Source organism: Eubalaena glacialis, chromosome X, assembly GCF_028564815.1.
Source record: "Eubalaena glacialis isolate mEubGla1 chromosome X, mEubGla1.1.hap2.+ XY, whole genome shotgun sequence".
NCBI lineage: Eukaryota > Metazoa > Chordata > Mammalia > Artiodactyla > Balaenidae > Eubalaena > Eubalaena glacialis.
Genome location: NC_083736.1, coordinates 40951637 through 41023725, shown reverse-complemented (window position 1 = coordinate 41023725; position 72089 = coordinate 40951637). Strand labels below are relative to the sequence as shown.

Below are 72089 nucleotides of genomic sequence, written 5' to 3'. Positions count from 1 at the left end.
ACAGACAAAAGTTTGGGAGCAACCCACATGTCTGTCAATAGGGAATTGATTGACTAAACCATTGCGCAGCCACACAAGGGATGCTAATCAGTAGCAGATATCCCACAGACATAGATCTGCATATTCTTGAGAAAACTCCTTTGGAAACATTTAATCCCTCTAAATTAGATCAACAAGCAAGCATCATGTTTGGAGCTTTAGAAGTTTTAAACTTTTTCAGGACTTGAATGACAGTAAAATTGCACTAATGGAAGACACCTCTTATACCAATCTTGGCCTCCACCCCACAGCCTTCTGGGCTTTTAATGAGGCCAGAGGAACCTTAGCCTCAGCGTATCAAAGGCTTAAGTCAAGGACTTAATATGGAAGATATTTCTCAGCCGTGACTCTAACTTGGTGACATCACAATTCAATATACTGAGCAAGGAAAGTGATAGTTTAAGACTATAATGCTCAGAAACCCAGGACCATAAGAACTGAAAACATGCAGAAATTGAGGAAATTAAAAACTTTATGATCTTCAGAAGTAGGTAATTCTGGTATATATTCCAGAAATCTAGCTATTTCAAGATTTGAGAGCATAATATATGTATTCCCAAGAAGACCTTGAAATATTTTCAAAACAGCAGATGCATAAATTCTTTTTAAAGGGTAAAGAATAAATGTTTTGAAAGGGGAGAACTACAAAAAGAATAAGAAAAATCTAGTTTGAAGAATCCTCAAAGGGATGGGCCTCTAGTTTTTAAAAAACAACTTCATGTGTGTTATAAGAAAAATACTTTTTATTATTTTGTATTTAAATGGAACCTTACTTTGGGAAAATTATATATGTTTATAAGTAGCATCAAAGATAAAATCAGTTATTAAATTAAAGAACAGTAAACACTTCTCAACGTTAACACTTAGTTCTCCTTTTCTTGATTGCATGGAAGGGAAATATTGATAATTTTATTTTGGGGGTCTGACTGCTGTATCAGCGGAGAGTATAAAGATGGTCCCCAACTTCCAATGGTTCGACTTACAATTTTTCAACTTTATGATAGTGTGAAAGCGATACGCATTCAGTAGAAACTGTTGCTTTGAATTTTGATCTTTTCCCAGGCTAGTGTTATGTGATGTGATACTCCCACGATGCTGGGCAGCGGCAGCAAGCCACAGCTCCTCATCAATTATACACAATCATGAGAGTAAAGAACCAATACACTTACAACCATTCTGCACCCGTACAACCGTTCTATTTTTCACTTTCAGTACAGTATTCAATAAATTACATGAGATATTCAGCACTTGAATATAAAATAGGCTTTGTGTGAGATGATTTTGCCCTACTGTAGGCTAATGTAACTGTTCTGAGCACATTGAAGGTAGGCTAGGCTCAACTATGATGTTTAGTAGGCTAGGTGTATTAAATGCATTTCTGACTTGGGATATTTTCAGCTTACAGTGAGTTTACTGGGACATAAGTCCTTTGTAAGTCAAGGAAGATCTGTAGTTTGATTAGACTTACAGAGTGGCTATTATGTTCAGAATATGCAGTTGTAGTCTTCTCGGGCACCAGGTTATATAGAGTGTCTAGCTGTATAATAAAATTAGTTCCTGATTTGTTTTGTTTTGCTTTGCATTGAGACCCTAAATTTAACATTGGAAGTAAATGGAATGAAATAGATATTTGGCATGTCTAGGACTTCAGTTATTGTTTTGCTTTTTTATTGTACTTGGACATGCAATTAAGGCTTCTTGGGAGATGCCCTTTTTCGAACTCTTAAAAGAATAGAAACGCTCCTACCTATGGCTATGTTAACATATGGCCTCCCTAATGACCGCACAAACAAGACACCTACTCATCTCAAACAAATTTAAGTATAAGGCATGAACAAATGATACAATAGTGCTGAATGTTCCTGGGTATACCTCAGTGGGAAATAAAGACTTACATATATCAGGCTGGATGGACACCCAGAAAATGTAGGAGCTGAAGTGAGAAAATATAATCTGACAATGATGTATGCTATTCAGGAGTTGACTAAATGTTACCATAAATTATAAACAAGGAAATTGGGGCTGATATTCAGAGATTCAGTACTTTTTTTTAAAAAGGAGAATGAATGTAACCGCACTTAGTTTAGCACTGAAAAATTGTTAGCCTCCCTTCTAAAATACTCTGCTTTCTTGGTGAAGAAAACCCCATTACACAATTCTCCATTCTCAGTAAATAGGTATAGTTCACTAAGTCACCTTCAGTTAAATATAGTTTTTGTGATCTAAGGAATTTAGGTAGCAATGAATAGTTTTCTGATCTCACCGGATCAGGAGCACTTGTTCCTGCGCACGCTTGAACCGTGGACTTTAAATCTTGTGCTAGCTCACCCTTAGTGTTATTTCAAAAGTTCGGGGACTCAGACGAGGGCTTCCATGTTCCCTATTTAAAGATGCTAGTGTCTAGGCAGCTCCCTCCCCCAGCTCTGCCCACCTCCGAACCCAGATACATCTCACAGTTCTTTCTCTCCAAGCCAAAATTTCTGTATGAGGTGGGGACTTAGGTGCAAGATCCCTGATTCCTGTTTCTCCACCCCCATCACTACTGGGGAGAAGTGATGATCTCCCAGGAAGTCCTTTGCTGAGAGCCCATGAGTCAGCAGTAACCCTCCAATTACTTTCCCCTCTCCACACCAAGGAGTACCAGCCTCCCCTTCCTGAACTTTTTCTCTTCAAGGATTCTCGCCACTGCTGGAAAAAGATTTGTTGCTTCAGTTCACTCCTTGCCCATTTTCCTCTTGCAGCTCATGTGGAGAGGGACTCTCAATTCAGAGATTCCTTCTGTAGCAAAAAGATTATGGCACCTCCTTAATCACTCCACTATCCTGAGTAGATTCCACAGTGGCTCATTCTTTTACTTCTAACCTTGAGTTGGAGAACGACCTTAATGCCTTGCTCATACCATAAATTTAACACCTCTACTGAGAGATTCAGACTCCACTGGTTTCTGGACGGTTTGCCTCTTTTACAACATCAGAAGCCTTTGGTCTTGTGGTAACTTAGTGGGTCAAAAGGGGCGGGCGTGGGAGCACTGATGAACCCGCATCTACTCATCTCAGCCTATTTACCTCTCCAAGGCCACGGTCAACACCCTTGTCACTGTTGGCCTTCTCCACCCTCTCCCCATCTGCCGTCTTTTAGGTCATCTGCTAATCTCCCAAGCCTCATTACTTTCACCAGGCAGAACTGACCTCTTGCCTCAGTGGGCCTTTAGTATTTGGATGGTACCCCTCTCAAGACTCAGCCTGTGGCCTGCGCCACAGTCTGTGCATTTATCTCATCCCCTGAACACAGTGTAAGGTCTGTGAGGGCTGAGATTGTTTCTGATTAGGGTTCCATATTAGAATATCCTGTTCAATTTGAGTTTCAGATAAATAACAAATACTTTTTAAGCATAAATATGTCCCAAATCTTGCGTTGGATATACGTATAGTAAAAAATTTTTCTTGTTTATCTGAAGTTCAAATTACCTGGGTGTCCTCTATGTTTATTTGCTAAATCTGGCAGCTCTAGGCCTTATTTGTCCCTGACCTCCCAGGGTCATTATTTGCAAAGGGGGTATGGTTTTGGCCTAACTCAGGAAAGGCTGAGAGCCCTATTCCAGAACAATAATGTGAAGCCAGAGACCGCGTGGGCCAGCTTTAATGGGCTCAATGCTTAGACTGATGGCTAGCTCCACAGGCACTGAGGGCAGGCATGCAGCTCAAAATCTGAGGACACGGCCAAGGCTGGCACTTGGCATCAGAAATTCTATAGATAACAGTAACTCTGGAGTCTGTCATAACGTCCTGGCTATTCCTCCATGTCCTTTGTTGATAGATCCTAATGGATTGAAAGGCATACTGCGTTTTCTTTGTTTTCTTGAGTATCCTTCTGAACACAACTCCTGTGGTTTCAGACATGGCTAGAGGAACTTCTGTGAGACCAGGGGAAATGCATTTAATACCTCATGCATTGAGTTTTGATGTTCTGATTATGAATTCCCACTAGACTTTCCCTCCTCTAGCCAGGCAGATGTTTTATAAATTATTTTATAGATGATTTTTCCACATGGACTGCTTATTTGTACTAGTCAATTTCAGTAAACACTGCGAGCGTTTTTTCCTGAATATATTCATGAATATACCTTTATTTGTTTTCTGAGGCTGTTGTAACAGATTACCACAAATTTGGTGGCATTAGACAACTGAAATTTATTCTCTCACAGTTTGGAGACCAAAATCTGAAATGTGGCAAGGCTGTGCTCCCTTGGGGAACTCCAGGGGAGAATCCATTCTTTGCCTCTTCCAGCTGCTGGTGGCTGCCGGCATTCCTGTGCTTGTGGCCACATCACCCCAATCTCTGCCTTCATCTTCACATCACCTTCTCTGCTGTATCTGCGTTATCTCTCATTGGCTCTCACATATAAGGAAATAGGCGATCGCGTTTAGGTCTCACCCTGATAATCCATAGTTGTTGCTTCATCTCAAAATCCTTGATTTAATCACATCTGCAAAGTTGCTTTTTCCAAATTAGGGGATATTTACAAATTCCAGGGATGAGGTCTAGGTATCTTTGGAGGAACATTAGTCAACCTACTACAACACTGAATGAGTTACTCCCTTTCTCTCTCACAGAAGAGTTAAAACTGTTCAGAAAAGTCCAGCTACAGAGACCCTTAGGGTGGAAGGAGGAAAATGATTTAGAAAAGTTCATTGAGGGAAGAATAAAGCAGCAATTCTTTGCAGTCAGTGGGGAGAGGTTAATATAAACCCAATGAGATTGAAGTCCTGGTGGAGGAACATGTTTTGATTTCCTCAGCACAGGTCACACATTCTATGTCAGACAGTTTATTAGATTTTCTTTTGTAAAATATTACCCTGGATGTTAATTAGACTAATTGTGGTGGTCATTTTGCAATATATACAAATAACGAATCATTATGTTGTACACTTGAAAATAATATAATGTTATATGTCAAGTACACCTCAGTTTGAAAAAAAATCACCATACAAGATACCTGAAGATTTTAAATGATCTCACCCACTCATTTTTATCTTATCACTTTATTTGAAAGTGAATGTTGACTTTGAAAATATTCATTTTTTGCCTTTGTCCAGAAGTGAACCTTTTCAGAAGACAAACCATTATGTCATGTTGAGTAAAAATAAGCATGAAAAGGTTTACTTTCCCCTTTAAAAGGTCTAAAAGAGGATATTTTTAGTACGTACCGAATTCTGTTAGTTTCTAAGGAAAATAAAATCAAAATTTAAAGTAAGCGAAAGCATTCTGTGGCTCGAGCACTCTCAAGCCTTGATCTGTGCTTTGAAGTTGGTTCTTTGACCCTGGATGAACCATAAAACCTTCTGAATCTTAGTTTCTTCATCCTTAAAGTCAGAAAGCCTGATTTGATTTTTAATTGTGGTATAAAAAAGCACATAACATAAAATTGACCATCTTAACCATTTTTAAAAACATTTTTCTCACGTAAGCTATATTCACATTTTAATGCAATAGGTCTCCAGAACTTGTTCATCTTGCAAGTCTGAAATTCTGTATCCTTTGAACAATAACACCCCTTTTACCCCTCCCCTCAGTCCCTGGCAACCACCATTCTACTTTCTGTTTTTAAGAATTTGACTACTTTAGATATCTTAATTAGTGGAATCATACAGTATTTGTCCTTTTGTGACTGTTTTTTTTCCCCTTAGTATAATGTCTTCCAGGTTTATCCATGTTGTAGCATGTGACAGGATTTTTTAAATGGCTGAATAATATTCCATTGTATGTATATACCACATTTTGTGTATCCATTCATCTGTCAGTGGACACTTGGGTTGCTCCCACCTCTTGGCTATTATGAATAACACTGCAATGAACACAAGTGTGCAAAGATCTTTTCAAGACTCTGCTTATGTCGGACATATACGCAAAAGTGGGATTGCTGGATCATGTGGTAGTTTTATTTTTAATTTTTTTGAGGAACCTCCATACTGTTTTCCTTGGTAGCTTCACCATTTTACATTCCTATCAACAGTGCACAAGGGTTTCAATTTCTCCACATGTTCACCAACACGTTATTTTCTGTTTTTTTGACAGTGGCCATCCTAATGGGTGTGAGGTGATATCTCATTGTGGTTTTGATTTAAGAGGGCCTGATTTTTTTAAAGTAATTATTATCTCAACAAATTTTGATAATGCACACAAAATGTTTGGCACAATGCCTGGAATATAGCACTTGCTCAGTGAGTGGTGGTTATCGATAATGTCATCTTCTGTCATGGTCCAGGCATTGTGCTGGAGGCTTGAGATCCATAAACAGGAAGACCTGAGGCCCTTGCTCTAAAGAACCTAGGACAGTGTACATGGAGAGTATACTGGGGCTCCAAAACCAAAAAAAGAGAAATCCAAATATTTTGAAGATGAAAAAAAAGTAGAGACATTAAAGACAAAATTGATGAAAATCAAAACCAATATATTCAATGGTAAAATGTGAGCTGTTATTAAGCCAAGCCAAGAAAAAGGAAGACTTTTAATATACATACCTGCAAGTTAAAACAGCAGAGTTAAATTTTTATACGCAGTGCATGTGCAAGATTCATCCTGAATATAATGTATGTGGCAAATTGGAGGTTAATGTCTATAGCCAAAATAACACTTAGCAAATTCATTAATTTTGTTTAGGTTTAAACTGATATCATTAAGGTTAATACTTTCCTGGCCCTAAGTAAGATATCTTTATTTGGAAAAAATACATATATCATACCTGATAATAGCAAGTGTTAAAACGTTATGTGCTGTAATATCATACTTTTGAAGCTAATAATAAATAAGCAAGTAGGTCACTTGCTACCTTCAACACATCAGCTACTTTTGAAATTTTAAAATATTGACCAGGCATTACTTTTTAAATTGGAAAACAACAATAAAGATACTGAAAAATTACAAAATTAATTCCCAGGGGAAGAAAACAGACATATTTTTATGCAAAACACTTATGAAAAACTTTTTTTTACAAAATAAAGACAAATCTCTAGCAATACTGATCAAGAAAAAATGAGTGAAATAAAATTAAGAATAAAAAGTAACTATCATTAAGTTACTGTAGAAATTTAAAAATAGTAAGATAATAGTTAACAAATTTGTGCCAGTAAATTAAAGAACATATAAAATGGGTAATTAAAGGAACTTCCTTGGCAGTCCAGTGGTTAAGACTCTGTGCTCCCAATGCAGGGGACACAGGTTCGATCCCTGGTTGGGGAACTAAGATCCCGCATGCCACACGGTGTGGCAAAAAAAAAAAAGGGGGGGGGGTGGGTAATTTAAATAAATAAATAAATAAATAAATAAATAAATACACACACACACACACACACACACACACACACACACACACAAAGTTGATTTAAGAAGAAATAGAAAATTTGAGCAGACTACTAACCAATTTAATTGGTAATAAAATATATCTGCCTCCACCAAAGTCCCAGGTTAAGACAGTTTTACAGGTAAGTTTTATGAAATCCCCAAAACTCATTTTATGCAAGCTGTATCAGAAAATAGAAAAAGAGAGAACTACCTAATTTACTTTATGGGGTATAAGAAAAATTATAGACTAATGTTACATCTAATTGTGGATTCAAAGATTCTAAATAAAATAATAGCAACTTAAATGACACCCTGCATAAAAAAGTATTACAAGTATCTAGGCTTTATTCCAGGATTGCAAGGATTGTTCAAAATCAGAAAATTTTATCAACGGGATTCACATTAACAGAGTGAATTGGAAGAACCATATGGTCATGTTAGTAGAAAAGGTGTATGATGAAATTTAACACTGATTCGGGATTAAAATTTACAGCAAACCAGGAATATAAGGGAATGGCCTTAACTTGAAAAACCCAGAGGAAACTTCTTGTTTAATGGTGAAATTTAAGAAGCATTAACTTTTAAAGAAGACAAATGTGTTCATTATAACCACATCTATTCCAGATTGTATTAGTGTCCTAACCAATGAAACAAGAAAGGGAAAGTAATTAGGAAGCATAGACTGCCAAGGGAGAGAAATGGTGCTGTTATTTGTAGACAACATTATTTGTCTGGATAGAAAATCTAAGGAAATCTATAGCGTTAGTAAGAAGGTTTAGCAGGATTACTGAATAGAAAATCAATATATAAAACAAAAGTAATGTTCCTAAACCCAATAATCAATTATAAAATGCAATTGTATAAAATATAGCATTTATAACAGCAAAAAATTATAAGAAAAAAACTAAACATTATTAAAAGACCAAAAGAAGACCCATATTAAATCTCCATTTATGATATTTAAGAATTCTATAACTCTATTTTTTTTAAGGTAACAATTCTACTACAAAGACCATAGTTCATCAATTATAAACATACTTTTTAAAGCATCTCTAAGATTGGGATGTATCTTACACCCAATGGTTTCTTACATCTTGTTCCCCAGGACAGACTGTGAAGTAGCTCTCATTGTCTGAGCATGAATAAACTTTTCATCATAGTTGGTAATATTCTTGTCACTTCAATTGAGTTATGTGCATTTTTGGACTACATGTGTTGAGTTTAATGGCTGTTTAAAATGTCCTAAAATGGTAATATTATTATTCAGCATTAAAATGAAAATTTATTGTGCATGCAGAAAGATACAGAAACAGAGCAGGAAGCATAAATTTGATATCAAGGAAGCAAATCTCTTTTATTAGAAGAAAGACTGAAACTGCATAATTTCTTGCCAAGAACAGTCAAGGACCCAAGAAAGGCGAGATACTTCAAAAGTAGGTGAAGCTGAATTATGTTTTGGTACTGTGGCTGGGAAGAACATTTCAGAAACAGCAGCGGGTGGACAATTCTTATAATAAATGCTGCATTACCAATGTCCTTGATGGCACAGAAGCTATTATTTTGTGGAAAAAACACAGATATTGAAATTTTATAGTGCTTCAGAAAAGTCAAACTCTGAATGCCAAGTAGTTTTAAGGATATCTTAACCAATTTATTTCACTTATATTTTCGTTTTTTGGACCGACAAGAAAAAATATACGATAAAAGTATGTATCTAAATAAGTCTAAGGGAGATTTTTCAGTAAGTATAAAATAAAAAGTAATGTGATAAGAAATCATCATGTCATAGTTTAATGGGAAGCGATTTTTCTTTCTTAGTGACACATAAAATAATGATGTGTCTTACAATCTATGGCATTGCAGAATAGATGAAATCTACAAATGCAAATACAATTTTAAACAAAACTAAACATGAATTTACTTGGAACTTGACAACCCAATTCTAAAACTCCTAGAGCTAAAAGGTGGAATGTTTTGCGGACAGATCACAGAGGGCTTTGCGGGTCAGGGTAAGGGATTTAGACGTTTTTCTAGGTGTGGTGAAAACTGACAGATGCTTTTTAAGCAAGTAAGTGCTCATTTACAATCAAAGAACATTACAATAAAGAGAATAAATTCTCCTGTCTGCAATGAATGAATTTTATAAAATGCCCCCAAATCTCTTGAAGAACAGGGAGGTAAGATTTGCCCTACCAAATATTAAGACTTATTACAAAGCTATAGTAAAATAAACCAGTGTGCTAATAGTCAGAGATAGATAAATAGACTGATTGAACATAGTAAACATTTAGAAACAGGCCCAAACAATTATGGAAATTTGATATATAGCAGAAGTAACATTATAAGTCAAAAGCAAAAGACTGGCCTGATACTGGGGCAACTGGGACAAATGGAAATAAAAAAACAATTTGATCCTTAAACAAAAATGAATTCCAGGTGAATTAAAGGCTTAAATGTGAGAAGAAGACTTTTGAAACTTTCAAAAGAAAAGGTAAATTTTCTTCAGCAACACATAAAAATAAATACAAACCTTCAAAGAAAATATCAATAAATTTGACTGCATTAAAATAAAAATCTATACAAAAAAGTGCCCATAAACAAAATGAAAATACAAGTCAGAGACTAAGTAAAGGTTTTTACAATCTATATAACTGACTGAGGGTCAGTATACAGATATATAAAGAATTCCTATAAATCCAACAAAAAATAAAACAGAGCAAGAGGCCTTTCATAGATGAGGAAACCTGAATGATCAGTAAACATGTAGAAGTGTATGAAAAGATGCTTAATAAATGAAATGAGATATCATACTCTAACCTATGAAGTTGATGAAAGTTAAACAATCTGGCAACACCAAGTAAGGTCATGATAAAACAGGAATTCTCATGTATTGCTAACAAATCTATAAATGAATACAATCACTTTGGCAATTTCTAGTAAAGTTGAATATGCACATGCTCTCTGACCTTACAAATTCCCTTCATTGATAGAAACCTAAAGAAGTCCTCATTCACAATACAAGGAAAAACGCACAACAATGTGCATTTCTCATATTAGGTAAAATTAGAAACCTCGTTTAATTTGTCACAGTCTCCCTTCAATACTTTCAGTATATGACTTCACATACAGTATTAGAACCTTACATTACATTCCTTTTTCTCCCCTACAGGGTTGTGTGCTATTGTTGTCATATATCTGAGTTTTACATGTTATAAACCCCATAGCATATTGTTTTTATCTTTGCTTTAAACAGCCAAATATCTTTTAAAGTTATTTAAATAATAAGAAAGCAGTCTTTCATGTTTACCACTGTGATTGGCAGAATATTGGCCCCCCAAAAATGTCCATGTCCTAATTTCTAGAACCTGTGAATATGTTACCTTACATCGCAAAAGAGACTTTGTAGATGAGATTAAGGATAAGGACCTTGAGATGGAGAAATTATCCTGATTATTAGGTGGGCTCAATCTATTAACATGAGTCTTAGAAGTGGAAGAGGGAAACAAAAGAGTGAATCAGAAAAATGGCGGTGTGAGAAGGATTCTGAGATGCAGGGGGTTATATGCCAGGACTGAAAACTCTAAGAGCTAAGCGTAGTCCTTAGCTCTTAGAAGAAGTGGATTCTTCCCTAGAGCCCCCCAAAAGTGAAGTTGAATCCAGCCTCTGTAGCCCAACACCGAATTAAATCTCAGAGACAGAGGTTTGGGTGAAGTAGAAAAGAATAACTTTATTGCTTTGCCAGGCAGAGGGGGCCACAGAGGGCTAATGCCCTTAAAACTGTGTGTCCCAACTTGGAGGAGGTAGTGAGAAGTTTTATAGTAATGGTTCAAAGAGGAGGGCGTGGTCACTCGTGGACATTCTTCTGATTGGTTGGTGGTGAGGTAGGTGGCAGTCAGCATCATCAACCTTCTGGTTGCAACGGGTCTGGGGTCTACTGATTGTGGGCAGCAAACAGTTAACTTCTCCCACCTGGTGGGGTTTCAGTATCTGCAAAACAGCTCAAAGATATTGTTCTGTGTATCCCTTGAGGGAGAACCAGGACCCTGCCCCAAGGCTGTACTATTGTTTCTTGACTGTTCCTCCCTTGTCTCCCTTGTCTCTGCATCCCTTCCCTTCCCTGATTAGCTACTGTTTGAACCTGCCCTTTGGAACTCAGGAAGGTCATGGAGGCTGAATGAAGCCTATTTCCTGTAATCAAGAAATGGGGGACACAGAAAGGCTTTTGTGCCCAGGAGCCCCACAGGGCCCTGCTTGGTTTCAAAAGGAACACAGATTTGCCAATGCCTTGATTTTAGCTCAGTGAGACACATGTCAGACTTCTGATATACAGAACTGTAAAAGAATACATTTCTGTTGTTTTAAGTCACCAAGTTTGTGGTAATTTGTTACTGCAACAATGGAAAACCAGTACGCCCTCATTGATATATATATATATATATATATATATATATATATATATATATATATATATACACACACACACACACACACACACACACACATATATATATATACATATACATACATATATATGAGTTTTGTGTTCTTCATTCCTTTATGTAGATCCAACTTTCCAACTAGTATTATTTCCCTTTTGCCTGAAGGACTTTAACATTTCTCGTAGTGCAGATCTGCTGGTAATGAATTCTTTCAGGTCTTTATGTTCAAAAAAGTCTTTATTTGCCTTAGCTTTTGACAGATATTCTCAATTGATATAATATTCCAGTACTTTAAAGATGTTCCTCCGCTGTCTTCCACCTAATATATCTTTTCCCCCCCTCTGGCAGATAAATAGGAGAAAATATTTGTGATCTTGAATGAAGGAAAGCTTTCATAGATACAGTACAAAAGCACAATCCAAAAAAGATATATTGTGCTTCATCAAAATTAAGAACTTCTGTTCTTCAAAAGACATGGTTAAGAAGATGAAAATATAAGACATAGACTGGGAGAAAATATTTAGAAATCACATATCTGATAAGGATTTGTATTCTGAATACATAAAGAACTCTCAAACCCAATAATAAGCAGACAAGCAACCCAACAAAAGAATAGGCAAAAGTTTTGAACAAACACGTCACCTAAAAAGACATATAGCTGGCAAATAAGCACATGAAGAGATGCTCAAAATCATTAGTCATTAGAGAAATGCAAAAATCACAAAGAGATATTACTATTACATATTAGATGGTCTAAAATGCAAAAAAGTCTGTCCATATCAAGTGTTGATAAGGATGCAGAGCAACTGAAACTCCCATATACTGCTGATGGGAATGTTGAATTGTACAACTGCTTGGAAAACAGTTTGGCAATTTTTTATAAAATTAAAACTATGTCTACCATATGACCCAGTAATACCATTCTTAGGTATTTACCCAAGAGAAATGAAAGCTTATGTCCACACAAAGACTTGTGCATAAATGCTTTATTTGTAAAAGCCAAAAGCTAGAAACAACCCAATTATCAGTGAACATGTGAATGGATAAACAAATTAGTGTAACCATAAAATGAAATACTAGTTAGCAATAAAAAGAAATGAATTACAAGCAACATGAATGAACCTCAAAATAACTATGCTGAGTGAAAGAAGCTAGATAAAAAAAGAGTACATACTGTATAATTCTATTTATATAAATTCTAGAAAATGCAAACTAATCAATAGTGATATCAAGTAGATCAGTGATTGACTGAGGCTTGGGGCAGGGTAAGAGAAATGGGAGGATAACAAACAAGCACAAGGAAATGTTCAGTGATGATAGATATGTTCATTATTGCTTGTCACGATACAGCAATGGTTTTATGAGTGCCATCGCTTATCAATGAAAACATCAATTTATACACTTTACATAATGCAATCTATTATGTCACTTATATCTCAATAAGGCAGTTAATAACAAACAAAAGCCAAACAATGATACCATTTCAGACCCATTAGTTTGACAAAAATAAATACCAAACGTTGGTGAGAATTTGGAAAAAATAAACTTTTACACTGGTGGTGGGAAGATAAAATGGTACAAACACTTTCCAGGACAATTTGACAACATATAATAAAATTTAAAACGTTAGTATTTTAAGATTCAAAAATTTGACTTCTAGTGCTATAATCTAGAGAAACTCTTCACACAAACACCGGGATATGCAGTAGCTTGCTGGGCAGTATGTGGCCACTGGCTCTCTGGGGGAATAAAAAGCTCTGTTTTCTAACATTACAGATTTCTCAGGTGTGAATACACTGTGGTTGATTTCTAGCTCCTGACATTAGTGATTGCAGAGTTAAGAAGAGACACATAAACCAATTAAATGTCCATCAATAATGGAGTGGATAAACAAATGCAGTGTACTTGTACAATGGAGTGTATAGATGTATCTCAAACATATAATATTGAGAGAGAAATGCCAGTTGCACAATATGTACAGTGTGATACCATTTATGTAAATCTAAAATGATAGAAGGTTCTTAGTTTAATTTCTTTTTTAACATCTTTACTAGAGTATAATTGCTTTACAATGGTGTGTCAGTTTCTGCTTTATAACAAAGTGAATCAGTTATACATATAGGTATGTCCCCATATCTCTTCCCTCTTGCATCTCCCTCCCTCCCACCCTCCCTATCCCACCCCTCTAGGTGGTCACAAAGCACCGAGCTGATCTCTCTGTGCTATGCGGCTGCTTCCCACTAGCTTTTTTTTTTTTTAACATCTTTTTTGGAGTATACTTGCTTTACAATGGTGTGTTAGTTTCTGCTTTATAACAAAGTGAATCAGTTATACATATACATATGTTCCCATATCTCTTCCCTCTTGCGTCTCCCTCCCTATCCCACCCCTCTAGGTGGTCACAAAGCACCAAGCTGATCTCCCTGTGCTATGTGGCTGCTTCCCACTAGCTATCTATTTTACGTTTGGTAGTGTATATATGTCCATGCCACTCTCTCACTTGGTCCCAGCTTACCCTTCCCCCTCCCCGTATCCTCAAGTCCATTCTTTAGTAGGTCTGCATCTTTATTCCCGTCTTGCCCCTAGGTTCTTCATGACCATTTTTTTTTTTTTTTTTTTAGATTCCATATATATGTGTTAGCATACTGTATTTGTTTTTCTCTTTCTGACTTACTTCACTCTGTATGACAGTCTCTAGGTCCATCCACCTCACTACAAATAACTCAGTTTTGTTCATTTTTATGGCTGAGTAATATTCCATTGTATATATGTGCAAAAATATGGAACGCTTCACAAATTTGCGTGTCATCCTTACGCAGGGGCCATGCTAATCTTCTCTGTAACGTTCCAATTTTAGTATATGTGCTGCCGAAGCGAGCACCTTAGTTTAATTTTTGACGTAGCTTATTAATAATACCTGAGACATCTCTGCTTACATTTTTTCAGACTCTAATCCCCTCAGGACAGGGGCCATCTCTGTTTCTGTTTTTGTTTTAATTGCTGTAGAGTTAAATAAACCATCTTTCAGTGGGTGACCCTGTAAAGCAACCTTTATTTTGGATGGGTTTCTATAATTCTTTCCAGTCTCTTGACTCCCAGATCTTGCAGCTGCTGCTGGGGTTGCAGTTATAGCTATGTGTACATTTCTACATGTACTCGCATAGAGTGTAGAATCAAGTTTATATGAGTTTTGTCATTGTATTTGAGTTTTAAATTCATTTTTCCTTTGGATAGGAATAAAATTCTTTAACCTAATAAGCAAAGTATTACTATTGCCTTCTCAGGAGCCAAATATAGGAGTCTTTTAATTTGTTTACAGTCTGAAACTCGCGATGACAAAATGTATCTTTGTATTTTCTATGTTTACTACATCTGTTGTCACTATGCAGTCTGCGCTTATTGAAAACACAAAACATCTTGTTGCATTAGAAGCAAAACAGCATGACATACAATGTCGGTTCTGATTTAAAATTCTACTGTTTTTCAACTTATCTTCATTAGTATGCTAGTATAATCTTTTTTTTTTTTTTTTAGGGGAAGGAGAAATACATTTTTGCCTATCCATATTTGAAGTATTTCTTATAGAAATTGGATTAGACAGAAATATAAAAAGCATCAAACCACATTATAGTTAGAATATAGCTCCACTGCCACAAAAAGGGAAAATTAATAAATTTATACTTCTCTGATGAAGGAAGACAACTGTTGGTTGGATCAGCTAGTGATATCAGTAAACATCTACTTAATTAAGTGCGTATTTTGTATTGCATTAGAAGAAGGCCAGATCCTATTGTATTCTCTTGTAGGGAAGGCTGCTGTTAAAACATATTTGCTCACAGTATAATAGTGTTTGGCCACAGAAACTGTAATGTTATGATCAATGGCCTATTTTACAAGCACGTAGTCATTTAACACATCAATATGGAGGGTCTACACAAACGTGAGTGAGACACAGCCTGCCCTAAAGAAATTTATAATCTACCAAGGAGAGGATGTACATAACAAATGGCAACATGATGATAACAGTTGCACAAGAGATAGAAACAAGAAGAGTACCGAAAAAGTTCAGAAGAGAAGTAATGATAGCCACCATGTATTTATTATTATTTATGTGCCATGTACCTTACAAGGGTGATTACTAATACTAATACTCTAATACTAATACTCACAGATGTGAATTGGATACTTACTATGTGCCAGGCACTGTTCTAAGCATAATACACATGTAGGGGATCACAGTATGCCACCCCAAAATATGCCATTTTGGCATAGGGATAATTTTGAGCTGAAGGCAGTTGAGAAACATCAGATGCCTGGGGAAAAAAAGCTCTCTGCCCTCCCCTTCATTTGCCTAAAAGCAGGCTCTGTCTCTCAATCACCTTCAATGAAGCCGCTTATCAGCCCAGAGATTACACTGAGAGGAATCTACACAACAAACCTGATGGAAACAACCCTTATCTTCCATCAGTTTCCCCCATATATTTACCTTCCCACAGTTTGCTGCCCTTGGAAGCATAAAACTCTTTTCCTTTGTCTTGTCCCTTCTCTACAAATTTAATTGTTCTTTGTTAAGATGCTATAGCTATCCCTTTGAGTTAGTAATCACTAAACTTTTTTCCCCTCCCCTACACACGTAAGCTGGTAAATGCTTTTAATCCTCATGAAAATGCCATCAGGTAGTTATAATTATTCCCATTTTATGGAAGGAACAACTGAGGCTTCAGAAAATTTCCGAAACTTACCCAAGGTCATATAGCTAGTAAGTGAATGAACTAGGGTTGAACCCAAGTTTGTCGGAATTCTGAGTTTATGTTCTCAGAAGTGGCTTTGGGTCTTGTCTTCACTATGCCAGTAACTCACTGTGTCAGCTATCTATCGCTGGGAAGCAAAGTGCCCAAAATTTACTGGATTAAGACAATAATGATGTATTATTGCTCCTGATTCAGTGGGTTAGCCGGTCAGTTCTTCCGTTGATATGTCCTGAGTCACTCATGCTATTGCCGTCAACTAAAGGCTCAACTGGGGCTGCTGTGTCCAAGATGGCCTCATTTACATGTCAGGTCCTTGCTGTGGGCTGTGGACGAGAGCCCCTGGACTCACCTCCATGTGGCCTTTCATCCCAGCTTCTTCACAGCATGATGATTCAGCACAGGGGTACCAGGGTTCCAAGAAAGCATGCCCCAGTCCATGAAGGCTGATCAAGCCTCTGCTTGTGTCACATTTGCTAATGTCCAATTGATTGAAGCAAGTCACCTGATCAAACCCAGAGTAAGTGCAGGAGGAGACTATACTAGAACCTGGATATCAGGAGATGTGATTCATTGGGGGCCATTAATGTAACAATCTGTGACATTTATCGCATGACTTTAAAAAATCCTCTGAAACTGGGTTCTTCATCTGTAAAATGAGATGGAACTGAGTTACCTCTGAGGTCCTTCTATCACTTGTGATTGGGAAATAGATAGAGGGCATGGGTACACTCTATAAGCATCATTCCTCCCAGCTCCATAATCCCTTGACCTGCTGCTCACTAACTTCCTCTTTTCCCTCAAAGAGAACCTTCCTAAGTCTTCTAACAGTCTCTTCACATATCTCATTATGATCTATATTGTCTACCTTAACTTAGGGAAAAAAAAGAAGAAAAGGAAAATGAGAAAAGTAAAAACTAAAGCACTATAGTGCGATGCTTCTAAAGCTGTGCATTGTAGGCCACTGAAGATCCCTGTGGAACAACGGGGTGAGGATGGAGGGGGAGTGGGTCTGTGGACGGGGAGGTGGCTTCAGAGGAAAAAGTACTGAAACAATTTTGTTCATCCACTTTCATCAAATTTGAAATGTGAGGTTAATTGTTATTTTCACAGTGATCCTATCACAGGTGACCCTTGAACAACAGCAGGGGTTAACCCTCATACAATTTACAGTTGGCCCTCCATATCCAAGGTTCCTCCACATCTAGGGATTCAACCAACCACAGACAGTGTAGTACTGTAGTATTTACCATTGAAAAATGTCACCCTATAAGTGGATCCACGCACTTCCAACCGGTATTGTTCAAGAGTCAACTGCATTTTCTTTCTTTCTTTTTTAAATTTATTTTTTATTGAAGTATAGTTGATTTACAATGTTGTGTTAGTTTCAGGTGTACAGCAAAGTGATTCAGTTATACATACATATATCCATTCTTTTTCAGATTCTTTTCCGTTATAGTTTATTGCAAAATATTGAGTATAGTTCCCTGTGCTATACAGTAGGTCCCTGTTGTTTATTTTATATATAGTAGTGTGTATATGTTACTCCCAAATTCCTAATTTGTCCCTCCCTCCCACCTTTCCCCTTGGGTAACCATAAGTTTGTTTTCTATGTCTGTGAGTCTGTTTCTGTTTTGTAAATAAGTTCATTTGTATCATTATTTTTAGATTTCACAAATAAGTGATATCATATGATATTTGTCTTTGTCTGACTTACTTCACTTAGTATGATAATCTCCAGTCAACTGCATTTTCTTAATGAGCATTGCCTTTTTAGTATAGGTGGGGGATGGAAGAGTGGTGAGTAGGGAAGATGTCTGAGCAGATCCTTCCAAAAGGTTAACTTTTCAGCAATGTTTAAGGTACCATGTTGGCTTGACAGTTGTTAACATTGTGATGAACGGCTGTTAGATGAAGCAGTGGGGAAAAACTAGACCTTAACACAAGGAGCGGGTCATTCTTCCACTCACCAGTGGTGTGGACCCAGTCCCTAAGTCTGGCTTCAGGCATGCTTCCTTTCAGTTTCTGAAGTTGTATATCTTTGGATAAACATATTCTGCAAGTACCATTTTAGCTGGTTCATCACTGCTGACATTAAGTTAACAGCATTTTGGGGCTTGGCTAATATTATCTCACATTGTTTCCAAGCTATTGAGTACATTTGTTAATTTTGCATTTTTTCATAGTTACTGTTATATTGTTATATTGATCCACAATTCATATAAATGGGTCAATGACTCACAAGTGGTTCGATGAAAATAGTGATATAAATGCTCCAACTTAAAATAATGTCATAAATATAATCAACAAGCTCCAATTTAATTTTTACTGTGAGTCTGTAAATGCCAGTACAAGTGAATCTATTAGTGATGATTTCTGACAAGTCATTGAAAAAGAAAAGTTTGATTTGGAACTATAATGAGCAATATCTGAAAATTGGATTTTAGTGGACCTGTGATCTGTTTAAACCTTCCCAGGACACAGTCTATTATGTAACTTTGTTAAATAGTGGGATGAAGACATTGAAACTCTTGTCATCTTTCAAATCAGAGTGACCTCCCTGGTAAATTTATTGTGTTTCTTCAAAGCAAGCATAAAATAATGCTTCCCATTATGTAAATTATGAATTTTATACCTCAAGATAGAGAAAAGACCAACCTAAAGAGGCACAATTCAAAGTTGCCCTTCTTGTGGCCAACACACACATAAATCACATTACTTCTGGAAGCTTATAAAAGCCAGTTCAAAATTGATGATACATATGATGCTCGAAGAAAAGCAGATTCGCTACTGGTAAAAATAATATCACGTACTAGGTTGGTATTTTGCTTTACAGTGAGGTAAAACCACTGAAGTGTCAAGTATGACTCAGTGCTTAGCAAATATGCAGCACATATAGGAAGAGGAAGGGCTGCCTGACAGCTTGCTCGGGTTCTAACAGATAAGTCATACTATAGGAGGAGAGAGGTTTTGTTCACCAGTGGTTATTTGATGAGCTACGATGTAGCCTAGCAAAGTGGGAGGGGTGTACCTGGAGCAGGTTCAACCTGATGCCAATCCACACCCTCCTGTATTTGTAGAAAATAATCCGTGGGAAACAACCAAACCACCAGAGTTCGGCTGCGTTGCAAGAAAATCAAAAGCTATGTGTGTGATTAAATCACGTGGTTTTTTGGCACCATGTGGGAAAAAATGAGCAGTATGTAAAAAACTAGAAGCCTGCTTTTCCATACTGAAATATGCTCTCTGGTGAGGGGAAAGTTGCCCACATGAGTTTGGGAAACAAGGAATGTGATTACAACAAAAAAAGTCTTTGACACAGCTATAATGTCAGTAAAGACCATTTCGATGATTTCAAATGGCTTGTTCACATAGTGTACCTTGGTCAAATAATCAGTGTCTTGAACAGACTGAACTTGTCACTTGAAGGCCTGTGTTTAATCATTCGTTCTACAGCTATGTACTGAGTGCCAGCAATGTGCCGGATGGATGGTCAGACAAAAAGCTCTCTCAAATTCCCAGTCTTTGAGTAACACAGTATACAGATGAACTACCTACATTTCCAAATTGTAAAGCAAAAAATATAATTTTCTGTATACAAAACAACATGTTCAGTGGTCAGCAGGACTTACATAGTCATAGGGGTGTAAATACCTAATTGATCTAGCCAAAATGACAATGTGACTATATTGACAGAATGGCCATAAGTGGAATGGGAGTCATGCCTGTATGAAAGAGGTAAATCCTCTTTTACTATAGAGGGAAGTCAATAGGTAGGGCCTGAAACTACAAAATCAAGAATATTTGGAGATATTGGGGTAAATACAGTCAGTTAAAAGAGTTGAAAATTGTTGCCTCTGGAGATACGGGCTTGTGAGACTGGGGAATTGCTGTTCTTTCCAACAATCCTTGTATAACTGTTAAATTATAGGAACATAAACTTTGCTTTAAATTTTTTTAAAAATGTCATAGAAAATTTGGAAAACAGAGAAAATCATAAATAAGATAAAAATCCCATTTCACCCAGTCATTTAAATCCTATCCAATAGCTTCAAAATGGTTTTAAAACAACTCTAAAATTGCTTTAAAATAGCTTTTTAAAATCAGAAGATTGGTATGTTTATCTTTTTCACTTTTCAATGATAACAAGAATGATACCTTGCATGTCAATATTTGAAATCTTTTTTATGCAAAAAGAAACAAAGCTGCCCCACCATGAAAGTAGAGTATCTGTTAAAAAACAAGCTGCTAACTACCTTGTTATAAGAAAGTAAAGCATAGTGGCACTAAGTTAGATATTTTTTTAATGCTCGCAACGATTTTCAAAATTCATCTAATGCTAGAATAATTACGAGTATGAGAAGATAGAAATGAACTCTACTAACTGCACCTTATAGAATTGAGGGATCTGCATTTCCTCCAACATGACTTTTCAACTGAGAGACTAAACCTGCACAGCTCAACTTCCTCCTCCCACCCTCCCACCCTCCCACCTTCCCCCACCTCCATTTGTGGACTATCTGGATCCAACTATAGGTGAAGCAAAGACTCTGAGTTTATATCGGTCTTTAGACAAACTTCCTTCTTAATACTTAGTTTTCCCAGTGCAGATGACAATGGCTTAAAAACACACACACACACACACACGCACGCATGCGCGCGCTCTAATTTGGGGAAGGGTTCAAATCCAGAGGAAATGAATTGGCTGCCTGCCCCGGGTGGGGTATGATCCCATTTAGCTCCTAGCCCTGGAGACACAGCCAGGTGATTATGGCATAGCAGATTTCTGAAAAGGCTGGTCTTTTTTTGTTTTGTCTTGAATGTTTGTTTTTAATGGTCTGATGTTCTGGATGTTTCTCCATTGAATGTAGGGTCTCAAAACTCAGTGCAAGAGATGTACTCTCAAAACACCCTCAAAGAACAGACCCACTTCCACCGCTCCATGAACTGTCAGAATGCACTAGATATTCTGGAGTGAGAAATGTTATTTTGAAATCTGCTTATGGGCAGGAAGACTGACATCAGGGAATGGGGCTGTTGGCAGCTTTCCTGTCTCCTGATATACTCAGGGCTGACTGTGCTGGTCACATGCTTGCTTTTAGTTCCCTGAGGAAGTGTGTTGAGTTATAGAGAAACTAGCCAGAAAAGATAAGCCACAGACGGAGTTTTCCCGGGACCCACAAACAAGCTTTGTATAGCCTCTGATTAGCCAGGTGCTGCAGCAAATTTTGTCTATGACTTTAAGGATTCATATCTGATTGAGAGTTATTTCCTTACTCCACCATCTCTGACTCATGTGAAAAATGTTCTCTTCTTTATACTCTTTAACAATAGCGTGTTTACTGATCTGAGAAGAGTGCTGCTTTCATTTTCCTTTTGTTAAATGATTGGGTGACATTATTATGAACCTTGTCTTTTTCTTCTGTGCTTTTCTTTGAAAAATGAATGATTTCTCTCTTGCTCTCATCCTTTCTGGTTACAATAAAAGAAGATGGCTTCCCAGTCTCCTTTTCCTGCTCCTGGGCCATTAAAACCCGACATTTTTGGAAGGAGGTATGAGACAGTGTGAGTTTAATTTCTCCAGCATGGCTATCTACTCCAGACAGAACCAGGGAAATTTGGCTTTATTTTTTATTTCATTTGTTTCCTCGTGCAATTGACTTTCTTCAACCACTGTTCTCCTATGGAGATTATTTTATTTTACATCCCGGGATACTGTAATTTGAAAAAGAGCAAGATAGCATTGTTAAAGAGAAAAACCATAGGTCCAAAATGGCATCACTTGTACTAAAGCCCATGAAACCAAACCTAGATTTAATACCTAAACTAATTGCCATTTCCACCTTCACCACAAATGTAATCTTAATCAACCAGTATGTAATTTTCTGGTCAGCACCAATGAGGTAATCTGCCAGCTGGGCCCTCTCCATCCCCCAGAGGAAGAAGAGGCAATCTGCATGATAAAACCCTTGCAATTCCCTTTTCCCCAAAAGGAGAGGTCCTGCCCTAAAAATAATCCTTTCTTTTCTTTTGCTAATAGCTCCCTCGCCCCACCTTTCTTCCTATAAAAACCTCCCATTTTGTACAACCCCTCTGAGTGTACTTCTATTTGCTAAGTGGGATGAATCATTAAATAAGACAAATTAGATCTTCAAATTTACTTGGTTGAATTTTTTTTCTAACAATATTTTTAGCAATGCTGTGTGCTATTTACAACTATCATTATTTTAATATTAACATTAGAGGTAAAAAATAATCAGCATAATTTGACATTCCTGTCCTTTGCATAAAGGAAAAACTTAATAAACATGGTTTGAAAGAATGAATTAAGTAACTAAATTATTCTTTACTCAGTTTGGACTTGTAGAAATAGTTCACTAACTGCAGAGTGGATAACTTATTAGTCATGTCTATTTTGCCCCTTCACCCTTCCCCATATGTAGGTTTCTACCTTATTAATGGGTCTCTTGTTGTTAGTAACTTTAGAACATCATAAGACTTGAATTTTTTGCTTGGGCAATAAATTTAAAATGGTCAAACATTAAAAACAATATAAAAAGTTATACCTAATGAGAAGTCTTACTTCCCATATCTACCTACCCTGTTCCTCATCCTCAACAGCTTTTATTAGTGTTGAAGAATAGCAGAATATGCCACTTCAAAATATGCCTCTTTGGCCTAAAGATTATTTTCATCTGATTATTTTTGAGAGGCTGTAGACACAGGAGAAACTCTGAAAGCAGAGTAGAATTTACCCTTTTTTAAGGGAAATTTACATTTATAAGGGAAATCTCCATTTGTAGGGGTATCTTCCTCTCTGTACCTAAAAGAGAAGGATGACTCTAAATCACAAGAAACTCAGTGGAGGAGGCACCTGACTTGAATCTGCATAACAAACTTCCCCTTGTTTACCGTGCTTTTCCTGATAACTTCCCATAACTGACCTTCCCAGTCCACAACATCTTTCCTTTGTCTTTAGCTGGAGATGGTATTTAAGGTGATGGCTTAGGCCATTTTGGGGGATTTTACTCAGTTTTCCTGGGTATCTCCCATGTGTACTTGAGGTATATACATCTTATTAACCTTCTCTTTTTCTCCTGTTAATCTTTTTATTACAGGGGGTCTCACACAAGAACCTAGAATGCTAGAGAAAAATTATCTCACCCCTGCCCCCACGATTTTGGCAACCCAGATGGGACCCACTGAGATACACTACTTGCTTCAGAGCCTGCAGATGGAATCCTGGAAAACTGGAAGAAGCCAGTGAAGGGTAAGAATTCTTACCAAAGTCAGCTCTCTGTCTGTAGTTCCCAGTCAAGAGAGAAAGGTAAAAATTTCATGTTGTCCCTTCCTCTCCAAATTCAGATGAGCAGGAGAAAAGCATTTGTAAGACTTAGTTCTTTGGATTGTGATGCTGGTTAAAATTTGGTTTTGGGGTACCTATTAGTTATTGAGCTTTTCCCTCCCAGGGACAGCCACTGTTCTCCTGTTTTTCTCATTGTATGTTCTGAGAACTTGGCTTGGCTTTCTGCCTGCCCAGGGCATGGAGATTTTTGGTTCTGCATATGCAGGTGGCTCAACTGTCAGGTTATGGGCACTGAAAATATGGCCAGACAGAATGTGGGTTGCACCCCATTGACAGCTAGCATGTTACTGACTTGCCAGCCCTCAGGGGAATTGTCTGTATCTTTCTTTTGGTTGTCTTTGGGCATGGCCCTAGATCTTGGGAGGATAGTATCTTTTGCACTCTCTATGGGGTGGGGACACCTCTTGCATCCATGGGTAAGTCATAAAGGGCTAATTGGTTTTGGTTTTGAGTCATTTGATAGATATGCCTTTGGTTTAAAAGAAAAAGGAAAAAAAAAAGTTGTTCAACACTTCCAGGGATATTTACTGTTTGTCCTGACTGAAAGTGATAAGATGTTTGATAGAATTTTTTTTAAGTACTCTATGGTCAGAAGTTGGCCATATTGGAAGCTGATATTCGGAGTTTGATAGGAACTGTTTTTTTAGACCTTCTACCCTAAGATAGGTAGACCAGAAAATTACATACTGGTTGATTAAGACAGGAATCTTTTTTTTTGTCTTTGTTGCTGCATACGGGCTTTCTCTAGTTGCGGCAAGCAGGGACTACTCTTCATTGTGGTGTGCGGGCTTCTCATTGCGGTGGCTTCTCTAGGCACGTGGGCTTCAGTAGGTGCAGCATGTGAGCTCAGTAGTTACGGCACACGGGCCCTAGGGTGCACAGGCTTCAGTAGTTGTGGCGCATGGGCTCAGTAGTTGTGGCTCATGAGCTCTAGAGCGCAGGCTCAGTAGTTGTGGCGCACAGGCTTAGTTGCTCCGCAGCATGTGGGAACTTCCTGGACCAGGGATCAAACCCATGCCCCCTGCAGGAGGATACTTAACCACTGCACCACCAGGGAAGTCCCTAAGATAGAAATCTTTTTATTTCCATCTTAGTTGGAAATCTCCCTGATGTAAAGAAGCAAATTGAAGAGAATGTAGTTGGATCAGCCCCTTATATCACTCAGATTGCAACCCAATTCTTTGAGGAATTAAAAACAACTCTTCTTGTCTTACTAATTGAGTATAAGAACAGAAATGCAGCTCTAAAAGAAATTTGAAGCCCATCTATCCTTTTTACCAACCCCAAAACCTCCCCTATTCATCTCAAAAGGCTTGTAGATATTATAAAAGATCTGGACTTTGGAAACAAAATCCTTCTTGGAGAAAGTTACATCCTTCTTCTGTGCCTTTGAGATGTAAATATTCTACCTTGTCTTCTCTAGGAACCCAGAGCCATCTCTTGGAAATGCCAACTACAGGGAGGTAATTCTTATAAGAAGGGGAAAGAAAAAAAAAAGAAAGAAAAGAAAAGAAAAGAAAAAAAGAGGGGCTATTTGGATACCAGGGAATGAAAATCTTAAATGTCTTCACCATTAATATTAGTAAAAAACTTTAGCCCTCTGAGCAGGTAACTTTAACTTATGCCATCTGCCAAAGACACAATTCGGACCCAACTGTTCTTTTATAAACTAGTGAGTTTTGCATTGTTGTACGTGTCTAATGGCTAAAATTTTACAGCAAAAGCTATAACATCTCTGTTTGCATCTGTCTTTATGTTTCTGTATGTCAGATAGATAGATAGATAGACAGATAGATAGACGGACAGATATGTTATAGATGTGTGATTTTTCCACCTCTGGATGGTATTGCCAAAATTAATTTGTGAACTTTATTTAATTGGCTTAAAGAAAAAGAAATACGTATATAAATTAAATATGCCTACAACTCTCAAAAATATAGAAACTAACCCAAATGTTTTTCAAGTTCATGTGATCTGGGACAATATTAAGTAAATAAAAGCTGGTTTAAGTTTGTTGATTTGATTAAAATAGGCATGTCTTCAGAGTTATCAGCATTTAATATAATGCAGACACAGAACTTTTATTCTACCCAAGTTCACTAGTAAAATAAGTTCGTGTTATCCCTGTTAGAGAATTCATTAGCAAGAAACTAAAAAACTTAAGATGATGGTTATCTGTTCAATGTCTCATGAAATTTTTATGAGTAATCTAAACATAATTGTTAAGAACAAGTGAATTAAATGAATTAAGATAAAAGTTTATAAATTAACTTTTCTACAACAATTATGTTTTATGGTATGTCTACTTAAAAATAGTTTCTAAAATCTTTTTGGTAACTTGAAACCTTAGAGCGAGACTAAGTTAAGTTAAATGATGGATGTTCATTGAGTATACAGATTATTTCTAAATAAGATTAAATATTGAAATATTAATTACTGAACAAAGGTTTATCTACTTTTGACTTTTTACAAAGGAATGAAAGATATTTGGGTTTTTCAGTAAACATGTTTTGTAACTCATTGAAAAATTTACTATGAGGAAGAACATGCTTCTAGAAATTATGAAATGTATCTGTAAATTTGCCAATATAGAGAATGCTGGTGTAACAGATAGTTCACAAGTGCTTACTTAGTTTTCACTATCAATTAAGGTTTCTAAGGGTTAAGAATTCTAATTAGTATATGTAATTAAAACTACTAGAAATACAGGCATAGCTTGTTTTATTGTGCTTTGCTTAATTGTGCTTCTCAGTTGTTGCGTTTTTTTAAAAATTGAAAATTTGTGGCAACCCTGCCTCGAGCAAGTCTATTGGTGCCATTTTTCTAACAGCATTTGCTCACTTCATGTCTCCATGTCACATTTTGGTAATTCTCACAATATTTCAAACTTTTTCATTATGATTATGTTTGTTATGGTGATCTGTGAACAGTGATCTTTGATGTTACTATTGCAACTGCTTTGGGGAGCCACAAATCAATGATGAACTTAATCTATAATTGTTGTGTGTGTTCTGACTGTTCCGTCAACCAGCCGTTCCCTCATCTCTCTCCCTCATCTTGAGCCTCCCTATTAACTGAGCCACAACAATATTGAAATAGGGACAATTAATAATCCTACAATGGCCTCTAAGTGTTTAAGTGAAATGAAGAGTCCCACGACTCTCACTTTAAATCAAAAGCTAGAAATGATTAAGCTTAGTGAGGAAGGCATGAGATACGCCAAAAGGTAGGCCTCTTGCACCAAACAGTTAGCCAAGTTGTGAATACAAATGAAAAGTTCTTGAAGGAAATTAATAGTGCTACTCCAGTGAATATACAAATGATAATAAAGCTAAACAGCCTTATCGCTGATATGGAGAAAGCTTCAGTGGTCTGGATAGAAGCTAAAACCAGCCACAACATTCCCTCAAGCTAAAGCCTAAACCAGAGCAAGGCCCTAACTCTCTTCAATTCTACAAAGCTGACAGGGGGTGAAGAAGCTGCAGAAGAAAAGTTTGAAGCTAGCAGAGGTTGGTTCATGAAGTTTAAGGAATGACACCATCTCCATTACATAAAAGTGCAAGGTGAAAAACCAAGTGCTGATGTAGAAGCTGCAGCAAGTTATCCAGAAAATCTAGCCAAAATAATCAATTAATAAAGGTGGCTACAGGGACTTCCCTGGTGGCACAGTGGTTAAGAATCCACCTGCCAATGCAGGGGACACAGGTTCCATCACTGGTCTGGGAAGATCTCACATGCCACGGAGCAACTAAGCCCGTGCACCACAACTACTGAGCCTGCACTCTAGAGCCCGCAGGCCACAACTACTGAGCCTGTGGGCCACAACTACTGAAACCCGCATGCCTGGAGCCTTGCTCTGCAACAAGAGAAGCCACCACAATGAGAAATCCGTGCACCACAACGAAGAGTAGTCCCCGCTCACCACAACTAGAGAAAGCCTGTGCACAGCAATGAAGACCCAATGCAGCCAAAAATAAAAAATATAATAAAATAAATTTTTTAAAAATTAAAAAAAAATCAAGGTGGCTACACTAAACAACAGATTTTCTATGTATAAGAAACAGCCTTATCTTGGAAGAAGGTGACATCTAGGACCTTTATAGCTTGAGAGGAGAAGTCAAGTATATCCATACAATGGAATATTATTCGGCTATGCAAAGAAATGAAGTTCTGATATATGCTACAACATGGATAAACGTAGAAAACACTTTGCTAAGTGAAATAAACCAGATACAAAAGGTCAAATATTATATGACTCCACTTATGAGGTACCTAGAATAGGCAAATTCATAGAGACAGAAAATAGAATAGAGGTAATCAGGGACTGGGGGGAGGAGGAATGAGAAATTATTGTTTGATGATTACAGAGTTTCTGTTTGGGGTGATGAAAAGTTTTGGAAATACATAGTGGTGATTTACAATAGCCAGGACATGGAAGCAACCTAAGTGTCCATCGACAGATGAATGGATAAAGAAGTGGTACACATATACAATGGAATATTACTCAGCCATGAAAAGAAACGAAACTGAGTTATTTGTAGTGAGGTGGATGGACCTAGAGTCTGTCATACAGAGTGAAGTAAGTCAGAAAGAGAAAAACAAATACCATATGCTAACACATATATATGGAATCTAAAAAAAAAAAAAAAGGTCATGAAGAACCTAGAGGCAAGCCGGGAATAAAGACGCAGACCTACTAGAGAATGGACTTGAGGACATGGGGCGGGGGAAGGGTAAGGTGGGATGAAGTGAGAGAGTGGCATGGACATATATACACTACCAAATGTAAAATAGATAGCTAGTGGGAAGCAGCCACATAGCACAAGGAGATCAGCTCAGTGCTTTGTGATCACCTAGAGGGGTGGGATAGGGAGGGTGGGAGGGAGGCACAAGAAGGAGGGGATATGGGGATATATGTATATGTATAGCTGATTCACTTTGTTATACAGCAGAAACTAATACAACATTGTAAAGCAATTATATATACTCCAATAAAGATGTTAAAAAAAAAATACATAGTGGTGATTGATAGTTGTACAACCTTGTGAATGTAATTAATGCCATTGAATTATATTCTTAAGATGGCTAAATGGAAATTTTAATTATATATGTATATATTTACTACAATTTAAAAAATTAATAATGTAATATACTAAAAGACACTGAATTGTACACTTTAAATGGATAAATTATATATGAATTATATCTCAATAAAGCTGTTTTTTAAAAAAAAGGTAGCACATTTTTCTGCATCTTTCTGTTTTACTTTTAACAATATATCCTAGGGAACTTTCCAAATCAGGACATAGATAAATTCTTTGTTCTTATTTTTTTATTTACTTATTTACTACAGCTGTGGTTGTGCAGATATACTATGGTTTATTAAGCAGTCCAATAAGGCTGGACACATGGGTTGTTTTCAGTCTTTTGCTATTTCAGACAGTGCTACAGTGAATAAGTTTATACACACAAGTGAATGCATCACATGAACATATCAAGTCTGTTGTAATACTTATGAATTTTAATTAATCTGTTAAGTGAGAATTATAATGTCCAATTATTATAATTGTTGTTGAGAGTATTTTGTGTGTTTTAGGGCCATTTGTATTTCTTTTTTCTGTGAATTGTGTATGTGTCTGTTGCTGTTCTATTGGTGTGGTTGGTCTTTTATAAATTCCCTTTTAAAGGAGCTTTTATATATTAGGGAGGTTAGTCCTTTGCCTTCGATAAGAATTGCAAACATTATTCTGCTTGTAATTTGTCTTTTGATTTTGCTTATTTTTTTATGCTTAAGTTTTAACTTTTATATAGTTAAATTTATCAATTTTTGAGTCATTTATAAAAGGTCATCCCTGCTGCAAAGTTATAAAGGAATTTGCCCAGTTTTCTTCAATTAGTTTTATTATTTTAATTTCTACATCTAGGTATTTGAGCCATTTGGAGTTCATCCGGGTACATGTTGTAAGGTATGGATTTAGCTGTATGTTTTTCCAGATGTCAGATATCAGCCTTAGTTGTTCCAACAGTAGTTTTTAAAATAAAGTTCATATTTACCTGACTACTTGAGATTCCACCTTTATTGTATACTCAATTCTGGTATATATTGTTTTTGTTTTGGGGTTTTTTTTTTGGCCATGCCACGCGGCTTGCAGGATCTTAGTTCCCTGACCAGGGATTGCACCCGGGCCCTGGCAGTGAAAGTGCCAAGTCCTAACCACTGGACTGCCAGGGAATTCCCTGGTATATATTGTATTTATTTCTGGGCTTTCTATTTCAGTCTCTTAGTGTGTCTGTCTGCTCATACACCAGTATCACACTGTTTTAATTAGTAACTTTAAAAAAATTACATTTTCATGTGTGGTCAGGCTAGTCCTCTCTCATTGCTCTTCCTTTTAGCGTTTTCCTGGCTATCTTTGCTTATTTTTCTAACCAGTACTCTTTTATCACTACTGTGACCAAGCAGGCCCCTATGGTGCCTTCCCAGGACAGACCCCTCCCCCATATCCTCTGCTTTAGCCCCTGTCTGAAGTACCTAGATAATAGTATCTGCTGCACATTTCTGGAGTTGTTTTACAGATGCAAAACCCCCCACCAAATGGAAGAAATTAACTACTTGTGTATCGGCTGCACATTTCTGGAGTTGTTTTACAGATGCAAAAACCCCCACCAAATGGAAGAAATTAACTACTTGATGACCATGAGCATGTAGTCCCCAGACCTACTGGTGCCTAAGGATTGATAATGTTAACCCCTGTTACCTCACCATCAACCAATCAGAGAATTGTGCATGAGCTGATCACTTACCCTGGGACTCCTCCTCCCTCACCTTGCCTTTAAAAATGCTTTGCTGAGACCCATTGGGGAGTTTGGGCTTTTTGAGCATTAGCTGTCTTGGACTACTTGTATGGCACCTTACAATAAATGCTGCACTTTCCTTCACCATGTTACCAAGTCCAAGCTTGCTCTGCTCACTGCATGACAGGCCAATAAATCGGGAGACAAGGTGTTGAGGCAAGGAGTAGTGACTTTATTCAGAAAGCTGGCTGACCAAGATGGCAGACTAGTGTCCTAGAGTGTCTTATCAGTGACTGGATGCTAGTTTCTTTTATAGAACAGAGAGGGGAGGAGGTGAGGAAGTAAAGTAAAAAGGCCATAAGTCTTGCAAAACATCTCCTGGTTTTGGCCAGCCTCGGGGAGGGGATATGTTAATTTCTTCTTTTCTGCAGCCATTCACAGGTGGGCAGGGTCAGGGTGCTTCCCTGTGAGCTGAACAGAGGCACTTTAGTTTAACATTCAGGCAGAGGGGAAGGGTTTCCCGAGGCAGGCCATTACATATGCCAATAGCTATAGATAGAACAAAAGCAATGGAAAGCAAAGGTCAAAGTAAAAGAAACAGATCCAACAGGGAGTCAGATTTTGTTCTTCCCTGTTACAACCACAACCTGGTGTCAGTTGATTGGCTTTACTGCGTGCAGGTGAGCAGACCCAAGTTTGGTTCAGTAACAATACCTTATAAACCATTTAGTTCTGAAACCAAGCAGGACCCTGTGGGGCCCTCCCTGGTACAAATCCTTTCCATGTCCCCCATTTCTTGTTTGTAGGAAATAGGTTTCATTCAGCCTCCTTGACCTTCCCTGAGTTCCAAAGGGCAGATTCAAACAGTTGGCTAATTAGCGAAGGAAGGGGATGTAGAAACAAGGGAGGAGCGGTCAAGAAACAATAGTGCAGACTTGGGGCAGGGTCCTGGTTCCTCCTCAAGGAATATACATAACAATACCTTTGAGTTCTGCAGGAACTAACGCCCCCACCCAGGTGGAGGATGGTAACTTCAGGTAACTTTTGCCTATAAAAACTTCTCCCCTAAGACCATTGGGGAGTTTGGGGTTTTTGAGCACAAGCCACCTGTTCTCCTTGCTTGGCCCTGCAATAAACATTTCTCTGCTCCAGACTCTGATGTTTTGGTTTGTTTGGCCTCACTGTGCATTGGGCACATGAACTTGTGTTCAGTAACAGCCAGCAGGCTAGAATCAAGTCTGCAACATAATCCATTCCAGTTTATCAAGTCTTAATGCTTTTTTTAAGCAGAAATTGAATAAATCACTTGCAATAAAACTGTAAATACAATTTGGTAAACAATTTTTTCATTTAAGCACTTTCCTGTTATTACAGTCTTTTTAAACATAACATTCCATAATTTCCATAACTATTCAGCTACTGTTGGATACTTTCCATTTTCCCTATTGTTTCTATTCCTTTTCATTATGAAAAACAAAACAAAACAAAACAACAACCCTGCAATGAGTACCTTTATGCATAAGAACTCTTTAAATAGTTTTCGGCACTGATCTTTAGTGGGATTATTGAAGTGACATCTTTAAAATTGTGGATACACATTACTAAACCTTCTACCTGTTTACACTCCAACAAGCTAGTTCATGCAGCATCAACTTTGCCACACTTTTCTCATCAGCAATTGATTACCTCAGTACTTTGAAAGGTCACTTACAGCATTTTAAGTGTGCAAACGTGGGGTGAGTGGGCTCCATTGTGTTGGGATTAGTGGTAGCCAATGGGGGAGGTTAGACTGCCCAGGGACTGAATTGTTCTTCTGTTTGTTTTTTTGTCTGCTTTTTGTTTTCTCAATTCTGACTAAATTGTTTTTAACAAATGAGGTTTCCAAAGACAATGAGGAAAAGTGGAGATCAGGAAGGAATAGTTTCATTACAGTTTCATTATGGAGGAAATAGAAAATGTTTTCTATTTCAAATAAGTTACTCATAAACTTTTGGAACACTACCCATTGAAAAGCTGGAGGCTACAAGAATTATGTTTTGGTACAGTTGGTACCAGTGTTAAGATATCAGTGTTCACAATGAAAATGTTTATTACTGCTGACTGAAAAAAACAGAAAACAAAAAACAAAAAAAACCCCCACTATTCAAAGTGGGAATTAAAAAAAAAAGTCACCCGCCTTGAACCCATCAGGAGGATCAAAGCACCTTTTAAAGCCTGTGTACACAATTTACACATTAAACCACTCGTCACTGAGCCAACAAAATGACAGCTTTTTCGATACTGGGAAAGAAAAAAACTCACACTAGAAAAGTATATTATACAACCAACTTCCTTGAGGTAATGGCAAGGGCATATCACTGCAAGAAAAAAGGGAAGAGCACTGAAAAGTTCCTTCTCAGCCCTTAAGTCCTTTAGAGAAATGATTGTCTTTTAATTCATTTTTGGACATGTTTTGGATGCATTTTGGATACAAAGGTCTATTCTTTGGCATCTTAAGAGCACTGTTTTGTTTCTATTTTCTCCCCATTTCTCCATAATCGTTTGATTTCCATGACAGGAAAGTGGCTTCTTTTTGTAGTTGGCAGATATTGCTAGAAGTATGCGAAAGTGTCATTTGGATGTCATTGGCCCAGTCAACCCTCTTCCAATTTGTAATTTTGCTCTTTCAGTTTGTATTTTTCATTTCTCTTTTCTCCTTTTTTCTCTTTCAGTGGCCCATCATTTGCTGTTTCTCTTATTCGTTAGCACCTCATTAGGAGTGGGTAGGCAATGGGGAGGAAGGAGTGTATGAACTCAAACCTGTTAACTCTTGGAAAAAATATTTCAGTTAAGATCTCTGAAGTTATGTCCCTTAAAGTTATTTTGTTTCCGAAACGTGTAATCTTACACAAATTGAAGACTAGCATCTCCAGCCAGTCTTAGAATTGTATTTTGGGGGGGGGGGGCACAGGGTGAGGAACTTGAATCAACCCTTGCATTTAGAGCACCAGGACTTGAAAAGCCAAGTGCAATTATGTAAGTGAGTATTTTAAATAATACAACCTCTACCAGAATTTCTTGTTTTTTCTTCATCTCCATATTCTCGGAATAGGAATACTGATAGGGCTGTTTTAATTGTACAGCGAATGCGGGTGCAATGCAAGTTCAAAACAAGTTTGGGGGCTGGTTTACGTGAACCTGAGTTAGCTGCTTGGCAATCAACACGGTTTTTCATTCAACAGAATCTCGTGGGGCTTCTGGGTAAAGAACTTGCCCTTGTTCCTGTCAGATTTAAATAATAAAAATGATGCTTAAAAATTATGTCCTCTTGAATAACTCGTGTCAGGTCAGTTCTTAGGCCTCCCTCTTCCTCCTCGGGTTCCTGGCAGGAAACGCGTGGAGAAGGAGAGGATGAAAACGTTCCAGTTCCCAGCTGCACAGCGTTAGAAAAATTTTCCATCCGTTAGTTGAGCCCTGGACTGCTTGGAAAGTGTGGTTTGAAACAGGGTTTCTCTTATCTCTTTTTAAAAGCCTCTTTCTGGTATAGTGTTACAAATAGCAAGCGGGTTTTCGATTTAACCACCATGTGACGCCCCCTCCCCTCCAGCCCTGAGGCTCTTTAAAACAAAATAACCAAAATTCAGGTTCTGGAAATTCTAGAGGGGGAGGGGTGGGAAACCAGGCTTGCGGAGGGCAACGGACTACAATTCCCACAAACCCTCGCGGGCTGGTATCCAGCCTGTCTCTCCCCTCTCCCCTTCCCCGCGCCCCTGTGCCCTGCGCTTGCGCGGAAGGCCCTCCGCTTAGAGGAGGGGGCGGGGACAAGACTACGCGCCTGGAGGAAAAGGAGGAGGAGGAGGAGGAGGAAAAAAAGAGACCATAGACTTCCACCTGGGCCTAGAGCGGTTCTTAAAGTAGCGGGGAGAGGCGGGCGGGTTGGGACCACCTTCAATACTGGCCGCCGGCGGTATCATGGCGACCTGGAACGCCCCTCCCCAAGGTGAGCGGCCGGGGCCCGAAGTAGTATCTTAGAGACGGCTCACAGCTCTCGACCTTGGCTCGGGGGTGCGTCTTCCTTCCTCTGTCCCAGGGTTCCTGGGGGCTCTGTTTGCTTGAGGCAACCCTTTGAGCACCCACTTCGGACTAGACTCGCTCTCCCCTCTCGGACCCTCGCCCTCAACACAGCCCCACCTCCTGCCTTACCTTCACCTCCGGCCGTTCCTGTCCGTCTTCTAACGTTTTTTGGTTGTTTTTTTTTTTAAGTCTTGGTTTTGAAATCATTTCTTCTTGCCGGGCCTCTAACCGGTTCTGTCAGTGGAGAACCCCCCTTCTTTCTCCCACTGATGAAAACGGACCCTGCACTGACCCTGAACTTGAGATTTGGGGGTGACCTTTCATGCTGTGAAACTCTGAACTGACCCGCTGAGATTGGGGGGAGACCCTGCTGTGAAACTCTGACCTATCCCTACTGAGATTTGGGGTGCGGGGGTGACCCCTCTGCTGCGTAACTGATGTTGCCCCGGCACCCAGGCCTGTCTCTGGGCCTTTGGAAAGGAGATGCATGGCCCTTTACTCTCAAGGCCCTAGTCTCAGGGATTGGGTTTAAGAAACTTTGTTTCCATCTGGGCGTTTTTAGCTGTATGCCAAATGTAACAATGAGTCGTAACAGATGAAAATGTACACGGCATTTTTAATTTTCGGTTGACTGTAAATTTGTTGCTTTCATTTTTTGCTTTGAAGAATATGAAAGTGATGATGACTCTTACGAAGTGTTGGATTTAACTGAGTATGCAAGAAGACACCACTGGTGGAATCGAGTGTTTGGCCACAGTTCCGGACCTATGGTAGAAAAATACTCAGTAGCCACCCAGATTGTAATGGGTGGAGTGAGTGGCTGGTGAGAAAAACATCTTTTTTTTGTTAAATTTCATTGGGAGCCTGAGTGCTCCCCTTCTGTATCTGGGCCAATTACGTGCTCAGTCAGTGGCTTTACACTGTTAATCCCAGAAGAGCTGTACCTTGAGGCTTTTCTCTGTGGTATGATTAGTGTAATCAACACTCAGAGACTGTTGGGTTTCGGTGATCATCCTCCTCCACCCTCCACTCTTCCCTCCTCACCCTTCCTTTGATTCTTTGTATATTTTCGCCCATCTCAGATTTCGCAGATATAGTGAATCTGATTCAGTGACAGTGGGTAAAGAGGGAAAAATATAGAAGAGTTAATTATATGTAAATAATTTTTACTTGTTCAGTGCTAACAACCGGAAAACCCTGGGAGAATTCCCACAGTAAAAAACTGGTCTCCAGGATTATCAGCCCTGTGGAGAGCAGTGTAAAATTCTCAGTAAAAAGTACTGATTATGATACAGATGATTCTAATTTGGATTATGACAATACTTTGAAGAAGAGTTGTAGATTGGGCCTTGGTTGGAATTAAAGGACTGATTGCTTACTCAGTAATAATACTGTGGAGTACATTAAGGGGGAGAGGTTAATAAGCATTAACCTAACCAGTTAACATTTCAGATCACATGATTATATAATTGCTACTGCAGATATAATTCTGTTATTCTTAGACTAAAAGATTAGCCAACTAACAAGGGTCAGAAACAAGTTTGACTCTTTATTTTGAAAATGTTCATGACCCTAGAGAATTTCTGAAGTTAGTGTACGTGCTTAACTTGTGAGTAATCATTTATTTCTTAGATTCTAAGTTAAATTCATCCTACATTGATTTAAATATTTACATATTTAAACTCAGTGAGTATAAAATGATTTTTTTGATTTGTGTTTTACTTGCGCCTTGGAACAATGGTGCACTCTTTTATGCCTTTTTTTAATAAATGCCATTTTATGGTAGAAACACTCACTGTGAAGATACTGTGACAAAGAGGTGCAGTATTTATTCATGATGTGTACTTATTAGTGCTGCTTATGAAAAAAGCCTGCAGTTAGATGCCTGGTCAGAGCCCTGGTTTTTCAGATGATTTTTCACAGGCCGGTGGTACCTTGATGCCCACAATTCAGGGCCTGGCCTTCTGCTTAAATAAGCTCACAATTTGGTGCCATGGGTGATGGGTTAATGTGAGTCAAGGCCTGAAGCCCCACCTTAAAAGAGACTAAAAAATAATTGAGCAATAGAATTAAATTGTTGTGTGTTTTCTCCTTGTAGGCTAAGCTTGGTGAGAAGCCCAATAATTGGCAGAAGTTTGCTTGGAAAGCCTAGAGACAGAAGAGGGGAAGTTAGTAGACTCATTTTAGTGGCTCATGCCGTCAAGCAAAGGATAGACATGCTTGTGGAGCACATTCTCCAGGATACTGTTTAGACCTGGCTGCTGCTTGCCTCCTCTGCTCCCTTTTCTGAGTCTTTGTTGCTGTCTCCCCTACTGAGGGACACATATGTTTGAACTGTAGCCAGGTGTCAGTCCAGGAGCTGTGTAATAGGACTCTAATATTATACAGGTGATTTGTTGCAATGACTTCAGATTCAGTGTAATTTTTGCAATTTTCTTAGGGTATGAAACTGATGTACTGTTGTGGCATACATTAAGGGGGAATGGTTAATAGATATTAACTTAACCAGTTAATAATTCAGACCAATTCAGGACATGAATGGGAAGCTGAGGAGATTATGTTTAGCTGTAGGTAGCTATAGGTTCTTGATCATAATAAGAAATTAAAACTGATAGCAGGATGGGTGGCTGCTAGGCGAGATGGGAGGTGTGAAGATTAGCTAGGGTGTCCTTAGTGTGGTCTGGAAGCAAGGTAGTGATGCCCTTGAGGATGGAAAGAAGGCAATCAAATGATGTTTTGGCGATACTCGAGTATATAGAATTGGCCGTCAGTTGGACCCCAAAGGCAATGAAGAAGGCAGCCTGAGATGAGCATGAGGTAACAAGCCTAGAGAATGGTGCAGTCACTTACAAATTGGGACCTTAGCAACAGCTGGTTTGGTTGGAAAGATGATGTTTGCTTTGGGACATTTTGAATATGTGGTTCTGGGTGGCAAGAGAAGCTCATCATTTAATTGGAAATGTAAATTTTCCATTTATGAAGGTGTATTAGTTTTCTAAGGCTGTTGTAACAAAGTACCACAACTAGGTAGCTTAAAATGAGAGAAACTTATTCTCTCACAGGTCTGGAGGCTAGAAATTTGAAAGGTGTCAACAGGGTTGGTTCCTTCCTGGAGGCTCAGGGAGAATTTGTTCCATGCTTCTCTCCTATCTTCTGGTGGTTGCCAGCAATCCCTGGCATTCCTTGACTTGTAGACATATCACTCCAATTCTGCCTCTGTCATCACATGGCTGTCTTCCCTCTGTGTGTCTCTATGACATATTGGATTTGGGGCCCACCCGACTCCAGTATAGCCTCATCTGAACTAACTACATCTACAATGACCTTATTCCAAATAAGGTCACATTCTGAGGTTCTAGGAAGGACATGGATTTCGGGGGTGACACTGTTCAACCCAGTACAGAAGGCTGGAGTTGGAAATCTGAGATTCTTTTGCACACTGGGTCTGGAATACTTAAGGGAATAATGAGCTCACTGAAGGAGAGAATCAAAAAAGAAGTATGGGTTGACATCCTTACAGGATAGATGAGACAAAACAGGTTTAATATAGAGATAGAAATAGATAAGGAAGCCATGAGAAATGTGGGCTGAAGTATAGTCGTGAAGGTGGAACTCCAGCTGGACCTTAAAGGGTAGGAAAGTTTTAGATAGGTAGAGCTAGGTAGAAACCCCTAGAAACAGGGAGGTTAATAGCTTGAGCAACGGTGGTGACATATTTGGAAACTGATTGGGTTGGAGCAGAAGGTTTGGGTAGAGTGAGAGTCGGCCAGGTGTGTGGAACATCTTGAGTGTATTAAAAAACACAAAACAAAACTAAGCACTTTTATTATGAGGAATTTCAACTTAATACAAGTGTAGAAGGAAGAGTATAATCAACCCCTGAGTACTCAACATTCAGTTTCAGTAGCCAGTCTTTTTCCTGTAAATTCCCCTCTTCTTCTCTCCATCCCTTATTTTGAAGCACATCTCAGGCAATTTAGATTATGCACTTTTGACTAGTCTATATAACTGACGGGAAACATTGTGGGTTTCTGAGCGGGTAAGGGACATGATCAAAAGAACTGGGAAGACATTAAGATTTTATTAGGAAAGCAATGAAAAGTAGAAGGGAGAGAGTTTAGTACATCATTGATTGTTCTCATCCTTTGTCATTTCTTCCATTAAAGGTGTGCAGGATTTTTGTTCCAGAAAGTTGGAAAACTTGCAGCAACTGCAGTAGGTGGTGGCTTTCTTCTCCTTCAGGTATGTCAGAGCTTTCGGTCCTTGCCTCTGCTTACATATGTAGCCCTTAAGAACTGAGAAAGTCAAGTTTAGCCATTTCACTCCTGTCTATTTTAATAGAAGATGGAATTTCTCTTTTAGGCATCAGTTTATGGAAAAACTAAAATGAGTTTTGAAAGCTGGCATGTGTCATGAAGAGCATCTATTTAAATACTTCTGAGGTTTTTTAAGCATAGTTTGATCCCAGCTATTAAAAACACAACTGTTAAAATTTGAGGTATCTCATTTTTTGTTATTATTTACCTAAATTTTCCTTGAAGCATCTCCCTAGAAAAATAAACATTTCATCAATAGCATAACCTGTTCCTGCTGGCCATTTAAAACATATATTTAAAATTCACACACACTCTCAAGAGCCTGCTGTATAAAAAAATAAATAAAATTAAATTTAAAAAAAATTCACACACTCATACACAATATATAAAATTCAAGAAGTCTCTTTCCTGTTTCCTAGCCAGTTTTCCTTCCCAGGGGAAAATGCTGTTAGCAATTTCTAACATGTTTTTTAAAACTAGGGAACCATAGTAATATAGAAAGTGGAAAATTGGGTTTAAAAAAATCATTCATAATCCTATTTCTGAGGCAAGTGGATTTGAAATTTTAGTCTTGTTCATGTTCCTCTAAGTATAAGGTTCAAAAATGCTTTGCTGTTAGAGGATGTTTATCAGGATATTATCTGGCATTCATGTCTGTTTGGCATATATTTTCCCAAAAATACCATTCCCTGAAGATCAAATATAGTAAATCCTAAAATTGAAAATTTCTGGGAATGAATGTTAGCAACAATTTTAAAGATACAGAAATCTGTCAGATTTTAAAAATGACTGATGGTCATAGCAACCAAAATCTGACTTCAGCACCTAAGCCATTGATCATGTAATAACCAGTGTCATTGCCTGAAGTACAAAGGGACTGGATTCATATGTGTTAAGCACAGATTTTAAGTTGTTTACTAAGCAGTTCAAAAAAATATATATATATATATATTTTTTTTTTCTCTTGGTGGTATTATTAGGGGTAATTGCTTATTACTTGTGGTAAGAGGTAAAAAGGAATATGGTTCATATCTAAATTTAGTCCTTTGGATGAATATGCCAGTATTTGTACAAAGGAGAATTTTATTTAAGCTGATTTTTGACTTGGGTTTATATAGAACCAAGAATTAAGATATTTATATAGTTATCAAGAATCAAGATATTGAATTCTATAGCTATTTTGAAAACTCAGTTGTCATTTCTGTTTAGTGGAAAAGGGTACTGGACCAAAGCAGAGTTCCCTAAAATGTTCACAGATAGAATTATACATTTCAATGTAAAGGGTACTGGACCAAAGCAGAGTTCCCTAAAATGTTCACAGATAGAGAGAATTATACATTTCAGTGTACGCTGCATGTCAGTTTTTCAGAAGTCCGTTTCAGTCCACTTGATATGTACCCGTCAAACCCACGTTTTGCTGTTGCCACCTTCTACTTCGTGTCTAGTCCACATATTGTTTGAAGTCACTGATTAGAAGAGCATGAGACCTGTCAGCATCAAACCAATTTTTCCCACAAATATGACTTACCTTGAAAACTCAATAGAAGGAAAAAGAAGAAAAAAGAAACAAATGGCTTTTAGGCTAATTACCTATTATTTAGTCTTGCTTCCATATTTTTATTACCTTTACTTATATTTAAAGATAAATATTAGTTTGCTGACAACTTAAAGCTTTTCTAGTAACTCAGGTGTTTTCCAGTAGATATTTACCACACTGCCATCTTAAAACAGACAGTGGTATATAAATCTTTTAAATTTATTTTTTAGTTTTTTTGAGTTGTACATGCCCATAATTCAGAGGGTCAAGTACATGTATAATGCTCATTACAGATTAAGGTAGTTCTTATTCATTTATTTTTGGTTGCACTGGGGCTTCATTGCTGCACGCAGACAGGGCTAAGTTGCTCCGCAGCATGTGGGATCTTCGCGGACCAGGGCTCAAACCCGTGTCCCCTGCATTGGCAGACGGATTCTTAACCACTGCGCCACCAGGGAAGTCCCTTAAGGTAGTTCTTTGCCTCCCTCGCTACCTCCCCGTTTTTCCCTCCTCTGAGGTAACCAGTTTGAACTATTAGCTGATTCTTAAGGTATTTATTTCCTTTTTCCTAAACAAGTGAATTGGACATTTCTTTATCTTTCAGTTTGAGGTGTTAACTGTTGGCTTCCCATTATGGAATATGGGAATTTAGCTATGATGTATTGAACTTCTGTGTGCCCCACCCCCCCAACCCCCACATCATCTGAGTATTGTTATTTCATAATTGTGTTAGATCATTACCTGGAGTTCACTGAGCTCTGGAATCTGTACATTAATGTCTTTAACCATGTTCAGGAAGGTTTTGGCCATTATTTCTTTAAATATTTTCTCCTTTCTTCTCCTTCTGAACATTACTCTGATTGATGCATGTTGGGCTCTTTGATAATGTTCTGAGGTTTTGTTCATCTAGTTTTTCAGTCTTTTTTTTCAGATTGTGTAATTTCTAGTGCCCTAGCTTCAGGTTCACTGACTCTCTGTCATCTACCTTCTGCCGTTAAGGCTATCCAGTGAATTTATTTCAGATATTGTATTTTCCAATTCTAGAATTTTCATTTGGTTCTTTTTATATTTTCTATATCTCTGATGAGATTTCTTACCTTTTCATTGATTACAACTGTAGTTTCCTTTACCTCATTGAGCATAGTTACAGTACTGCTTTAAAGTCCTGTAAATTTCAATATCTGGGTCATCTCAGAGTTGGCATCTGTTGTTTTTCTTTTGCGACTAGGCCACATTTTCTTGCTTTATCATATCAAATAACTTTGTATTGTATCCCTGGGCATTGGGAATGTTACGTCGTGGAGAATCTGGATTCTGGTTTATTCCTCCGAAGTTTGTTAATGTTTTGATTTTAGTAGGCAGTTAACTTGGTTAGACTCAAATTGCAGACTCCATTTCACCTGTGGTGGATAGTGGCTCAAATCTCAGTTTATTTTTTTTTAAGCCTTGGCCAGAGTGCTTTGTTATGCCCCATGAATGTGTGGTTCAGAACTTGGGTAGAGTTTACACATAGAATTTGGGGCTCCCTTTCTCTAGCTGTGTCCTTTCTGGCAGCTGTTATTGTCCTGGGCTCTGCCCTCTGGTTCTTCAGGCCAGAAAGGTGGCATGTTTTCTATTGAACTTTTAGCCACCCTGCAACTGCATCGTGTCCTCAGGATAAAGCCAAAAAAATGGGCAACTTACCTTACATTGGTCTCTTCCTACAAGTTTCAACTGCTCTTCAAAATCTGCTTCCTTTTGTTAATTCTGGAGCCCTTGTGTTTTAACCAGGGTTTATAGTCGCTGTCTATGGGAGGGACCTTAAAGTTTATCATCCCCTCCATGTCTGTGACCCAAATTGCCATGTCAGGTATTGCCAGGAAAAGCTTTCACTTGCCATTTGGTTTCATTACCACTTTGTTTTGCTGAGGCTAGAGTTAGAAGTGATAGAAGGTGAGTAAATATAGGGATAAATGCAGATAAATAGATTCTTCTATGGAGTCATTCACAGTGAAAATGGAACCTAAGATTCCCAGCCTATTTATATAAAATCAGATATTTTTATTTTTTCAAGTATTTTATGTGTGGTTTATACTTAAAGTGATGTATTAAAAGATTACAAAGAAAGCATAAGCTTGGTAGAAGTGATTTATAATGGTATACAAGGCTCAATTGTTTACTACTCATGTGATTCTTTATATGTTGATTGTATTATTCGGAGGGACTACCTTTACTGACTTAACACACACACTGTTGTTCCTGCTCAGATTTTGCAGTGTCTCAGTAGCACCATATGAGAGTTTTTCTTAGGGTTAGTAGGCATTTAGCTGTAGTTTTATTAAAAGGATTTATGGCATGAAGGTTGTGTAGAGCATATTTTCTTTTATATTTCACTTTCAAAAGCAATTACCAGAAAGTATTCTTAATTTGACTAAAGAGTCAGAGTTAGTGAAGAGCCTTTATCAGCTACTTTAGTGACCTAGTAACTGATTGGCTACTGATCTCTTATAATTAAACATCTCTTTAATTAAAGGTACTTTTTTATTAGCTGTATAATTTCAGTAGTCTCTGTGCCTTTTTAGCTAATTCTCAAATTCCAAAAATTATGATAGAATTATAGAATAGTTATAATACAATTTTTGGATTCTTTTCCCATTAAGTACTATACTTCTCTTAACATAGTGTTCATCACATCTAAGTAATTATTTATGCTTAAGTCTGTTTTCCCTAATGGACCATAAGCTCTCTGAGGGTGGGGACCTACGTCTCCCTTGTTCTTGGCCATAGCTTGGAGACCTAGAACAGTGCTTGGCACAGAATAGGCACTCACTGTCTGTTAATGAATAAATTAGTGGATAAATTGTGATTTCTTACCCATAAGCTTCATACATTTCTTGAAATCTAAATGTTCATATATTGTATTAGCAACCTAGTTGGTTTAGAATTAACCTTTTTTTTTTTTTTTAGAAACAACAGTGTGATTTTATGTATTTATTTATTGGCTGTGTTGGGTCTCCGTTTCTGTGCGAGGGCTTTCTCTAGTTGCAGCAAGCGGGGGCCACTCTTCATCGCGGTGCGTGGGCCTCTCACTATCGTGGCCTCTTTTGTTACGGAGCACAGGCTCCAGATGCGCAGGCTCAGTAGTTGTGGCTCATGGGCCTAGTTGCTCCGCGGCATGTGGGATCTTCCCAGACCAGGGCTCGAACCCGTGTCCCCTGAATTAGCAGGCAGATTCTCAACCACTGCGCCACCAGGGAAGCCCCTAGAATTAACCATTTTTATCAAATTTTTGCAGATTGCCAGTCACAGTGGCTATGTGCAGATCGACTGGAAGAGAGTTGAAAAAGATGTAAACAAAGCAAAAAGACAGATTAAGAAACGAGCAAATAAGGCAGCACCTGAAATCAACAATATAATAGAAGAAGTAAGACAATGTACATTTTTGGCTCTTTTTTTTTTTAATGAATCTCAGTAGAAAATGTGACTAGGGATTATCTTCTTTAAAAAAAAAAAATTGGTGTTTCTGGTCATGTCTAGAGTGTTAAGTAAAATTTGGGATCAAGCCACCATTTAAATCACTCATTATTTTTTTTAGTTGTTAACTAAAACTACCTATTTTTTTTTTTGAGGTGGAATAGTTTGAAAATGTGTATATTGTTTTATTAATATATATTAGTTTTATCATGTTTTTATGTGAATTTTGCCTATTTTCTTCTTATATTCTGTTTATAATTGAATTGAATGCTCCTTTGCCTTTATTTTAATTCTGTCCTTTTACTTCCCCCAACTTTTATTTTGAAAGATTTCAGATCGGTTGAAAACTTGAAAGACAAAAACAGTGAATACCCAAATACCCTTCACCTATTCATCAAATTGTTCACGTTTCACAACATTTGCTGGTTGTGTGTGTGTGTGTGTGAGATTTACCCTTTTTTTTGTTTTTTCCCAAACTGTTTGACATCATGTCTTTTTATTCTTAAATACTTCAGCACATATGTTCCAAGAGTACAGATATTCTCCTGTACTATTACCATTACCCTTATTAATCCCCCCAAACTTAACATGATACAATAATATTTCCTAATATACAGTTCATATTACAATTTTTCCACAAAGTATCTTTTACGTCTTTTCCCCCCGATTAAGAATTACATATTGCATTGGGTTGTCATGTCTCTGAAGTCTCCTTTAATCTTAGATGGTCCCCTCATCTGTTTTTTTGTTTTTGTTTTTCTGTCTTTCATGACACATTTTTGAAACATCTAGGCAGAGTATCGTACAGTCTGGCTTTGTCTGATTGCTTCTTCATGATTTTATTTGGGTTAAACATTTTATCAAGGTGTTATGTTTTTGATCCTGTGCATTTTTTCTTACTGGCTAAGTGAACTGACTATTAATAAGTATCATTGTGCATGCTGTGGGAATTTATTAAATCATCTATGTTAATAACTTGCTGAATGGACCATTTATGCCAGCCCTATAGGGAGATTTCTTTTTACCTGTGAGAATTTTGCTGTCCATATGCCTGTTATCTCAGAAGCAGGAAGTTTAGTGGGCCTGGCTGGGGACTCTAGGCTCCTTCAGTTTGTAACGGACAGCCCTGGCATCTTGCCTGGTTGTTGGCACCTGCAATAGTAGGTATACAAGAATTTTTGCTGAATATTTACTGAATTGAGGAAAACATCTGAAAATGATACTTAGCTCTGGATTTAATAATTAAGAGTATTTTTAAGAATTTATATCTTTTTCTTATTGTGGTAAAATATACATAACATAAAATTTACCATTTTAACAATTTTTTAAGTGCACAATTCACTGGCATTAAGTACATTCACACTTTCGTGTAACCATTACCACTATCCATTTCCAGAACTTTTTCATCATCCCAAGTAGAAACTCTAACCATTAAGCAGTAACTCCCACAATCAACCCCTCTCCCCAGCCCTTGGTAACCTCTGTTCTACTTTCTGTCTTGATGAATTTGACTATTCATATAAGTGGAAATTATAACAACATTGTCCTTTTTTTGTCTGTCTTATTTCACTTAGTGTAATGTTTTCAAGATTCATCCATGTTGTAGCACAATTCAGAGTATTTTTCTTTAAACTTTGTTTCAGGCAACAGAATTTGTCAAACAGAACATTGTGATATCCAGTGGATTTGTGGGAGGCTTTTTGCTAGGCCTTGCATCTTAAGGATATGAAGGTTCTATCACAGTGGAGTCACCTCTGAGAAGAGAGATGGTGGTGACAAGATGGTCTCAGCATTACCCATTGACAGATTCTCCAGGATGACAAGAAACAACTAGCTGGACAGTACCAAACTCACTGCTTAGCATTTTGCCATCTGAAATTTGGCAGACTAGTATCTGCTATAAAACAATCTATATGGGCTGTGTATAATAGTATTCCTGAGCAAAACATGGCTTTCATTATTTTCTAAAAACTTGCATTTGTTTAAAATTTGCCTATAAAACACCACCGTTGGATGTAGATATGGAGAGAGAAAAAAATCTGTTGGCTATATTCCCCAGTGAAGTATCATCCTCATTTTATTTAAATAAGATGTTCTCCATTGTGCTTTTTAGTATAGTGCCAATAATTTAAAACTTTGTATTATAGCTTCAACAGTAGGGCTGACTTTTTTTTAAAGGTATGTTTGCAATAAACTGAAGAACTGTAATGCCCTTTTATGGAAGGATTTACAAATAATAGAATTATTAAAGATATTAAACAAATTTAATACCAATTTTTAGGTTGCTTTTTCCTGCAATTCTTACTTTGCTTACTATGTAATAACTGTAGTAAATGCTCTTCTAGGGAAATGCTCTTCTAGGGAAATACATGTCTAAAGCTCTTTTTCTTTTTTTTGATGTCTGTAGTTGTAAAAATATCTTCTTGTATATAAGCTTCTAATTTTTTAATTCATTTGTTTATCTTGGCAGCCTGGGTAGAATTAATTATTTTGAGGGTACATATAGTTGGGTCACTGATTCGTTTTATTAACTTTGAGTGAACCTTGTTTTTCATTTTAAAAAATCCTAATTATTATTTTGACCCTTTCTTTACAAAGAGGTAAAAATCACCTTAAAATACTTAGTAGTATAGTATGAATTTATTGTCTGAAGAACAGTGATTTTCTATATAATCATGAAATTGTAGTTTAAAGAGCATCATCTCTTTGATCTAGTCTGAGATGTAAGTGCTGAGGCTTTCAGCTTTTTAGGTAGCATTTTATGTTGGTCCCAACACTAGGCCGGTTGACTTGTTTCTCAGGGCCGATATCACACTCCCTCAGAGGGTCCTTGGCCTAGAAAAGCTTTTTGTATTGTTTGTTTTGTCCAGAGTTCTACGTTGGAATTGGGAAAAACAGCAGAACAGCGTGTGTTGGAATCTTCAGATTGGAAAGACTTTGCAGATACTCAGACTATCTCCTTTTGATAGGAAGTCCCTATAGTATTTTTTGTGTATTGTAAACATAAGCTATTTCATACTTTCAAGATTGTTATAGTCTGTGTGCTTTCATTTTTGCAAGACTCCTTAAAATTGAATGTGGGATTGATCTTCATTTTCTTCCTTTACTCACAGCACCTCAGATAAAATGCTAAATAAAACTCAGACTTTCTTAATATGAAGTGATTTTGCTTATAAATACTTAATTTTTCTTCTTTGAGCTTTTCTCTGTTTCTGCCTTGTCTAGCTTTTCATTACTGTGGAATTAAAAGGGAAAAATATTCTACGTTAGGCAGAACCTGGGCCGTGCTTCTGTGTGCCATATCTGCGTGATACCTTTCATCTGATGCAGTGTGGCAGGCTACTGTGGGAAGCTCTAGGAGCTGGCTCAGTTTGTTCATTTTGGAAATATTTATAGTGTCTGTTCTGTGTATGATACATTGGGAAAGTGGGGGGCACAAAAATGTCTGCCCCCAAATAAAGACTAAATATTCCTATACGAAAAGTTACATACTAATATAGGAGAACCTGGCGTATGATTTAGTGGCAAATGAGTTGTAGAGGTAACAACTTTCAGAGTCCAAACATGAATGAAAAGTGAAAAAGAGCACTTCATTTTTTACCTATACATTTCCAAGTATTTGTTGATTTGTTTGAAAATATTTGTATACCAGTGTAAAATATTATCAGCTCTCTCCATACGCTCTCCTCTCTGTTAGTGCCCCTTGTTCTGCCTCGTGTCCGTGCCGTTTCCCCACGAGGTTGTACGCTACTTGAGGCAGTCGTGTGCGGTGTTAATTAATCTATAACTTGTGACACACCCTGTGTAATGCTTCGCTCACCATAGGTACTCAGCTGATGTTGTGAATGAGTACGTGAAAAGCATATTACTGTGCTAGAGTTGGTGTCAACCTATAGGAAATCTTCTCAGTATGGCAGCCCCGTGAATCAGAAGCTCCATCAGAAATGACTTGGTGGGGCTTGGCCTGAATGAAAAGCCTATAGCCTGCCTTTGTCTAAAATGGGGATTTTTATGTTGGAGGGCATAAAGGTTGTTTGCAAGATTTATTAAAACTTGAGTATGTGGAATATAGATATTTTGTGGCTTAGAAGATTTGTAGGGACATTTTGATTTTTATTTTTTATTCCTAGAGCCCTCCCCAATCTCCCTCACAAAAAAGGATGATTTTTAACATTTTCTTATTTCAAATGCAATATGAATGAAATATGTTTATTATAGAAAATACATCAGCATAAAGAATATATAGAATGTCGATAATGTGATGTACCTAGAGATAATGATTGTCCATATTTTGATACATAGCCTTTGGAATTTTTTCTGCATATATATGAATACATACTATGTGTATTTTGTATAAAAATTGTCATAGTTTATGTACTCTTATAAATAGCTATATTCACTTATAAATATCTTTTTATAATAGGTACATTTACGATGACAGAAAGATACAAGTGCCCACCCTCATCCCCTTTTATGAGACAACCATTATGAAAAGTTCTTTATACATATATTTTAATATATTTATACTTATATTATTTTTATTGTCCAAGTTTGGATAGTATTGATATACACTGAATGTTCACTCTGAAAGGTAAGGAATTTTGTGCACATCCACTGTTTCCCGTTTTTTTTTTTTGATTGCTCATATATTTTTAGTTTTTCTAGTAGATACCTTTATTACTTTAAATATTATGCTTTTTCTGTCCTTAGTTACCAGCTTTAGATAATATCTGCTAACTCCCTGTTATTAAAGATGAGGAAAATAAGTGTACTTCTTCCCTGTTACCCTCTGGCCTCCCGATTTTTGTTAAATTATTATTACTTTTTATGGTATATTCAAATGATGGAATTCTATACAATTATTAAGAGGAATGTAGAGCTATATAAATTGATCTAGAAAGATCCACATATTAGTGATAAAATCAGGTTACAAAAAGTATGACCCCACTTATTTTAAAAAAACTGACCCCGCTTTTATACAGGTAAGCATGAGTGTACACACAGATGCTCATAGAGGCTGTCTCTGAGAGGTTGGTATATAGGATTTTCATGGTGTATTTTCAACATTTTTGTGTCATCTGAAGTCTTTACAATAAGTACATGTTACTTTATAGGAAGCAAACATTGTTTTTTTAGAACCAGGAATAGGAATTAAAATTAATAGGTTATTGCTATTTTAGGGAGCTATTTCTGCTTTATTCAGTGAATTTATTTTTTAAGTGGTTTTTGTCAAAATAATACATATAGTCCAAGAAGTCACATGGTATTTGACTATAAATAAGGCTTCTAAGAAAAGGAGCACTTCTCTGTCCTACCGTTCCTCAATTTAGTGGCTTTTTCCCCACAGAAGTTTCAACTATATTAGTTGTTTCCCTTGGTATTTACTGCAACCATATTTCTTGGACTTCCTATTATGATAAATAACTTGGCTTGTACTTCCTATTATGATAGATGTGGATTTAGCTCTATAACGCCTTCCTTTTCATATCTTTGTAGTAACAATTTATTAAATTCTATGAAGTTTTATGTGTTACTGTGACAAATATCGTTTACTGTTGAATAAGGACACAACTTCCTATAGGTCCATCTATGTGGGTTCAGCTGGAATCTAGCCTTAGCCTGATCCTGCAAGTAGCTCTGGAGCATGAAGGGCACTGGGGCTGGCAGAATAATCCCACCCCCCCGCCCCCCGACTGCCGCAAAGATATTCATGTCCTAATCCCCCAAACCTGTGAATACCTTAGGTTACATGGCAAAAGAGAATGAAGGTTGCAGATGGAGTTAAAGTTGCTCGTCAACTGATCTCAGAGAGGTTATTCTGGAGTATCTTGGTGGGCCCAATGTGATCACAAGAGTCCTTAAAAGAGGAGGAAGGCAGAAGAGAGACAAAGATGTGAATATGGAAGAAGAATGATCAGGCCGACGCTGTTGTGGCTTTGAAGACTGAGGAAGGGGGCCATGAGCCAAGGAAAGCTGGTGGCCTCTTGAAAGCTGGAAAAGGCAAGAAAACAGACTACCCTATTGCTTCCAGAAAGGAGCACAGCCCTGCCGACACCTTGATTTTAGCTCAATGAGACCCATGTTGCACTTCTTACCTTCACATCTGTAAGATAATAAATTTGTGTTGTTTTAAGCCACTACGTTTGTGATCATTTGTTACAGCAGCAATAGAAATCTAATACTGGCACCACTGAGTTGTGTCCCCTTGTGGCAAGAGAGCTAGCTTTTTGTATTCCAATATCAATCAGGCACTGGCTGCAGTCTGCCCTTAGGCATTGGGGTGGGTAACCTCCAGGCTAGGGAGGCACTGTCCTGCTGAGAGCAACTCTCAAGAGAATGGTGTGTGGACTTCCCTGGTGGCGCAGTGGTTAAGAATCTGCCTGCCAATGCAGGAGACACGGGTTCGAGCCCTGGTCCGGGAAGATCCCACATGCTGTGGAGCAACTAAGCCCGTGTGCCACAACTACTGAGCCTGTGCTCTGGAGCCCGCGAGCCACAACTACTGAGCCTGTGCGCCACAACTACTGAAGCCCGTGTGCCTAGAGCCCGTGCTCTGCAACAAGAGAAGCCACCGCAATGAGAAGCCTGCGCACCGCAACGAAGAGTCGGCCCGCTCACCACAACTAGAGAAAGCCCCCGCGCAGCAATGAAGACCCAACGCAGCCAAAAATAAATATAAAATAATAAATAAATTAAAAAAAAAAAAAGAGAATGGTGTGATTGTTAGCCATCAGCAGTTAATATACAGCTGGGTAGTAGGTATATTGGCCCAATAAAAGGGCTCTGGGTGGGACACAAACAGTCTCCACTACAGTGGGTAAATCTAAGCCAACATTGCTTGTGTAAAACAATAGTTAAGTGTCTTCTGGAGCTGGGGGGAGGGGGGTGTTGGAAGGGCAATAAAACAAATGTAGAACTGAAATATTTGGATTCTTAGTGTAAAGTCCTTGTATTCTTCCAAAACATATTGATTAACCTCACACTTTGAGTATGCATGCATGTTAAAATTTTAAGAGCAATCCCTAAATGAATTACTATTAGTTGAGGACAAATATATTTCAAACATACAAATAAGCAATCTAAATGAAGCCAGGAAAGGAAGAAGAAAGAAGCATAGAGAAAGAGTAAATAGGAAGCATAAAAGATGGTAAAAATAAATCCAAATATATCGATAATCACACTTCAAAAGGAAAAATGAACAGAATTCACAATGTGATTCTATATAAACATCATCCTATGTAGACCTAAGTAGTGGGATTAGAGCCACAGAAAGGAAATGTTTATAAAACATCACCGTTCAGTGGAGAATTCTCCAAGCTTCAAGATGTAATAAAGCCTCTTTTAACTTTCCTTCTAATCCTATCGCCCTCACCCCCAATCTGGAACAAACTCAGTTTCTTTTACGTCATGTGCTCTTTCTCGGATTACTTATATTTTTGGTTGAACTATTTTCTTGAGTAACTCTTATAAGTGTGGGAGGTAAACTTTCCGAGTTCTCGTATGCTTAAAATATCTTTTGTTCTCATACAATTCAAGATTGACAATAGTTGTCCTTTAGAATTTCGAAGACATTGCTCCATTGTATTCTACTGTCTGATGTTGCATGATGTCAGTCTGATTTTGAACTTTCTGGGTAACCTTTTCTTTTGTATTATTATTATTTTTTTTACTTTGAAAGCCTTGTAGATTTTCTTCTTTTATCTTGGAGTTTTGAAATTTCATAAATTTGTCTCAAAATGTGAGTTTTTAAAAACTGAATTAGAGAACTTTAAAAATGCATGTTAGTGTCCTTTTGCTGTGTGTTCTTGTCATTACAGAGAAGATACATATTAGCTAACATTTAAAAACCAAAGCCAGTGGGAGGGTCTAAACTCACTCCCTAGATTGTGAGATTGAGAGCCCCAAAATAAGTGCTCAGTAAATATGAGAGGGAGGGATTCAGAATCACGGAAATGAAATACAGTGTTCTTCTTTCATTATACACAGCATTCTTTAGATCCTTTCATTCTGAAGATTCAGTTTGCCTCAAGCAAATTGTGCTTTTTCAATAGACTTTATTTTTTAGAACAGCTTTAGGTTTACAGAAAAATTGAGCAGATAGTACAGAGAATTCCCATGTATCTCCCTCAGACCCACACACAGTTTCCCTTATAATTAACATCTTACATTAGTGTTGTACGTTTGTTACAATTAATGAACCAGTCTTGGTATGTTATTATTAACTAAAGTCTATACTTGATTCAGATTTAGTTTTTACCTAATATTACTTTTTTTTAATCCAGGATCCCATCCAGGATATCATGTGACATTCAGTTGTCATGTCTCCTTAGGCTCCTCTTGGTGTGACAGCTTTTCAGACTTGCCTTGTTTTTGATGATTTTGACAGTTTTGAGGAGTAATGGTCAGGTATATTGTAGAATGCCCCTCTGTTGAACCTTTTCTGATGTATTTTCATGATTAGACTGGAGTTACAGGCCTTGAGGAAGGATATCACAGAGATAAAGTGCCATTTTCATCATATCCCATCAGGGTACATACTGTCAACATGACTTCTCACTGTTGACGTTGACCCTGATCACCTGGCTGAGCTAGTGTTAGTCAGCTTTCTCTCTTTTGTAGAGTTATTCTTCTCTCCACTTCCCATTGCTGCATTCTTTGGAAGGAAGTCACTATGTGTGAAATATCTATATAAATTATTTGTAATTCTGCACAGGAGGTATGTATTTTCTCCTTCATTTCTTAATTTGTTCAGTCATTTATATCAGTTCGGATTAATGGAGATTTATTTTGCATTTTGGGCTATAATCCAATATGACTTTATTTTCTTGCTCTTATTCCAGCTTTGTTCATTGAAAGCTCTTTCTGTTGGCTCCTGTGTCCCTTTGAGATACCCCCATCAATATGTTTAGCAAATTGTATTTTAATAATAATTTTGATTATTCCTTCCCTGACATAGTGTCTATCCTCTACTTCTGGAACATCGATCAGTTAGATGTTGGAGCTCCTAGATTTTTCCTTCATAACTTTTATATATATATATTTGGCCACACCGCGCCGGCATGTGGGAATCTTAGTTCCCCAACCAGGGATCAAACCCATGCCCCCTGCAGTGGAACCGTGGAGTCTTAACCACTGGACTGCCAGGGAAGTCCCCTTATTAGTATTTTTCGTCTGTTTTTTTTCTTTCCCCCTCTATTTTCTAGGTTAGTTCCTTAGTTTTATTTCCAGCCCATGAATTTGGTCTTTTAGGCAGGTTTTATCATTCAGCCTATTAATTAAAAGACTTAGGTCAGTAATTATATTCATTCATTCATTCATTTGCTAAGAACCCTTTTTGTGTCTTCGGTTGTTTCTTTTTCATTGCAATCTGTTTTACTTTTTGTATTTTACTCTTCTGTTGCGGGATTGGTTTTTCTCCAAGATCTGGCAACTCTTGGCTTTCAGTTTATTTTTATGAATAAAAGGATTGTTTTGGTTAATATAGATAGCTGGAGTGGGTTTTCTTGGCAGCTCTGTAGGTCTGCTTTCCTGGCAGGGGCTCCTTTGAAGAGGAGGGCTGGGTGCAGGTTCAGTGTGAGGCCAGGTTGTAGCAGCAGGAGGCCTTCCTTAGAGATAGGTAGGGGCAGGGAGTAGTAGGCAGGTGCAGTTCCATGGAGGACTTACCGGAAAGCTAGAGGGATGGAACCCGTTTTCTATTTTCTCTTCCCTGACCCTGGGATAGTGCCATTGCTACTTTCTCAGGGTTTTACACCCTCATTAGGGCCAGTTAGAGAACAATCTTGGACGTTTCCTGCCAGCAGTTCTGTTCAGGTGAGGGGAAAAAAGGGCCAGATGGAGAGAAAGGAGGCTAATTGTCCCTATTCGTGCCACTAAATTTTGAAAATACATAACTCTGGGAAGGCATACTTCCTCACCTGCTTTTCTCAAGGCTGCTTTGGCAAGAGCCCTTGTGATGACTTGATCTGTGGTTTCCTGTCCTCTGACTTCTCTTCTGGTCCCCTCTGCTGTCAAATGTCTCGAATTTCACAAAAATTTTGGTCTTTGAATGGCACTATTATGGTTTTTGAAAACTTTTTATTCTGGAAATTTCTAAATATATATAAAAGTAGAGGGAATAATATAACAACCCCCCATGTACCCATCCCTCAGCTTCCACAATTAACACATGGCCAATCTTATTTCAGCTACACTCCCCCACTATCTTTAACCACTGTCCCCCCCCAATTATTTTGAAATATATCCCAAACGTATAATTTCACCAGTAAATACTTCTGTATGTATCTCTAAAAGACAAGGACGCTTTAAAGAAAGCTATATTACTATTATCACACCAAAGAAATTAATAATAATCCCTTAATAGTATGAAATATCCTCTCGGTATTCAAATTTCCTCAATTATGTCAAGTTTTTTTCTTTTTATTATAGTTGGTTTTTTCAAATCAGTGTCTAAACAGGGTCTACACATTGTGTATGTTTGCTGTTAAGTTTGTTAATTCTCTTTTAGTTTATCGAACCCACTTCCTCTTTTTTTTTTCTTATAATTTATTCGTTGAAGAAACCAAGTCATTTCCCTATTGAACTTACTATATTTTGAATATTGCTGATTACCTCATTGTGGTGTCATTTAACACGTTCTTTTGGCCCCTATGTTACCTGTCAACTGATAGTTAAATCACCAGACATAATTAGATTCGAATTTGATTTTTTTTTTTTTGCAGGACCATTTCATAGGTAGTGGTATATACTTTGTGTTGTATTGCAAGAGGCAACACATAATGTCTGATTACTTCTCTTTTGGCAGCATTAAAACTGATCGGTGGTTCAAGTGGTGTCAGCCTAGATCAACCATTATAAAACTTCCCATCAGCTTATCACTTAATGTTTGAGTAGCTTTTAATGATTGCCTATTTCCATGATTTCATTTGGGATTACAAAATAGTGATGTTCTAACTTAATTATTTGTTCTTGAACAAATAATTTATAAGCTTGAATTCTTTTAGAAAAAAGAACATTTTCCCATCAACTATTTGGATATTTTTAGATTTACTTAGTTATAGGAAAGGCAGGATATGAAAATTTACATGAAATGGATAAAATTTTCAAAAAATACAATTTACCAAAATTTACTCAAGAAGATACAGAGAATCTGAATAAAACCTGAAGAGTCTTATATCTTTTAAGAAATCGAATCCACAATTTAAAGCCTCCCATAATGAAAACTCCAGGCCCAGGTCACTTCAATGGTGAATTCTTTCAAAATTTAAAGAAGAAATAACGGCAGTCTTATTCAAATTTTTCCGAAGAATAGAAACAGCAGAAACACTCTCAAACGTATTTTATGAGACCATCATAACCTTAAGACCAAAATCTAACAAGGAAATTACAAGAGGAAAATGAAAGTGTAATATCTCCCATGAACATTGACTCCAAAATCCTAGAAAAAATATTACAAATCAAATCCAGCAATACGTAAAAATGGACAATATATCATGACAAAGTGGGATTCATTTCAGGAATTCAAGATCAGTTTAACATTTCAGAATCAATGTATTTCATCTCATTAACAGAATAAAGGGGAAAAAACCACATTATCACTTCATCAGATGCAGAAAATCTTTTTTTTTTTTTTTTTTGACCACACTGCGTGGCTTGCAGGATCTTAGTTCCCTGACCAGGGATCGAACCTGTGCCCCCTGCAGTGGAAGTGCAGGAGTCCTAACCACTGAACCGCCAGGGAATTCCCCAGAAAAATCATTTAATGAAATTAAACAATTATAAAAAATATAGACTCTCAACAAACTAAGAAGGGAACTTCCTCAGTTTGGTAAAGTGTATCTACAAAAAGTCTACATCACATTTAATGGTTAAATATTGAGATCATGGGGCCAGGAAGTCAATTTTAACTGCTTCTTTTTCAACTTTGCACTGGGGCTCCAGCCAGTTTGTCATCAAACTTTTGGATTTTGCCAATCTGATAGGTGAGAAATGGTATCTTTGTGTAACTTAATTTGCATCTCTTTTATTACCAGCGAGGCTGAGCATCTTTTCATGTTTAAAGACTATTTTATTTGCATTTCTTTTTCTTGAAATGTGTGTTCTTTTCTCTTTCCCATTTTTTTTATGGGGCAGATGGCCTTTTAGTTATCTATTTTTAAACAATTACATAAGGGAAATTAAACCTTTATCTGTGATGAAAGTTGCAAATATTCCTTATTTGCCATTTGTCCTTTTCCTTAGTTTGTGATGTTTTTTGGCATGCAGTTTTCTTTTTTCAATTTTATGTGGTCAAATTTAGCAATATTTTTCTCTTCTTGTTTCTGGATGCATCCTAGTTAGGAAGGTTTTTTACATTCCTGATTTATAGAAGAATTCACATATGATCTCTCCTAGACATGTGGCTTACTTTTTTACTATTAAATCTCTGTTCTATTTGGAATTTGTCAGATCCTATTTTATCTTTTTCTGTATAGCTAACAAGTTACCCCACTACCATTTATTAAAGGTCCATCTTTTCGCCACTGTATTGAGATGCCACCTTTATATGCCAAGTTTCCATACTCTGCTTATGTGCCAATACCCTACTTTAAATTATTGAGGCTTTGTAATATGCTTTTTTATATACTTTATTTATTTTTTCAGATGGAAATACAGGAGATTGCTTTATTATCTCAATAGGATAGATTTTTCAAAGGAACAACAGAATGTATATGCCATAAAGAAAAAAAAGATAAATTTAACTACATCAACATTTAAAAGTTTTCTGTCATAAAAGACACTATTAAAATGGTTTAAAAACATTGGACACTTATATAATATACAAATGTTCTAAACTACATGAAGAGCCAGAAATCACAATGTTAAAGACAACAGGCAACTCATTAAATAGGAACTTGGTCAAACTTAACAAACATGAATACACAGAAGAGAAAGGCCTAATGGTCAAGAAACAGGAAAAGATAATCGACCTCACCAGCAACGGCAGAAATGCAAGTTAATACAACTATCCCTGTCAAGTTTCCACCCAGTAAATTTTCAAAAAATTAAGTCTGAAAATACAAAAATCAAAGAGTACACAAGTGTTATGGGGGAAGGGGGGGTGGAATTAGATTTCTTATACACTGATGGTGTGGATGAAAATTGATACAAGCATTTTAAGATCAATTTGACAATATCTAGCAAAGCTGAATTATATGACCCAGGATTTTCACTTCTAGGTGTATTCTCCAGTTAACCTATGGCAAAGGCCAAAAGGTGACATCTACAAAACTGTTTTGTGCAGCATTTTTTTCAATAGACCTTTTTTAGGACAGTATTAGATTTACAAAAAAATTGAGAAGATTGTAGAGAAAGTTCCCATGTACCCCACACCCAGTTTCCCCTATTATTAACATCTTAAGTTAGCATGGTACCTTTGTTACAATTAATCAACCATTACTGATATGTTATTATTAACTACAGTGCGTACTTCATTCAGATCTCTTTAGTTTTTACCTAATGTCCTTTTTCCATTCCAGGATCCCATCCAGGATACCACACTGGATTTGGTTTTCATGTCTCCTTAGGCTCCTCTTGGTGTGACAGTTTCTCAGACTTTCCTTGTTTTTGATGAGCTCTACAGTTTCAAGGGGCACTGGTCAGGTATATTGTAGAATGCCCCTCTATTGGGGCATTTGTCTGATGTTATTCTCATGATTAGACTGAAGTTATGAGCTTTGGGGCAGAAGAGCACAGAGGTAAAGTGCCATTCTCATCACATTATATCAAGGGCACATATCAACACAATTTGTCACTGTTGATGTTGACCTTGATCACTTGGCTGAGGTAGTATCTGTCAGATTTCTTCACTGTAAAGTTACTCCTTTTTCCCCTTGTTTTCTATTTTGTCCTCTTTGGAAGGAAGTCATTATGTGCAGCCCACACTTAAGGAGTGGGGAGTTAGGCTCTATTTCCTTGAGGTCAGATTATCTACATAAATTAAATGGAATAATGCATGAGAGATTTGTCTCGTCTGCATTTATTTATTTATTTATTCAATCACTTATTTATATCAGTGTGAAATCTTGGATACTTATTTTTCGCTTTGGGTTATGCCCTATTTGGATTATTGCCCTATCAGTATCTGATAGGGCAAGCCTCCATCACTGCCTATCTTTTTCAGGCGTTTCTTGGCTATTCTTGCTTGCTTGTCCTTCCTAAAGTACTTTATAATCAAGTCCAGGAGACAAAAATCTGATATTTTTTTTTTTTTGGCCGTGCCCTGTGGCATGCAGGATCTTATTTTCCCGACCAGGGATGGAACCCGTGCCCCCCACAGTGGAAGCGCAGAGTCCTAACCACTGGACTGCCAGAGAAGTCCCTCTGATGATATTTTTTATTGCAATAGTATTAAATATATATACAGTTGATCCTTGAATAATGCAAGGGTTAGGGTTAACTACAGTGCGTACTTCATTCAGATCTCTTTGGTTTTTACCTAATGTCCTTTTTCCATTCCAGGATCCCATCCAGGATGTCACATTGGATTTAGTTTTCATGTCTCCTTAAGGCTCCTCTTGGTGTGACAGTTCCTCAGACTTTCCTTGTTTTTGTTAGGTACACAGTTGAAAATTTGTGTATAACTTTTTGTATTTATGTACTGTGACCCTTTGGAGGACCACAGTATTTTCTTAAATTAATTTTTATTGGCGTATGGTTGCTTTACAATGTTGTGTTAGCCTCCACTGCACAACAAAATGTATCAGCCATACACATACAGATATCCCCTCCCTTTTGGACTTCCCTCCCATTTAGGTTACCACAGTACACTGGGTGAGTTCCCTGTGCTATACATCATGTTCCCATCAGTTGTCCATTTTACATATAGTATCAAAAAGGTATATGTGTCAATCCCAGTCTCCCAATTCCTCCCACCCCACCCTTTTCCCCCTTGGTATCCATACATTTGTTCTCTACGTCTGTGTCTCTATTTCTGCTTTGCAACTAAGATCATCTATACCATTTTTCTGGATTCCACATATATGCATTATTATATGATATTTGCTTTTCTCTTTCTGACTTACTTTACTCTGTATGACACGCTTTAGGTCCATCCACGTCTCTACAAATGACCCAATCTCACTCCTTTTTATGGCCGAGTAATATTCCATTGTATATATGTACCACATCTTCTTCATCCATTCCTCTGTTGATGGACATTTAGGTGGCTTCCATGTCCTGGCTATTGTAAATAGTGCTGCTATGAACATTGGGGTGCATATGCTTTTTTGAATTATGGTTTTCTCTGGGTATATGCCCTGTAGTGGGATTGCTGGGTCGTATGGTAGTTCTATTTTTAGTTTTTTAAGGAACCTCCATACTGTTTTCTATAGTGGCTGTATCAATTTACATTCCCACCAACAGTGTATGAGGGTTCCCTTTTCTCCACACTCTCTTCAGCATTTATCGTTTGTAGATTTTTTGATGATGGCCATTCTGACTGGTGTGAGGTGATATCTCATTGTAGTTTTGGTTTGCATTTCTCTAATGATTAATGATGTTGAGCATCTTTTCATGTGTTTGTTGGCCATCTGTATGTCTTCTTTGGAGAAATGTCTATTTAGGTCTTCCACCCATTTTTTGATTGGGTTGTTTGTTTTTGTGATATTGAGCTGCATGAGCTGCTTGTATATTTTGGAGATTAATCCTTTGTCAGTTGCTTTGTTTGCAAATATTTTCTCCCATCTGAGGGTTGTCTTTTCATCTTGTGTATGGTCTCCTTTGCTGTGCAAAAGCTTTTAAGTTTATTTAGGTCCCATTTGTTTATTTTTGTTTTAATTTTCATTACTGTAGGAGGTGGGTCAAAAAAGATGTTGCTGTGGTTTATGTCAAAGGGTGTTCTGCCTATGTTTTCCTCTAAGAGTTTTATAGTGTCTGGCCTTACATTTAGGTCTTTAATCCATTTTGAGTTTATTTTTGTGTATGGTGTTAGGGAGTGTTCTAACTTCATTCTTTTACATGTAGCTGTCCAGTTTTCCAAGCACCACTTATTGAAGAGGCTGTCTTTTCTCCATCATATATTCTTGCCTCCTTTAGCAAAGATAAGGTGACCATATGTGCATGGGTTTATCTCTGGGCTTTCTATCCTGTTCCATTGATCTATATTTCTGTTTTTGTGCCAGTACCATACTGTCTTGATTACTGTAGCTTTGTAGTATAGTCTGGAGTCAGGGAGCCTGATTCCTCCAGCTCCATTTTTCTTTCTCAAGATTGCTTTGGCTATTCGGGGTCTTTTGTGTTTCCAAACAAATTGTAAAATTTTTTGTTCTAGTTCTGTGAAAAATGCCATTGGTAATTTGATAGGGATTACATTGAATCTGTAGACTGCTTTGGGTAGTATAGTCATTTTCGCAATATTGATTCTTTCAATCTAAGAACATGGTATATCTCTCCATCTGTTTATGTCATCTGATTTCTTTCATCAGTGTTTTATAGTTTTCTGAGTACAGGTTTTTTGCCTCCTTAGGTAGGTTTATTCCTAGGTATTTTATTCTTTTTGTTGCAATGGTAAATGGGATTGTTTCCTCAACTTCTCTTTCTGCCCTTTCATTGTTAGTATATAGGAATGCAAGAGATTTCTGTGTATGTATCCTGTAACATTTTTGTGTATAACTTTTGACTCCCCCCCAGACTTAACTACTAATAGCCTACTGTTGACTGGGAGCCTTACCAATAACATAAACAGTCAATATATGCTTTGTATACTATATGTATTATATGCTGTATTCTTATAATAAAGTAAGCTAGAGAGAAGAAAAATGTTATTAAGAAATCATAAGGAAGAGAAAATACATTGGCAGTACTGTACTGCATTTACTGTAAGTTTACATTATCTGTTTACAAGATGAATTGTCTGCCTGTCAGTACCTATATCAATATTGTCCTATCTGATACAAAACACTGAGATATGTGTTATATGTGTTACTAATGCTAGACATCAAGAATGAAAAGATAATATGAAAAAGAAATTCAAATTTATTTACAGGTGTAACGATTCATGCATTGATAATGAAGAAGCAGTAATATGATTGCTTTAAGGTAGCCTAGTGTAATCGATACGATTGCTTCATGGTAGCCTAGCCTATACACTAATGAATGAATCGTTATAAAATTTTATGGCATACAGTATTACAGTCATATTCATAATACAGTAATGGGAAAATTGTTACACTTTTTTAAAAACCACTTACCTGTGATGATAGGCTGATATGAAGCTTCTCCCATTATGAGAGGGAGAGGCATACTGTACAATAATGTAATTCTTTGAGAGCAAAGTTATAAAACAGTAAGAAAACTAACATATTAATTTTATATTAAATATCACTCACCTTTATGGCTATGTAAGGCTGTCCACTGCAACACAAGTTTTGCATATGATGTTCTACTCGTGTATTTTTGTATATTTATTGAAAAAAATCCACTTATAAGTGGACCTGTGCATTCAAACCTGTGTTGTTCAAGGGTCAACTGTACTTAGAATTAGTTGACATCCTTTATGATGTTAGGTCTGCCTATCTCCAAATATGGTCTTTTCCATTGTTTCAAGGCTACATTTGGTCTTTTAGGAGTTTTGTCATTTTCCTCATATAAGTTTTGAACCTTTCTTGTTAAGTTTATGCCTAGCATTGTTATTTATTCTTTTTAAAAAGTATAATTTCTGTCATATCAGTGGAATTTGAGTGTTATGGGATGGAGTGTTACGTGTATGTTCAGTCTTTCCCATTGGCCCATAAGTCCTGATACATTTTTTCCCTTGACCTTTTTTAAATTGATTTTTTTTATTGTGGTAAAATATACGTAATATTTTTATTATTTTAACCATTTGTAAGTGTACAATCAGAGGCATTAAATACATTCACAATGTTGTATACCCATCACCACTATCTATACCCAAAACCTTTTCATCATCCCCAACAAAAACTCTGTACCAACTGAACAATAACTTCCCCTTTCCCCCTTCCCCAGCCCCTGGTAACTTATATTCTGCTCTCTGTCTCTATGAATTTGCTTATTCTAGGTACCTCGTATAAGTGGAACCATACATTATTTGTCCTTCTGTTTCTGGCTTATTTCATTAAGCAAAATGTTTTCAAGATCCATCCATGTTGTAGCATATATCAAAATTTCATTCCTTTTTATGGCTGAATAATGTTCTCTGATCCATTTTTTATCATAAAATATGTTTATCATTCTTCTACCTGGTGAATAGTAGTTCTGGTTTCACTCCAATCCTTACCTGAACTTTTCTCTTTTTCAAGAATGCCATCTATCATTGTTGATTCTCAGTAAATATTGAGCGGGTCAGTGTTTCAGTGTAATTAAAGAAGTATTGCAACATAAAACAAGTGAAAAATTAAGGATGAGGAAGCATCCAAAAAAAAGAGCCTTCTCGAATTAGGAATTTTCAAATATTTATAATGTATCAGATAATTCAAAAAGAAAACAGAATGTCCTCTCTCTTTCGTTTGATTGTTAAGCCCAAGGGAGCTTACTATGTTTCTTGTAAGTGAAACTTGAGTGTAGGTAAATGAAGTCTATTACTGGTCACAATCCATTAAAATTCTTAACATTATAAAACAAAGGATAGTTATAAATATAAAGTAATAGTTAAAAGCAGAACAAAAAGAAATGATTAGCAATGTCAAGGCCTGTTATGGAGTGACATGCGTGCCTTGGTTTGATTTATCCCCAGCATTGCTTTTGGTTTGATTAGTAAATATCTAAAAACAATTTTTTTAAAAAGAAAGAGAGATGAGTTATCTCTTCCTAAATATACAGGTTTTTGGGGGGGGCAGGGGAGTAGGTTGTTAACTAGTTTAAGGATGGTTTTGTATCATGGGCAAGCGGCAGGTGTACTAAAGTTAGGGGAATTGGTAAGTACGACAAAATGTCATGAGGTAGCACGAGAAAAATGCAAACCATTTTGGAGTTTCCTTTGTCCTTCACTGTAGATGGTGGTCTCTCATTGTGCTTAGTGGTGATATTTATTTTTGGTTTCTTTTGGGGGGGGAAGTTATGGGGATAGGGGCGTGTCGAGCTACTTTTAGATGACTGGAACAGGCTGCCAGTTTTCAGCATCTCCAAGTATTCTAACTAAAAAATATTGTTTGCAAAAAGAGTTAAGGTACTTCAAAAATATGTCCTGTGGGACTTCCCTGGTGGCGCAGTGGTCGAGAGTCTGCCTGCCAATGCAGGGGTACACGGATTCGATCCCTGGTCCAGGAAGATCCCACATGCCGCGGAGCAACTAAGCCCATGCACCACAACTACTGAGCCTGTGCTCTAGAGCCCACAAGCCACAACTACTGAGCCCACGTGCCACAACTACTGAAGTCTGCATGCCTAGAGCCCGCGCTCTGCAGCAAGAGAAACCACCGCAATGAGAAGCCCGTGCACCACAACGAAGAGTAACCCCTGCTCACAGCAACTAGAGAAAGCCCGCGCACAGCAACAAAGACCCAATGCAGCCAAAAATAAATAAATAAATAAATTTATTTATTAAAAAAAAAAAGTCCTGTAAAAATGATAACATTTATTATTTTTCCTTATAAAAGTAATACATGTTAATTGTAAGTTTAGAAACGGAGAAAAGTATAATGAAAACAAATCCACGATATTATTTCCTAGAGATAAGATAATCATGATTATATTTTGTTGGCATATGCATAAGGTTATTTATTGCAGCATTGTTTATAATTGCAGAGGTTTGGAAACAACCCAAGTGGCCATTAATCAGAGACTGATTAAATAAATCATGATATATTCACACAGTAGAATACTATTTAGCTATAAAAATGCTTTATGTACTGAAATAAAAAACCAAAAGGGTTTATTATTAAATGAGAAAAGCAAGGTAAAGAGTAGTGGATACTTCCTTTTCTGAAAGAGTTAGGCATATATGAAATATATTCATGTTGGTTTGGATGTATTAGGAAAAGGAAAAGATAGATAAGAAATAAATAGAAGTGGCTATCTATATGGGTGGGGGAGGAAATAGGGTTGAAGGAATCATATTGAGAGTGAGAGTATCCACACTTTCATTTTGATTTTAAAAAATTTTTTTTCCTATTTTTCTTCTGCAAGTTTTTTAGTTTTTTAAAAAAATTTATTTATTTTATTTATTTATTTTTGGCTGTGTTGGGTCTTCGTTGCCGCGCGCGGGCTTTCTCTAGTTGTGGCAAGTGGGGCTACTCTTCGTTGCAGTGCGCAGGCTTCTCACTGTGGTGGCTTCTCTTGTTGTGGAGCATGGGCTCTAGGTCCGTGGGCTTCAGTAGTTGTGGCTCACGGGCTCAGTAGCTGTGGCGTGCAGGCTTAGTTGCTCCACGACATGTGGGATCTTCCTGGACCAGGGCTCGAACCCGTGTCCCCTGCATTGGCAGACGGATTCTTAACCACTGCGCCACCAGGGAAGCCCTCACTTTGCTATTTTAATCATGTGAATGTACAACCTCTTTTTTAAAGAGTTAAACTCGTGTAAGCTGTAGAGCTGAAACAGAGCCTTACATTTGCTGTTCAGATTGAGGAAGTGCAATAATTTATTACAGCCAACACTGGAGAAAATTCATCTTTTCGAATGAATACCTTTATTTTTAACAAAGACTGGTATTGGGATTGAGAACATGCTTCCCCCAAATATAACACCTTGGTGTATTGAATATTTTAAGCTGAGGGAGTTTGAGAAAGAGCAGAAGCAGGAAGGTCACTCTGATCCCCTCCCCCGCACCCCTTTTAGAGAAGATCATAAAACCCTCATGTGATAGGTACCCCCCCATACCTGGAAGAAAGGAGCATCATTATCTCCAAAGACAAAGGGACCCTGAGAAGAATCCAAAGAGGTCTTGCTAAATTTCCCCCAGTTTGCCACATATATCTTGTACTCCTTGCCTCTCCTATTTCTCCACAACTGTCCACTCTTCATCAAACCTAGCATAAAAATTCCCAGGCCCGTTTCTTCGGGTCTTCATTTCATTATGACGGCTCGTTGTCATATAAAACTTACATTAAATAAATTTATATGCTTTTCTCCTGTTAATCTGTCTTTGTCAGTTTAATTTTTCATACCCAGCCTGTGACCCTAAAAGGGCTGAGGAGAGCTTTTTCCTCCACTGCACTGGAGGGTTTCTGCTTTATGGTAATCTGAGAAACAAATTACCTGTTCTTTTTTTTCTTTTTTTGGCTGCACCGTGTGGCTTGTGGGAGCTTAGTTCCCCAACCGGGGATCAAACCTGGGCCCTTGGCAGTGAAAGCGCCGAGTCCTAAACACTGGACCGCCAGGAATTCTACCTGTTCATTTTGATTAATTTATTTATTTTTGTTATTTTTTATTTATTTTTGGCTGTGTTGAGTCTTTGTTGCTGCACGGGCTTTCTCTAGTTGCGGCCAGCGGGGGCTGCTCTTCATTGCGGTGCGTGGGCTTCTCATTGCGGTGGCTTCTCTTGTTGTGGAGCATGGGCTCTAGGCAAGCGGGCTTCAGTAGTTGTGGCACACGGGCTCAGTAGTTGTGGCTCACAGGCTCTAGGGCACAGGCTCAGTAGTTGCGGCGCACGGGCTTAGTTGCTCCGTGGCATGTGGGATCTTCCTGGACCAGGGCTCAGACCTGTGTCCCCTGCATTGGCAGGCGGATTCTTAACCACTGTGCCACCAGGGAAGTCCCCATCTGTTCATTTTTAGATTGAGAGGAGTAGAGGTGATTTTGTTTTCTATAAAGCAAGAGTTGATTGGGAGTGTAGATGAAGCTGAGATAGACATTCTCTGGCCAAATATGAATGAATGGGATCAGCTGGCTAGTAAAGGCAGTGCTTAGGTGCCTGAGGGGAGTAATTTAATTTGTAATCTCTCACCCCGCGTCAAGGTTGCTTGAGAACATATTTTATGTGAGAGTATTATATAAATATTCAGTAAAAGGTCAGGAAAACGGCACATGTGTAACAAGTTTCCTGGAGAGTCTGAAAAGATTTGAAAGAATCAAGGTATGTAAAACTGTAGAGATAGAATTTTTACAGCTAGAGACACATATCAGAACAAAACGACATAAAAGCAACCAACCAAACAAAAACCCTGTCAGTATCGGTCATTTATTGACTGAGAAGAAATGGCAAAAAAAAAAAAAATCAATGAAAGAAGTGCTCTTAATTTGAGAATAAACTGACCCAATGGGAGAGGACGAGAGAGGGGAAGGGGGAAACCAAGTCCGAAAGAACTGCTAGAGATGGGAAGCTGCGGGAGTAGAAATCAAAGGAAACCACAAAGACCCAGATAAACCTGCATATCTTCTGCTGTCTACATGGGTCAATGCTGTAAAATAAAAATTGGTATTTCAGATGAAGAACTGGAAGAACTGCAGGGTCCTAAATTGATGAAAATTCTGTTTTTCAGCATTCTGGGTTTGACAAGGGGAAAGGCAGAACTGGTGCGCTTTAAGGAGATTTTTGAAAAGGGTTGGGAAATTGTGGTGGTTGACCTCACAATTCCTGTATAGTTCTAAAACTGATTCTACCGTTGCAGTGCTTACAAGTTACTTCTTAGACCATATGCTCATAGTAACATGGAGTGTCACGTCTGTTGCATCAGTGAGAAAAGATATCATGAAAACAAGTAGCTATATGGGATTGAACAATTTGTAAGTATTGGAGTAATGCAGTGTGTCTCAAAGTGTGAGAATCCTCTTCTCAGCGTAACGTTTTTGAAATGAATCAACGTTGTGTTAGTAGTTTGTTCCTCGTTGTTGCTGCCTACTGTTCCATTGTATGAATATACCCACAGTCTATCTATTTGCCTGTTTATAGAGACAGAATATTTCTGGCTTTTAGCTGCCATGTTAAGGCTCTTATGAACATTTGTGTACAGTTCTTTGTTTAGACATATTTTCATTTATCTTGGGCAAATATCGAGGAGTGGAATTTCTGGGTTGTACGGTAGGTTATGTTTAACTCTATAACAGACTGCCACACTGTTTTCCAAAGTGGCTGTACCATCGTGCACTCCTATCAGCTATGTCTGAGTGTTCCAGTTTGTACTACATCCTTGCCAACACCTCGAAGTATCAGGTGTTTGTTTGAATTTTAGACATTCTGGGGGGAGGTTATGTATAGTAGTCTCTTACTATGGTTTTAATTTGCATTTTCTGATGATTTTTGAGCATCTTTCATTCAGTGCCTGCTTTTTAAAAATTTGTAAAATACTAAACTCAAAGAACCTAGCCTGTACCTGTGGAGTCATCTGATTCCAAAAGTCTTAGGACAACAGGACAACAGCACAGCCATTTTACATTGGTATAAATCTCTACAATTCACAATGATCTCACGGTCAGTACTGTACACACGGTTCCTGACGTTATGATATTTTGAATAAACATTGGCTGAATTATGGTCTAATGAAATGCTAAAAGGCAACAGTCACTATAACTAAGGGTAGGAAAGGTTTTTCAGAAGGTGATGTATCTGGTTTAACTTGAATATTTCAGTATCTTATTTTATTGGGCCGTGAGTCTCCCAGGGGGAAATAGTGTTTAAGATTATTTTAAAATAAATGTTCACTGACAGAATCCTTGAAACTGGAAGACTAGAAAAAGACTCCTGTGTAAAGCATTTCTTTATTTTTTTAAATTAATTAATTAATTTTTATTTTGGGCTGCTTTGGGTGTTCGTTGCTGCATGCGGGCTTTCTCTAGTTGCGGAGAGCGGGGGCTACTCTTCGTTGCGGTGCGCGGGCTTCTCATTGCGGTGGCTTCTCTTGTTGCGGAGCACGGGCTCTAGGCACGCGGGCTTCAGTAGTTGTGGCGTACAGGCTCAGTAGCTGTGGCTCGCAGGCTTAGTTGCTTCACGGCATGTGGGATCTTCCCGGATCAGGGATCGAACCCGTGTCCCCTGCATTGGCAGGCGGAGTCTTAACCACTGCACCACCAGGGAAGTCCCTACAGCAGTTCCTTAAAGATACAGGGCATGCTCTCTCTTGGACTTAGATTCACTAACTAAGTCCTCTTTCAGCTATAATCAATGCTCACTATTTTGATCTGCCTCACGACAATTAGGTAGTTCTTTTATGTGATTAGATTACTTAGATTTCACAACATGGTTTGGAAGAAAAAGAATATCCCTGTTAGCACTGACAGTGAGATGTTTTCCTTTTTTTCTCTAAGATAATTAAGTAAAATGAACCTCTTGATTTTCTAGCTTGCAATAGTCAAATATTCATAAAATCTTTTCCTCCAACATTTTATGATGAAAAATTTTCAAACATACAGAAAAGTTGAAAGAATGTTGCAGTGACCACTCATATACCTACCACGTAGATTCTACAATTAACATTTTACTGTACTTGTTTTATCACTTATCTATCAATCTATCACTCATTCCATCATATTTTTAAAAAAATATTTCAAAATAAATGACCACCAGTACACGTCCTCTTAAAAGCTTATAAATTCTTTTTTTAAGGCTGGAGTCTGTGGGTATACATATGCACTGTTGCATACATGTGCCTGTTTTCTGGAAATAAGAGATGCTGGTGTATTTCCTAAAATAAAGGTCTCTAGATATTAGCCTTTAGGGCAGTGGCTCTCGACTGGGGACAATTTTGCCCCTCAGGCGCCATTTGGCAATATCTGGAGACATTTTTGGTTGTCATGACTTGGGTGTGTTACTGGCATCTCTAGAGATACCTAGAAACAAATTGGAGCATAAAGTTCTTTCAACGCACTGTAGGAGAGCTCAGTAAAACCAAGAGGAAACAAAGACTTGAAGAAAAGTTTTTTGTTTTTTTTTTAACGATCTTTGTTGTGCTTGTGAAATTATTTTACTGAGGTATCTTGTGCTCATCATTTACTTTCTTCTGTTCCTCATTTGTTAATTCATTTAGATCTAAAATAATCATGTGTTTTCTTGCAAAGTGGTCTGAAATCTGCAGATAACAAGGGACAAATAACTCGACATTTTTGAGATGACAGCTGCCACACACAAACATCCCCTAACGAAAGAACAAGCCATCTTGGGAGTTAGGGAGGAAAGGGACAAGTCATATTGGAATAGGGGTGTAAACGAGACACATGGATTGATCTGTTTTTCTAGTTTTCATGTACATCATTGTTTCCTTAACCCCAATAGCATCTCAATTGATGCCCTCTGAACAGAGTTTGCTCTGAATTTCTCATCTCTACTTTCTACGACATGCACATACTCGAGAAGAATAAAAATAGAAGGAAAGCAAAGAGTTGAAAGACAAAAACAAAAATGTAAAATCATACCCAGCAACAATTATTAATTCATGGTGATTACCAACGCAGGTTTGCCTCCGAATAAGTTAGATGTTCGTTTTCCATGTACCCACCAACCTCACCCTCATCCCCCACATTTACCTGAGTGTCATAACAACTACCGTGGAGAGAGGGAGTGCAAATCCTCATAATTTCTCCTGCTACTGAAAAAATAGAATACTATATTTGAAAATCTCCACTTTATTATTGCACTCCCTCAAGCATCGCAAATGCAGACCGACTTTCTGGACTGATTTTGGTACATACATGGAAATTTTGTGGGTTTTGCGTGTTTCTTTTTCCTTGAAATTATTTATTTACTAATTTTTAAAATAGATATAAGCCATTCACATAGTAAAAATTCACCAGATGCAGGAGGATATACAGTGCAAATGTCTCCATCCACCTTACATCGTCGCTCAGTGCCCCAAACAACCATTGTTGCCAGCTCTTTCTGCATCATTCCAGACACATTATATGCCTATCCAAGCAAGTACTTAGAGAATCTCCCCACTCCTTCTTATGCAAATGCAAGCTTTCTGTACACACTGTCCTGTACCATGCTCTTTATTTTAAATGAGGTATAATATACATCCAGTAAAGGGCATAACTCATGAATTTTCATGTAAGCATACACCTGTGAAACCAATCAAGGTAGAGAATGTTATCAGTATGCCAGAGGTTCCATGGTATTTAGTGAAGCCAAGAATCTTCAATCTAAAAGAGACCTCCTCTTCTGAAGCTTTGAAGTGGCAGTAAAATTTTTTAAGTATATTTTAAATTTTTATATTTATTTTACTTTTTAATTTTTTAAAAAACTTTTATTGGAGTATAGTTGATTTACAATGGTGTGTTAATTTCAGGTGTACAGCTAAGTGAGTCAGTTATACATATACATATATCCACTCTTTTTTAGATTCTTTTCCCATATAGGCCATTACAGAGTACTGAGTGGAGTTCCCTGTGCTATACAGTAGGTCCTTATTAGTTATCTGTTTTACATATAGTAGTGTGTACCTGTCAATCCCAATCTACCAATTTACCTCTCCCCCGCCTTTCCTCCCTGGTAACCATAGGTTTGTTTTCTACATCTGTGACTCTATTTCTGTTTTGTAAATAATTCATTTGTACCATTTTGTTTTAGATTCCACATACAAGTGATATCGTGATATTTGTCTTTCTCTGTCTGACTTACTTCACTCAGTATGACAATCTCTAGGTCCATCCATGTTGCTGCAAATGGCATTATTTCGTTCTGTTTTATGTCTGAGTAATGTTCCACTGTATATATGTACCACAACTTCTTTATCCATTCCTCTGTCAATGGACATTTAGGTTGCTTCCATGTCTTGGCTATTGTAAATAGTGCTGCTATGAACATTGGGGTGCATGTATATTTTCGAATTATGGTTTTCTCTGGATGTATGCCCAGGAGTGGGATTGCTGGATCATATGGTAGTTCTATATTTAGTCTTTTAAGGATCCTCCATGCTGTTCTCCATAATGGTTGTACCAATTTACATTCCCACCAACAGTGTAGGAGGGTTCCCTTTTCTCCATACCCTCTCCAGCATTTATTGCATGTAGATTTTTTGATGATGGCCATTCTGACTGACTGGCGTGAGGTGATACCTCATAGTAGTTTTGATTTGCATTTCTCTAATAATTAGTGATGTTGAGCATATTTTCATGTGCTTTTTGGCCATCTGTATGTCTTCTTTGGAGAAGTATCTATATATTTTTTTTAAATTGTATTTATTTTTGGCTGCATTGGAATTTCATTGCTGCACACGGGCTTTCTCTAGTTGCGGCGAGCAGGGGCTACTCTTTGTTGCAGTGGGAGGGCTTCTCATTGCAGTGGCTTCTCTTGTTGCGGAGCACGGGCTCTAGGCACGTGGGCTTCAGTAGTTGTGGCATGCGGGCTCAGTAGTTGTGGCGCACGGGCTTAGTTGCTCTGCGGCATGTGGGATCTTCCTGGACCAGGGCTCGAACCCGTGTCCCCTGCATTGGCAGGCGGATTCTTAACCACTGCGCCACCAGGGAGGTCCCTGGAGAAGTATATTTTTTTTAAGTAACACATTTTCATATATGCCTTTGCTCCTTTGCCACTCCAGTCACAGGTGAATACCTAGGTGCCTAACACCTATTGTCAATATATTCTTATTTTTTTAAAAAGAATAAATGGTAGAACTGATATCCCACTCTTTACTCTGGATTCAAAGTAGTCTGGAAAATGCTAGCAATTTTGAGAGAGCAGAATACTTTGAAAAGCATCATTTTAATTTTGGCTCTACCACCTCATGGCTTTGTAATTATGGACAAGTTACTCAACTGGTTTCTTCATCTGTGTAAGCAATAATGTTTACTTGGCAAGGCAGTTGGAAGAACTGCAAATAGTAAATATTTGGTGCCTGGCACATAGTAGCTGTGATCAGAAGAGATGGTTGTAGGCTTGAGGGGTGGAGAATTGGAAAGAGAAAGTCTTCAGAACTACAGCAGAGAGGATTTTTCTTCATGATAACCAGAAGAAAATTTATTTTCCTATACAAAGTTTGAGATTCTCTTTCATCACCAAAGAAGTATGAATACATTTTGGGAACTTATTAATCTCTTTTTCTTTGAGAATATCTGCCTGGATGTGGCATGGTTGTGGTGATCTAATTCAAAAACTGTTTGGGGTCCATCTGGTTTCCCGGATATCACCTTTTCTCTAAAGT

The 72089-nt window shown here is 37.6% G+C and overlaps 1 protein-coding gene and 1 non-coding gene across 2 annotated transcripts; one reads left to right on the top strand and one right to left on the bottom strand.

The window, feature by feature from the left end:
* Positions 1-14593: 14593 nt before the first annotated feature.
* LOC133082828 (U6 spliceosomal RNA) lies at positions 14594-14700 on the bottom strand. The gene has a single exon (XR_009699044.1). It is a non-coding gene; the product is annotated as a U6 spliceosomal RNA (small nuclear RNA).
* A 19847-nt stretch (positions 14701-34547) lies between these two features.
* On the top strand, positions 34548-47194 carry FUNDC1 (FUN14 domain containing 1). Its single transcript, XM_061178628.1, has 5 exons — positions 34548-34707; positions 35448-35604; positions 38948-39023; positions 43909-44037; positions 45731-47194. Exons 1-5 carry the CDS (start codon positions 34680-34682, stop codon positions 45806-45808), a joined length of 468 nt encoding a protein of 155 aa, XP_061034611.1. The 5' UTR covers positions 34548-34679; the 3' UTR covers positions 45809-47194.
* The last annotated feature ends 24895 nt before the right edge of the window (positions 47195-72089 follow it).

Coding starts and splice junctions, on each gene's coding strand:
- FUNDC1 (XM_061178628.1), top strand. CDS start 34,680: ATGGCGACCTGGAACGCCCCTCCCCAAG. Junction 35,605..38,947: donor ATGGGTGGAGTGAGTGGCTG/GTGAGAAAAACA, acceptor CTTCCATTAAAG/GTGTGCAGGATTTTTGTTCC. Junction 44,038..45,730: donor TCAACAATATAATAGAAGAA/GTAAGACAATGT, acceptor ACTTTGTTTCAG/GCAACAGAATTTGTCAAACA.